Source organism: Hypanus sabinus, chromosome 17 (genome assembly GCF_030144855.1).
Source record: "Hypanus sabinus isolate sHypSab1 chromosome 17, sHypSab1.hap1, whole genome shotgun sequence".
NCBI classification, from domain to species: Eukaryota; Metazoa; Chordata; class Chondrichthyes; order Myliobatiformes; family Dasyatidae; genus Hypanus; species Hypanus sabinus.
Window position 1 is genome coordinate 33,019,879 of NC_082722.1, and position 56,442 is coordinate 33,076,320.

Genomic DNA, 56,442 nt, shown 5'->3' on the forward strand with positions numbered 1-56,442 from the left:
ACTTTGGGACCGCTTCTTTTTATATTATATGTCAATGACTTGGATGAAGGGATTGACGGCTTTGTGGCCAAGTTTGCAGATAATACGCAGATAGGTGGAGGGGCAGGGAGTCTTGAGGAAGTAGAAAGGCTACAGAAGGATTTAGACAGATGAAGAGAATGGGCAAAGAAGTGGCAGAATTAATACAGCTTCAGAAAATGTATGGTCATGCACTTCAAAAAATAAAAGGGTAGACTATTTTCTTAATGGAGAGAAAATTCAAAAATCTGAGGTGCAAATGGAATTGGGACTCACCGTGCAAGATTACTGAAAGCTTAATTTGCAGGTTGAGTGAGTGGTGAGAAAGGCAAATGGGATGTTAGCATTTATTTTGAGAGGACTAGAATATTAAAGCAAGCATGGAACATTGAGGCTTTATAAGGCAGTGGTGAGGACTCACCTGGAGTATTGTGAGCAGATAAACTTATAATTATCGCTTGGGTCTTCTAGTCAGTGGGAACTTGTGTCTCATTGGAAGGGTATACCCCAAAGTTCAAAGTATATTTATTATCATAGTATGTATATGTCACCATATACTCGCTTGAGTTTCATTTACTTGCAAGTATTTACAGTAGAAAAAAGAAATGCAATAGAACAATGAAAAGTGAAAAACTGACAAACAAACAATATTCTAAAAGAAGACAAATTATGCAAATCGTCAGGTACTCTCTCCACCCAGGACATGCTCTTTTCTCTCTGCTGCCATCAGGAAGGAGGTACAGGAGCCTCAGAGCTCACACCACTAGGTTCAGGAACAGTAATCACCCCTCAATCATCAGGTTCTTGAACCAAAGGGGATAACTTCACTCAACTTTGCTTGCTCCATCTCTGAACATTTCCCACTATCTACTGTGTGGACTCACTTTCAAAGTCTCTTCATCTCTTGTTCTTGGTATTGTTGGTTATTTATTTATATTATTATTTCTTTTTTTCTTTTGCATTTGGACACATTGGTTTTCCATCATTTGGGGCGTGGTCTTTCAACAATTCTATAGTTACTGGTTTACTAAGTATGCCTGCAAGAAAATGAAACTTGAGGTTGTATACGGTAACATATGTACTTTGATAGTCAATTTACTTTGAACTTTGAAATAAAAGTAACTAAGTAACTTAATAATTAATATTGAGGACATGAGTTGTAGAGTCTTTGAAAGTAAGTCCATAGATTGTGGGATCAGTTCAGAGTTGAAGTGAGTAAAGTTATCCATGCTGGTTCAGAAGCCTGATGAATGAAGGGTAATAATTCTTCCTGAACCTGGTGATGTGGGACAAAGGCTCCTGTACTTCCTTCCCGATGGCAACAGTAAGAAGAGAGCATTACGGAAGAGAAAGCATGGTTTTGGGAGATATAATAGGCATCTTGCTGATCATTTGAAGATGTTGCCCTACGTTTACAATTTTTGCACTGTAAATTCTATTGTCCATCTTTATAATGAGATGGCTGAATGGTCACTTGGATGTAATTACAATATTTTACCATCAGGTGGCAGAATATTTCTCTTGCTGCTATTCTCTTATCTGAGTTTTGATTTTTCACAATAATTCATTTTGCTCACCAACTTTAAATGGTAATTTAATTTCTGTTTAGATATTAAACAGTCATTCCAACAGAAAATTACTTTTAAATTACAAAGGTTTGGGGAGGGATGGGTAGGACAAAATAAATATTTCTGACAAGATGATTGACAGGATAATGAGGCTGGATATAGAGAGGAAATGCACACAAAAAGTAGAAAATATAAAATCTGTAGAACTAGCTACAAAAAAAACTGAGAATTTTCAAATAAATAGACAGAAATCAGGTTATTGAATTCATTATTGTGTCCAGAAAGCTGCAATTTTCCCAAGTAAGAAATTTCTGAAGTTAGTGTTGGGCCTTGTAATAATCATACATGAGCAACTGGCGCTTAGGTCAGAGTTTCAGTAGTAAGAGTATATACTTTTGTGTGTGACAGCATGCTTACTGCTATCTTTTATATGCTATATGTACCTTGTACTGAGTTTGACTGTAGGTACCCTGGCCCTGGAAGAACAATGTTTTGTTTGGCTGTATTCTTCGGTGTTCATGTATGGTTGGATGATAATTAAACATAAACTTGAATTTGAACTTCAAACTTGATTAACTTAACTGACAAGCAACTGGAAATTTAAGGCTGTCCATGATTACAGTTTGAATGCTGAATGCACCACATTATATTGGCAGTGAATTCCTGCTTCACCTGGAGGAATGTTTGGGTCCTTGGATGGTTGGAAGAGAAGAGGGAGAAGTAATTGTCTGCGATTCCTGTGGTTGAACGAGGAAGTAAGTGTACATTATATGTATTGTGGTGAATTCCGGTTGGAGGTGGCACTGGTGAACCTCAGCAACTTCTTGGTAATGGCTAGTGAAATAAGGAAAACAACTAAATACTTTGTTAAGCATATTTTTTTCTGGCAAACAGTCATCGCAAGTAATAATCTGTAACATCCCTTTGGACCTGAATGCAATTTGTCATGACAGAACCGAGGCAAGGCAAGGCAAGGCAGTGGGCCCATTGCCGAGAGTGAGGAGGACCCGAGGTTCAATTGATTTAAGCACTGTGCCGGATCAGAGGGGTCACCTTCAGGGTGAGCCAAGGCAGCAATGTAGGGGCTCCAGAGTGTACTGAAGCGACTGGACACAATGTTTGGATGTCAATTTAGGCACCGGGCCAGACTGAAAAGGTTAGGGTGTCGGTCACTGCTCCATGATTCAGTGCTGCTTTGAACAATGGGACTTTCTTTGCTGACTTCAGTTCAGAATGCTATTTGCTTGCAGTTACTGTTTTGCATGATTTGTTTTATTCTCTCTCTGCATATTGGTTGTTCAATGGTCATCTTTTTCTATGGGTTATTTTGGGTTTCTTTGTTTTGTGGCTGCCTGTTAGGAGATGAATCTCAAGGTTATGTAATGTACATATACTTTGATAATAAATGTACTTTGAACTATTGAACTTTGAATTCCTGAGCATTTCTAAAATTATTGGTGTATAGAAAATAGGAAAATGTTGAGGTTATTAAAATAATCAGCTGAAACACTGATGCAAATCAATTGGAACTTTAACACACAATAGTTAATAGAAGCAGGTATATTAAAATGTTCACTAAATTATATATTCTTTTGCGTTAATCAAGTAACACAAAATCATAACTTTCATTGTACAATGCCATGGGACATCAATAAATAATATTATTTTTAAAATTTCACTTCATACATATTTCCAGTCATATATCTTCATCATCATTCAAGTCATTTTCAAATGCCTGTGTCACACATCAAAAGACACTTGAAAGAATAGAGACATTCAGTTGGCACAGGAACCAGTCTTTCAAACATCTCAATTAATTTATCAATCTGCATTTAAGAAAGAGAAATATTTAAAACCTTTAAATTGTTTAGCAAATTCAACATTTAAATTCAAAGATGGGAATGCCAAGGTTGTGACTTTACGCTTTCAAACTTGATAAACTCTTGTCCAGTCTTCTGAAGAGGGTCACAGCTGCACCTGAGCAGCAGAACAGCACAAGTTACACCATTGAACACCACTCGTCTTGCCATCCCCACTACCCAGCAAGCTTGCTGGAGACATTTTTATCATTCTTTCATGTGTCCAGTCATTCCATCCACTGCTGCCCCATGGACTCTAGCAGTGAATTTGCTCTCACTTTCTCTCAACCTGAGAGTCAATTTCAACTCAGGATCAGAATTAGAATCAGGTTTTGTAAATTATAGTCTTAAGATAATTTGTTGTTTTTTCATCAGCAGTACAATGCAATATGTAATAGTGAAGACTGTGAATTACTGTCAGTATATATATATTTCTGAAGTTACACAATCAATTCTTTGGTCATATTGATTCTGAGTGCATGGTTGCTGTTGTGACACCACTCAGCTAGCTGATCCATCTCACTCCAGTATGCCTTCTTGTCACTGTCTGAAATTCTGTCAACAATAGCCATGGCGTCAGTAAATTTATAGATGCAACTTGAGCTGTGCCTAGCCTCACAGTCATGGGTGTAGAGAGAGCAGAGCAGTGGGCTAAGCACACGTGCTGGAGGTGTGCCGGTGTTGATTGTCAGCGAGGTGGAGATGTTATTTCCAATCTGCACAGACTGTGGTCTCCTGGTGAGGAAGTCGTGGATCCAGTAGTAAAGGGAGGTCCAAAGGCCCGGGTTTTGGAGCCTCTGAATCTGAACTATAGGAATGATTGTGTTAAACACTGTGCTGCTGTCAACAAGCCATATCCTGATATAGGTATTAGTATTCTCCAGGTGATCGAAGGCTGCGTGAAGAGTCAATGAGATTGCATCTGCTGTAGACCTATTGTGTGCAGCGGGTCCAGGTCCTTGCTGAGACAGGAGTTGATTCTAGTCATAACCAGCCTCTCTTAGCACTTCATCATGGTAGATATGAAAGCTTCTGGACACTAGTCATTAAGGCAGCTTAACTCTAAGTTTAGCTCTTCACCATAACCCTGAGTGCCTATTGCCAACCTTACTGTAAAGCCAAACTTCATTCCTGCCTCAGCTCATCTGCTGCTAAGATCTGTATCAGTCTTTAACAGTAGGCAAGCACCCTGGGCTGGCTTTCAAGTTCCACCCTCAATAAATCTGAATATTCTGCTAGCCATGTCCAGACACTGTCCCATTTAGCCAATACCATGTGTTTGTTGATTTATTCTGGGTCTAGCTTAAATCTCACCCTTGAATTAAATTCCTTCATATAAATCACTTCCCCAATCACTGTTATCCCTTTCACATTCATAATCATTGAGATGGTGTGGTCATGTTCATTACCTGAATCTGATCACTCAATCAGTGCCTTCAGCTGCCAAGCCCTGACTCTTAAATTCCCTTCTCCAAAGCTCCACAGATCTCCTGCTTAATGATGCCCCTTATGCTCTTGCTAAGTTCTTTAGCCAATGTGGCTTTGCTGAATAATGACTCTTGGGCTATTTAAAGAAGTGATATAAAGACAACTCATAATTGTCCTTTAAAAAAAATAGTCAGACTAAAGAGAACTGGAGAGGGAGCTGGATTTATTTCCACTTCAGGGCATATAAGATCTTTTAGTTGGAATAAGGATCATTATTGTTTCAACAAACACAATTTATGTTGTATTTTGAATGATTATATGTAAGCAATATTGAGAGGCCGAAGGGATTATAAATGACAAATCAAGGTTTAGCAATGAAAATAAAACTGGTTAACAAATAAAATCGAGGAAAAACTGCAGAGCAGTACAAAATGAAGTGGAATGTCACAAACACAATCTAAAAACCATTGTGGCTGTAGGCTTGGCTTGCACTGTGGAAAAATTTGGAAATAAACACTCTGTTTTCAAGCAATTTTCAATTTTGATGTGATGTCACGTGGAAATGAATTGGCTGGTATTTACAGGAAGCTTGGAGGGGAGGCTGTTCTAACAGAAAGAGAGGATGGAATTCCTTCCCTCCCCCACTCCCATTTACTGGTAAATCCAGCAGGACCTAATTACCATTGGTAAAATCTGTTTTCCAGATGCATCCAGTTAAACAGGCCAGTGAGCCGCCTGTAAGGTGGCTAGACCTTTGTCTACAGAACACAGTTGAGAACTGGAACGGAGTGGGGGTCAGGGGTTCTATCGATATAGTGCTGGTGTGGAGAATGCTGGAGAAATAGATTGTCAGATTGTGGATAAGGTACACATTGGGTGACTTGGAGAGATTTTGTTTGGAGGGACATGAGTGGTACTAGAGATGGATAATGCAGGATATAGAGAGGACATTGATCCTGGGACTTATTGATATTGAAGGTGGGTAAAAATTGAAGTGGGAAATTGCTAGGGAGAGCTGGAAATATTTGGAGTCATGTCATGTATCTATATGAAATGTACTCAGACTGTTTTTGTAGTATTGCATGCATTTCTGTTCCCACCTTTATAGGAAGGATGAGGAGACTGTGACAAGGGTGCACAAGTGGTCCACTAGTGTGCTGGCTGGATTAGAAGGTATGAGCTATAAGGGAAGTTTGGACAAACATGGGTTGATCTTCCTAGAATGACAGAAGCCAAGAGGAGACGTGAGAGAATTTTTTTAATATAATAGACTCAAAATATTTTCCCTGTGATGAATATTCACTTCCTGGGTGTCAGCTATTTGTTGTTTGCTAAGCTTGCTTACTAGGCACACCAGTTGCTACTTATAAGATTACAAACATACTGTAAGTACATTTCCAACTAATATCGCTTTGTTTCATTTCTGTTCATAATAGGAGTCAGTCTTCAGTTCTTAAAATTTAAATGCAAAGCAGTAATAAGCTTGAAGTTAAAACACAGCTTTGTAAGCAATCTCTGTTTAGATGTAGTATAAGACAGTTGGTTATTTAACTTGGCTTGTTTCAAAGCAGATAAGTTGACTCTAAACTTCAAGGAAGCTTGCAGAACAGATGGATTACATTACAGCATATCAAAAACTGATGTGTTTAGAGTTAGAAGGTTTATGGATATTAGCTTCAGAGCATTAATTGTGGTGCTATGCCTCCAAGATATTTTTAGACCGTTTGTGAAAAAATTGTATCTGTGCGTGTGAAGTCACCCAAGTGGCAGAGAAGTTATGAATGTTGAGAACAGTTCAAGCTTATTAGGAATGGGGAAAGGAGCATTGAGAAGAATGGACGAAACATGGGGTAAACGAGAATGCATTCCTCTGGTTTCAATTTCTGCGATGGACAATTTGTTCAGCTGCAAACAGGGCAGTAATCTTCATCAAGGAGAGGGCCACGCCAGTCATATCAAAGAGGTCTAAATCCAATCTGCCACATCATGGGAGATGATGGTCAATGTGGGCAGGAAGCTGCAATTCTCAGAGGTGGTGCCAACTACACTTCAACCAGACATCACACTGTGGTCCACCGAAGACAAGAACCTCATCCTGGTGGACCTCACAGTACCGTGGGTGGAAGGATGCAAGAAAGGTCCTGTACCAGTCCTTAGTCTAGGAATGCTGAGACAACGGATGGCAGACATGGCTACTCCCCGCAGAGATTGGCTGTAGAGAATTCCCAGCAAGGTTTTCATAGAGGTTGCTGTCTGCGCTGGGCCTTGGTGAAAAGATCAAGAGCCAAGCAGCTCACAGGATGGGGGAGGAAGCAGAAAGAGCCTCTAGCTGGATATGGAGCAGGGGAGAGGAGTTGAGCTGAAGTCAGGAGCGGATGGGCAGTGACTTGGCCATTACTACTGACCTGCCAGCTGGAGAGTGTTGTGGTTTGATGCACCATCAATAACTCTCTGAGATGTGAGGGGAGATATCGGCTTTTATTGGCTGGAAGAGAGAACAAGCAGCAATTGACCACCAAACTACATCCTGGAGACTGAGGCCAGGGCAGTGTCTCCAATCGCCTTTATATCGGGGTCAGTGGGAGGAGCCACAGGAGCAGTCAGCAGGGGTGGGGGGGGGGGCCTGTCCGGACAGGTATATGTAGTTCACCACATGGTTAAGGGTTGAAACACTCCATGAAGGTTGGGCAGCCCCTGACCACATCTGCTCCTGGCTAAAGGCTGCGGTTACCTCATCAGGTAACTGTAGGGTGCCCCCTGGTGTATGATGCGGTTATCTTTTTAGCTTATGGGAATTGTACCTGTGCTTTAGAAATCCTTTAGAAACATAGAAAACCTGCAGCAAAGTACAGACTCTTCGGCCCATGATGCTGTGCCAAACATGTACTTACTTTAAAAGAAATTTCCTAGGGTTACCCATAGCCCTCTATTTTTATAAGCTCCATGTACCTGTCCAAGAGTCTCTTAAAAGACCCTATCAGATCCACCTCCACCACCATTGCTAGCAGCCCATTCCATGCACTCACCACTCTCTACATAAAAAAACTTACCCCTGACATCTCCTCTGTACCTACTTCCAAGCACCTTAAAGCACCTTTGTGCTTTGTGTTTTAGAAATAGTTTGTGATTTGGAAATGTTTAAGATAAAAATCTTCTGCAAGTTTTAAATGAGTTTTAAAGATGCTGTTTGATTTAAACCTGTATCACTGAAAATAAATGAGCTGTGTTTTAATCATTGAACCATTGTCAAAGACCCTCACCACCCAGGCCGTGCTCTTTTCTCGTTGCTGCCATCGGGTAGAAGGTATGGGAGCCTCAGGACTCACACCACCAGGTTCAGGAACAGTTACTACCCCTCAACCATCAGGCTCTTCAACAAAAGAGGATAACTGCTCTCATTTAAGGACTCTTTTATGTTGTTATTTCATGATCATTATTTATTACAATTTATTTATATCTGCATTTGGACAGTTTGTTTACAGTTTACAGTTACTGTTCTTTCTAAATCTTTTTATTAATATTAGTAATATGGACAGAATACAGATGATATATTGATAAAAAAAATTACCAACATACACATTCCATTACATATGAAAAAAAACATACATAATAGTTACAATATAAATGAGTTTACCAAGACATAAGCCATAAGATATATGTATGGACCTAGTAAATCTAAATATTTCATAATGTATAATATAAAAAAAACAGAAAAAAGAAAGAAAAAAAAAACAAAAAAAAATTTATATAATGCAAAACTAACTAATCTAATCTAATAACTATAACTAATAAGTAATATAAAAGAAAGAAAAACAAACAAAACTGTTCTATAAAAGAATCTCAAGGTTTAATGTGGTAACATGTATGTACTCCGATAATAAATTTTACTTTGAACTTTGAACTATTTTATTTGCTGGAACTATGTTCTCCCTGGTAAGGAGAGGGGACCCGTTATTCGAATAGTGGGTATTGTGAGCTAAACTCATCATGGAGAAAAGAAAGGGAAGTAAACTAGCTTTTGAAGATAGGGTGATTAAAGTATAATCTCCCTTTCGTGAGAGTACTCCCAGCTATTTGTATCCAATAGGGCTAAAGGTCTTCATTTCTGTTTGTAGTCAGCAAACCAATACCATCAAATCCCTTGGATAGAAATATCAAACACCAGAGGACAGAATTTAGAAGGCGGAAGTTTAAAGCTTATGTGGGGAACAAGTATTTTTTGCATAGAATGGTAGGTTCCTGGAATGGGTTACCAGTGTTAGTTACAGAGCAAGGAGTTTGGTGTAGTTTAAGAGGCTTTTGGCTAGTCCGTGGACAGATTATGAAGCGAATGGATATAGATGATACATAGGAAGAGGGCATCAAATATAAATTGGCATCAAAGTTGGTACAACTTGCGGGCTGGATAGCCTGCCCAGTGTCGTGCTGTTGTGCTGTACTTTTTTATGTTCTTTGACGCCAAAGAGGTTCCTTGAACCAGTCAAGAGAGATAGTAGGTCAGTGGGGAAACATGGATATTTGTGGGTTGAGAGTGATTGGTGGTGGAGAAACATTAATGAGAGAAATCAGAAATATGGAAATGGCAAAGACAGGGCCTTAGCATAAGCAGAAGCACAGCAAGAGGAGTAAGTGAAGGGATGTTGTTACAAGGGAAACTTTGGGACATGGAGAGAGCATCAACTCATAACTTATTGAGTTTGCTACAGATATGGAAGCAGAAGGAGGCCAATCAGCCCCTGTTCGTGCTGTCACTTTGTAAGATCACAGCTGATTTTTACTTTCGCTGCGCTAATCCCATATACCTTGATTCCTTTAAATTTAAAAATCCATTTATCTCTGTCATAAATACTGCCAGTAACTAACTCTCCCCAGGCTTTTTGCAGAGAGACTTCCAAACATGCTCTGCCCCGAAGGAAGAACTTTCTTTTCACTTCTGTCCTGAATAGTCAAGCCATTATTTTGAAGCAGTTATTCTTGCTTTTAGAGAGGATAGCCAGAGGTAACATATTGCATTACCCATTCAAATACCATGAAGATTTTGTATACTTCAGCAAGATAGCTTCTTATTCATTGAAACTGAAGAAAGCATGGACTTACCATGTCTCTGGGATGTATAACAAAAGCAATTTCCACACACACGACGCTGGGGGTCAGCAATGAACCCGGGTTCCTGGAACTGTGAGACAGCTGCACCATGAGCTGCCCATAGCTTCTTCTTTCTCAGAGAGTAACGGACTCACATTAATGTCAGTGTTACGAACCCCGTAACTGGGTCACTTACCAGCAAAGATAGGGAGGTCCGTTGAAGTCTGATGGTACTATTTTTTAAAGTATTTATTGATAAAGGGGGACAAAAATAAGATTAATGCAAACATTCAGATAATATACGTCGTCAATACTAACTCTAAAAGCGCGGGTATAATAATAACCAATAAGAAATAGCTCTATCATTGTCTGGGGGATAACGTATTGTCCGATGGAAATATAAAAGTCACTGTTAGTTCGTTCAAGCTGCAGCGTTTTGGGTTTAAGAGAGAGACGGTTTAAACTTGCCCAGGTCTTTTATGATGTCAATCCTTTGAGTCGGGGGAGTTGGTTTCCCCGTTCTTAGCTAAAAGCCGTTTTCCGTGGTACCAGCCACCAGTCCCAGGCAACAGAACTGAACGCACGTGGCCTCCTTCAAATGGTTTCCCAATATTACGGGAGCGATAGCGTTTCTTCTGGTGCGTCTGAGGGGCTGTTCCCACAGACCCTCTTTTATCCTGACTCGCAGGGTCGTAGATGTCAATCAGGTTGGGGGTGATGCAATCCCTCCCTCACCCAGCCCACTTTGCCTGAGGGCGTTCACGTAGCATAGTATCTTCAATCCACAAATTCGTCTTCCAGAGACAATGGCCGTGTCCCGTAGCTTTATATTGCCGGGGGAACGAGACATTCTGCACGTCTCTCTCTCATTTCCTGGGTCCCCTGACCCAACCCAACAGTGATCTTGCGATTCTCGCAAAGGACGGGGCTGCAGGCATAACACCCCCTTTCTTCAGTGCGTTTTTACCAGCGGTTAAAACGAAGTAGTCCAGAGTCTTACAGGATTGTAGAACCTAACACAATACAAAAGCTTTTCCTTTTCACTACAGAGTAATACAGTTGTACATTCAATTCAGCATCTAGATAAACAGTCTGTGAGCACATTATCACTTCCTTTAATATGCTGTATCTTAATATCGAACTCTTGCAACATCAGACTCCAACTCAATAACCTCCTGTTTTTATTTTTCATATTGGCCAGGAATACTAATGGGTTGTGATCTGTATAGACAACTATGGGTTTTTGCGCTGGACAAATGTATACTTCAAAATATTGTATTGCCAAAACAAGGGCCAACAGTTCTTTTTCAACGGTAGAGTAATTCCTCTGGTGTACATTGAACTTCCGAGAGAAATATGCTACCGGGTGCTCCACTCCATCTCCTGCTTGCTGTAAGAGAACTGCTCCTGCAGCCTCATCACTCGCGTCCGTCGCCAGGGAGAAGGTTGCTAACAAATCAGGTGCTTTTAACACAGGGTGATGGCACAATATGGCTTTTAACTTTTCAAAAGCATTCTGACAAGAATGGCCCCACTCAAATTTTTCCTCCTTCCGTAGGAGTTTTGTAAGCGGGAGGGCAACATCCGCGAAATTTTTACAGAATTTCCGATAGTATCCCACCAGGCCCAAAAACCTCCTCAGAGCCCTTTTATTGTAGGGTACAGGAACCTCAGAAATAGCCTGTAGCTTCGCCTGCACAGGAGCCAACTGCCCCTCTCCCACCACATACCCCAAATAGGTGATTGTGGCATGACCAAATTCACTCTTTGCGAGGTTTACTGTAAGTTGGGCTGCCAACATCCTTTTAAACAGATTTTCTACAGCCTCCATGTGCTCCCCCCAGGTGTCATTCCAAACTACCACATCATCAAGATAAGCCTTGGTGTGGGTTAACCCCTTTATCACAGTGTCTATCATCCGCTGAAATGTCCCTGGTGCATTTTTCATCCCGAACGTTGTACTCGTACAACCCGGATGGGGTGACAAAGGCTGAAATTTCTCAAGCCCTGTCCGTTAAAGGAATGCACCAGTACCCCTTTAACAAGTCAATTTTAGTGATGTACCTTGCCTTCCCCAGTTTATCAATGCAATCATCCACCCTGGGGATAGGGTAAGCATCTGTCTGAGTGACAGCGTTTACCTTTTGGTAATCGGTACAGAATCTTATGGTACTGTCCGGTTTTGGGACAACGACGCAAGGAGAAGCCCTCGCAGAAGAGGATTCGCGGATTATCCCAGCAGCTAGCATATGTTCAATCTCCTTTCCTACTAGCTGGCTCTTTTCGGAATTCATCCGATAAGGGGCCTGTTTTATAGGCGGTGTCGAGGTAACTACCACATCATGTTTCGTCCCACTACACCTTCTTGGGACATCTGGACATAAGTCTGTATGCCGGTTAATGAGCTGTGTTACCTGCTCCCGCTGTTCAGGCTCTAAGTGGCTAACTTTATCCGCAAGACTTGCTAATATAACAGAGTTCTCCAATCTGGTGGGTACGATACGTATCTTTTCAAACTGCTCCGATTCCTCCTTACCACCCCCCTCTACCTCATCGGTTTTCAGGACCGCACCGACCACCGCGGGGGTGGTTTCATGGTACCCTTTCATCATGTTCACGTGAACTAACTGGGTCGGCTTTCGCCTATCGGGGGTTTCAATCACGTAATTCAGCGAGTCTATTTTCTTACACACTGTATATGGTCCTTGAAACCTCGCCTGAAGGGGATGGGTAACTACCGGAAATAGGACCAAAACTTTGTTGCCCACGTGAAACTCTTGCTCTCTCGTTCGGTTGTCATACCATTTTTTCATTTTTTCCTGGGAGTCTTTAAGGTTTTCTCTTGCCAAGGCGCATACCTTATACAGCCTTTCCCGGAATTTCAGAACATAGTTGATCACACTGACTTGAACGGTCGGGCTAGACCACTTTTCTTTAAGTAGGGTTAGAGGCCCCCTGGGCCTGTGACCGAAAACGAGTACAAACGGACTGAACCCCAGAGAGCCCTGAACTGTATCCCTTACTGCAAATAACAGAAGGGGTAAAGCATCATTCCAGTCTCAAACGTTTTCCTGACAATAGGTTTTAATCATGATCTTTAGTGTAGCGTGGAATCTTTCCAATGCTCCTTGGGATTCTGGATGGTATACCGAGGCTAAAATTTGTTTGACCCCCGGCTGGGTCATCATCTGCTGAAATGCTCTGGATGTAAATGTACTCCCCTGATCCGACTGTATCTCCTTAGGCAGCCCCACTGTGGTAAAGAATCTAATGAGGGCCTTTCCACCACAGAGGTCCTAATATTTCCCAGAGGCACAGCCTCTGGAAATCGTGTAGTGGCACACATCAGGGTCATGATGTACTGCCGCGCACTCGCAGTTTTAGGTAAAGGACCCACAAAATCCACAATGACTTGGGAGAAAGGCTCCTCACATGCGGGGATGGGTTGGAGGGGTGCCTTAGGGATAACTTGGTTCGGCTTACCCACCACCTGACATGTATGACACCTTTTACAATACTCAGTAATATCTTTTCTCAGGTTTGGCCAATAGAACTCTCTCATAACCCGATCCACTGACTTCTTTATTCCCAAATGCCCACCCAAGGGTCCCTTATGAGCTAAGTTAAAAATTTCATCCCTATACACTTTCGGAACTACTATCTGATGTACCACCGCCCAATCCTCATCGACCAGCACAGCAGGGGGCCTCCATTTTCTCATCAACACACCCTCTTTCAGGTAGTAACCCTTGGGCTCTGTCTCAATCTTGGTCTCAGAAAGAACTGACTACCAGCTCCTCGTCACCTTCTTGTTCCCGTACAAACTCTCTTCTTGCTAAGGGTAGGTCTACCTTCCCCCGTTTATTCTCTCTTCCCTCCCTACTCTCCGTTTTACCTCCCTCTAACCCTTGTTGGTACAGAGTCGGCAAAAACATCTCAGCCAAATCGATACTGGCCTGATTTAAACTGCTCTCTGTCTCGGCTGCTTTTCTCGACATGCTGTGAGTGACCGCGCATGTGGGATAGATCTTGGAATCTGGGGGCGAGGCCTCAACCCTCACAGGCTTGGTTGTCAGTTTCACAGCTTCACCCATTTTTCCACCCGCTAAGTCGTTACCCAGAAGGACGTCCATGCCTTCCCCCGGCAATTCCGGGAGTACCCCCAATTCCATTGGTCCAGATACCAGCTCACAATTCAGAATGACCCTATGCAAGGGCACCACTTCGATCCATCTTCCTATTCCTCTCAAGGCTACCTCTCCTGTCTGAGGACCAAAATCTAGCACCTTACTGCTAATAAATGACAGTTCAGCCCCCGTGTCTCTCCAGATCTGTACTGGAACTGGTGTGCCTCCCTCTTTCACAGACACGGTTCCTTCTGACCGAAACGTCTCACTCCCCTCCTGTACTCCATCTATCAGGGGCTCTCTTGTCGATTCTCTGATCGACGCAATACAGCCTATAGGTATAGCTGCTTTCCAATTTCCTGGCTCCTTCCTCGGAGCGGGGCACTTAGATGCAATATGACCCACCTTTTCATAACGAAAACAGGTCAAGCCAGGAAATCTCCTGGCTTCTGGCCTCTCCTCCTCAATTTTACCGCTAGCTCCCGGCTGAGTTTCTCCCTTAGCCGGCGGGCTTTCTCTACTGTTCCCACGGTCTCTCGGGTAACTTTTAGTCGAGGAAAACTTTGTCTTGTGGGTTAGGGCATATTCATCTGCGAACCTAGCAAAATCTGAGATGGACTTGTTCGGCTTCTCATTCAAATACATCCGGATATCCTCCGAAACACAACCTTTAAATTCCTCAATCAGAATTAACTCCCTGACACACCAATAATCTTCCCCCACTATCTCTGCTGTGCACCAACGGTCCAAGAGCACACCCTTCTCATAGGCAAACTCGGTATACGTCTGATTCCACCCTTTCTTTAAATTTCTGAACTTTTGTCGATAAGTCTCTGGTACTTGCTCATAACTCTGGAGAATGGCCGCCTTTACTTTGTCATAACTCTCCCCCCCTTCCATAGCCAACGCCGTATACGCCCGCTGTGCCTTCCCCTTTAACACATGTTGTAACAGCACCACCCACTGACCTCTGGGACACTTCTGATTCACTGCCACCTTTTCAAAAAGCAAGAAATAACTATCAACATCTGTCTCCTTGAACTGAGGTACTAACCTCAATGCCCGACTGACATCAAACCGCTCCTCTCGGTCTGACCCCGGAACTCGTGGCTCTTGCCGTAACTTCTCCATCTCCAAGTCATGTTTCCTCTGTTTCTCTTTCTCAGCTGCTTCCAGCTGTTTTAACCACATTTCATGCTCTCTTTGTTTCTCAACTCTTTCCTGCTCCCGTTTCACCTCTAACTCCTTTAGCTGGATCGCATACTCCCTCTCTATCTTGGCTCTTTCTCTCTCTTTCTCCCCCTCTCTCTCTTTCTCTCTCTCGGCTTGTTCATGCTCCTTCTCAGCTGCCTCCAGCTGCTTTAATTGCATGTTCCAACTTTAATTTCTCCAACTCTAACTGAGCCGCCCCACTATCTGGTACCTTTTCAGGGATATTTTCCAATACCTCAGCTGTAAACACATTCTTCCCAATATACTACTGAGTTATTGCCTTTTGCACCTCCCGCTTTTTCATTGACAACCTCAACTCTACGAGGTTTAACCCCTTCGCCAAACTTATCAAGTCTGATTTGGTGGCCGCCTCTAGCGCCTCCAGAGTTGGGTTTTCTATAAATTCACCCACATCCATCTTTGCTGGTTTTCTGTCTGGCTACCCGTGTAACCAGATCCAAGTTTGGACTTACAAGCCTGATTCACTGGCCTCCCAATTTGGTGTCAAATCCCGGATGAACCCCCACTTTGTTACGAAGACCTGTAACTGGGTCACTTACCAGCAAAGATAGAGAGGTCCGTGTTGAAGTCTGATGGTACTATTTTTAAAAGTATTTATTGATAAAGAGGCACAAAAATAAGATTAATGCAAACATACAGATAATATACGTCGTCAATATAACCCTAAGAGTGCGGGTATAATAATAACCAATAAGAAATAGCTCTATCATTGTCTAGGGGGATAATGTATTGTCCGATGGAAATATAAAAGTCACTGTTAGTTCGTTCAAGCTGCAGCATTTTGGGTTTAAGAGAGAGACGTTTTAACTTGCCCAGGTCTTTTATGATGCCAATCCTTTGAGTCGGGGGAGTTGGTTTCCCCGTTCTTAGGTAAAAGCCGTTTTCCGTGGTACCAGCCAGCAGTACCAGGCAACGGAACTGAACGCACGTGGCCTCTTTCAAATGGCTTCCCAATATTACGGGAGCGATAGCGTTTCTTCTGGTGCATCTGAGGGGCTGTTCCCACAGACCCTCTTTTATCCTGACTCGCAGGGTCGTAGATGTCAATCAGGTTGGGAGTGATGCAATCCCTCCCTCAACCAGCCCACTTTGCCTGAGGGCGTTCACATAGCATAGTATCTCAATCCACAAATTCGTCTCCAAGAGACAATGGCCGTGTCCTGTAGCTTTATATTGCCGGGGGAACGAGACATTCCGCACGTTTCTCTCTCATTTCCTGGGTCCCCTGATCCAACCCAACAGTGATCTTGCGATTCTCACAAAGGAGGGGGCTACGGGCATAACAGTCAGCTAATCTTTCTCTTTTGCTTATCTGTAGAAGCTCTTGCAATTTTTTTGTTATTTCTTACCTGACTGGTTCCAGATTCAGTGACTTAGCTCTCCCATGTTGAATTCTGCATTTTTCCAAATTCTCAAATTTACTCATTTGGAAATGTTGAAACCCTTCTTCCATTGATAGCTTTCTCCCATTGCTCTTGTTAACTTCTCTTGATAAACCACAACTGGATATTTTACCCGGTTTTTCATTTTACTTGATACTATTTGTTGATATTCAAATGCAAGTCATTACTTGCTCATTGTCATATGTTTTAATATATATTCATGATATGTTGTAGCAGGCTCACTTCTCATGATTCTATAGTTTGGTATGTTTGTATTTAAGATATTGGTTTTAGATAATCATTAACTTTTATGTAAAATTTGACTATATTATTATTTATTTTTCCAAAGGCCCCTTAATTATCAGATCATTAATCAGTCCTTCTTCAATACACAATAATAGATTTTAAATAACCTATTTTTAAAAAAAACGGTTGGCTTCATTTGGAATAACGTGTTCCTATTTGATTTCTCAATGCGTCAATTTAGGAAACCATCACTTCTATACCTTGTCCACATGATTTTATGCTAATTTAGTTAAATTAGACTAAATACAGATTTAAGTACCCAGGATATCTTTGTTACATGCTTCTCCAAATACCTGATTTACTTTATGTACTATTTGGAGCCTTTATACATGACATGACTTCTCACTGGACTATTGCACAAGGCAAGTTTATTCCTGTTATCATTGAAGAATGGGACAACATGGCTGTCCTGACAGGCTTGAGAATTTCGTCCACTACAAACAACTGCTCTACTTGTCCACTTGCACAGAAAAATGCAAGGCTAAGAAAATGAGACCAAAGCATACTGTCAAGACCAATCCAGGTAGCTGCTGTTGTTGCAATGGTAATCACATTCACATCAGTATCAGATGCCAACAAAAGATGCCACAGATCCAAGGCCAAGATAGAAACAAATGCAATTTCAATGGCTACATGCAACAACAGAAAAGAGGACCTCGTAGTTTGGAATAGGATTGGCTGCCCCCAATGATACAAATGATACATTTTACCCAAAATGCTGGAGGAACTCAGCAGGTTAGGCTGCATCTATGGAAATGAATAAATAGTCGACTTTCGAACTGAGACCCTTCTCTCTTTCACCATTCCTTATTCCTGTTTCTCTCGCTCTATCTCCTTAATAGCCCATCACCTCCTCCGCATTCTTCTCTTTCTTCCATGACCTTCTACCCTCTATCAGATTCACCCTCCTCCAGCCCTTTATCTCATTCACCAAGCAACTTCTCAGCTCTTTTCTTCACTCCATTCCCGTCTCCCAGTTTCATCTATTGCCTGCCACCTTGTGCTTCTTCTTCCCCTCCCCCCACATTCTTGCTCTAACTTCTCATCTTTTATTCCAGTCCTGAAGAAGAGACTTGGCCCAAACTGTCGACCATTTATTCATTTCCAGACATGCTGCCTGACCTGCTGAGCTCCTCCAGCATTTTGTGTGCTTTGCCTAGGATTTCCAGTATCTGCAGATTTTCTCATGCTTGTGATGCATTTCGATGTACATGTGATAAATAAATTAATCTAAAATCTGAAGATTATTTAGACATCAAGAAGCAGAGGTTGTACAGCATTATGCAACATTTTGTTTTAATTTTTTGCTACTAAAATTTTGGCACAAATTTTTCACTGGAGGCCACAAATAAACAATCACAAGAAATTCCTGGCTTTATTTTTACATTCTTATAGTTAGTTGTCTTTGAATTCTGGCAGAACTTTGTAAAGTCACTTAAGAAGAGAAAGGTTACTGTCAGTGTCTCATTGTGCCTGAGGTAATTTAATTTGTGCTTGCAAATTGCAATTTATATTAAGAATGTTCATTCTTAATATGAGGTTATCGCATCTTCACACTTATAACCTCTTTTCCTTTCTTTTTGAAATAGGTTTGCCAAACTATCTTATTAATGAGATGACTTCATTAAAATGTCTAGCTCCAGGCAAGGATTTATTTGATTAACAATATACTAATACCCATTGTGATATATGAGTTAAATAATTTCTGGATAAACTTAATGAGGTAACTTTGTCTGCCTACTGTCCTTTCACTGTTAATTAGTCAAAAGAACTGGATTCAAAACTCTTTAAGATAACTTTATTGAATATCAAATTTCTGCAAAAAAACTGAATTAATACATGAATACTTCCAAAATTCATAGTTCTTTACTGCAGATTCATTTAACACTGTAATAAAAGAAATTGAAACACCTGTGTTTCTTGTGAATTATTGTTTGCAATCAGACTTGAGTACTTAGGCTTGGCTAAGCATACTCTTCAGACTTATTTTATTCAAAACATGCAATTAAGCTGATGCTGCTGTGCATCATTAAGCAAACAATTTTGATATTTGGACTTTTTCATTTTTTTGTCATTTGTGTTCTAAAAATATTAACTGCGATCTGCTTTTGATAACTAATTGATTATTTTCACATTTCAGTTATTATCAATATTTCATAGTCACTGCATGGAATACAAAGCTGTAAAACTAATTAGATTTGTTCAAAATATTTCCTGTATTTTAAAACACAAAAAAACATATTAATATTGCATGTATTAAAGAAATTGTGCAGTGAAGTACAGAAAGCATTTTTGAATTTTTAAATAATAGTTTCTCATTATAAATCCATCATAAATCAAAACTTGAGGCAACCTGTGCCTTCACCACTTATACCATATCACAGAATGATGAAATTAACAAAGCAAAACTATTGTTCCAAAACCAAAGCCGGATATAATGCTGTTGTAGATGGTCTTGGCATGAAATTCCAAGTTGGTGTTTGCTACTGTATGACATTGACGTCCTTGCCATTTTAACAATAATGTACAGCAAAGACATTTGATTACTTGAAAGAAAAGATAAATGATTGAAAGCATGTTTAACCTAACAACCAAGCCAGTCATGCTTCACATTCCCTATTTTGACAACCTTCAAGCTTTGATCTTCTAATTTAAGATAGTACCAATCCTTGAAAAAGTAGCTGTGTCCTGTTCAAAATGAAGGAAAAAAATGCAAAATTATAAATGACAGGTTATGGCTTTTTCCTGCAGTTTAACACATATTTCACTTATATCCTATTTAATGTAGCCAGCTAATGTTTAGAAATATGAAATAAGTAACCTTGGTGATGTGCAGATATATGATCATTTCTGACACAAAAGTAGTGAACAATATAGTTCAGCCTCCTAAATTACAAAGGTGACACTGGTGACTTTGGACCTGAATTAGTTCAAGGGTAGAAAACTAAAGGTGAAATTATGCAGATCCTGGCCTGTGTACAACAGTCACCCTCTACACTAACATACTTTCTGGAATAATCACTTGCTAACGGTCAGCTCTGAAAATTCTGCCTTGGTCAGATGGCAAGAAGAAAGACCTTGCTCATGGTCTTCCAACATCTCGTGTTTTCAGAAGACCTGTTCGTTGTTTCCAAATACAATGGATTCCAGTAAATTGGACTATTGGTTAATTGGGTAGGTGCTTATTTGGAACAACTCTTAAAGAACAAAAATCTAACTGAAGAAACTGTCTGGATTCCCTTTGTTTATTTAGGACAATATGCTGCTTAAATGGGACAGGAGACCAGCTGAACATTCCAATTACTATCAGCTGTGTGCACTTGTGTGGTCATTAGACACTACACTGTGCTTAGAGCTAACAATTTTTAAATAGCATCAATTCCAAGTGTTTGTATTCAAAAAGCAGAGATTTTCAACACTGATGGCGAGAAATGAGCAGTAAGACAATTCAGAACATGTTTTGCTCAGTACAGTTTCAAGCATTCAGGTTTAGAGATGCCACAAACACCTGGGAGTGAGAATGAAACTATTTCACTATGTCAACAAGTTAGAACCTATAAAGGTGGTATCAACAATCATCTTCTTCTTCCTTGAGTTTTTACAGCAGTTGGCAATCACACTGTTGCATTACTGCCATCTTCAGGATTTACTGCCCCTCATTGTCCATTCACTTGACTGTCTAAAGTCGTCTTTCCAGTCCCGTCACCCTTAACAAACTGAACAACCATTTCCTCCCCTGATTATTCTCCCCACATTCCAATAAACCTTCAACACTGTTCTCTACCAGTCCTATTTTGCGTAATTGTTGTAGCATTTGTTGTCTTTCCTATGCATAATTCCTGTATGAAATAAGGATATGCTCTACCATTTCAGTCTCCTGACATAGATCGCAAAAACCTGTCAGATGTTTATTTATGATGGCCAGGGTACCATTAAGGTTGCTGTGCCCAATTCTCAGTCTACTTATAATTACTTGCTCCTTCCGCTTTACTCCCCTACTCCTTCCCATATCTACTCTGTTCTGAATTGAATGTAAATGTCTTCCTTTTATTGCTCTATCCCAATGCTGCTGCCACTGTTGATTTATCCTTCTCCACACTGTGCTTTTCCCCTCTGACTTTGATAGTTTAATATTGACCTCTACAGATCCTTTTTTGACTGCTGCGTTTGCCAGCTTATCTGCTGTCTCATTTCCCATAATACCTGAATGTGCTGGAACCCACATGGATGCGATATTTTTGCCTTGTTTAGCCAGTCTTGAATTTGCAAACAGGATTTCATAAAGCAGGTCCTGGTGTCCTCTAGCTGTACTCGCCTTAATGCTTGCAAGGGCCGATACAGAATCGTTACATATTACAATATGATTACAATCAACCTGCTCACTCCATTCTAGTGCTAACAATATGGCAAACATTTCAACTGCATAAACACTCAAGCAATCCAGCATTCCCTTGCTAATTTCCACTTGATAACCTGGCACAACAATTGCAGGCCCTGTCACACCCATTTCTGGATCCTTTGATCCATCCGTAAAAATCTGTATGTTTTTATATTTACATTCCCTATACCTATGATATTCACTGAGTATATCAGCTGTTTTATTACTGCATTTAATCTTAAGCAATTCCAAATCTACAAACTGATTTTCTAATACCCACAAATTTTTGACAGGCCACACTATACTTGGACAAAACTCTATCATATACACCCATATCTTTTGCTGTTTGCCTTCCTGTCCAGCCAAAACTTTCTTTTTGTGTCCTTTCCTTCTCCCAGCATGTCTGCAACACCCTTCTTGTAGGATGGCTATCACCATGCCCCCCTGCGTTAATCCAGTAATTGGCCTCCAGCTGTTTATGTCGCAGCCCCAATGGCATTTCATTTGCTTCAACTTGGAGTGCACACACTGGGGAAGTTCTAACCACTCCCAAGCACACCCTTAGAGCCCGAGCTTGCATGATATCCAGTTCTGCTAACACAGATTTTGCTGCTGACCCGTACACAATACTTCCATAATCGAATCTTGATCTTATTAATGCTACATATACTTCAGTGATGCAAAATCAGCACCCCATTCCAAACCAGCAATAGACCTCATGACATTTATTACATTTTTACATTTAGCAACTACATATCTAACATGTTCTCTCCATGTTAGTTGCAAGTGAAAGTGCACTCCCAAAAACTTTCAACTCTCTCCAGGTTACTTCCATACAGAGTCAGATTAAGTCCCCTGAGCCTTTTCCTTGTAAAGAACATGGTTTTTGTCTCCACTGAAAATTTAACACCCCACTTTGCCCCCACTCTTCAACTTGGTTAACAATCATCTTGAATCATACAAACAAGATGTAGATTTGGAGGAAGCAATCACTGAAAGGGGTGTATGAAGGTGGTCCATTATCTACAATTACGTGCCTGCACTGATTTTGTTAACTTACAGTCAATCAGAAGAACAGAGTTGCATATGCTTGTTGAATTCCTCTGTCGATAATCAACACACAGTTTCATAGTACTGTAGTTTTCTCATTTGTTCTGTATTTCATTTGAATACATAATTTGTTACTCAGTTAAATGGTAATTTGTCTTTTTATGCTTTTTTTTAAAACTATTTCCATGAAACTTTGGCTAACTGGGCAGCTGTTTAATTGGGCCACAATATAATGATCCCAATGTGTCCCAATTAACTGGAATCTACTGTATCTCCAATGATTAGCCTCATTTAGAAAATAATAACAAAAATATATATTTTTCTAAACTAACCTATTTAACAATACTAAGAACTGCAGTAAATAAATTAAAAACTAAAGACATTCCTTAAACTTCATTCACTTTAACCTTCATGACCCTTTCAAATGTATGGGGCTGTGTCAGGTGCTTTAGCAGTGATTGATTAACATACAGAATGTCCCCAGATCTAACGTTGATTCTGGGGGTTGCATAAAAGTTCGTCTGCTCTCTGACACAATCCCAATATTTGAGTGGCAAGTGAGCAGTCTGTAACCTGCAGGGGCCAGTACTGTAGCCAGCTACCCATCCTCTAGGGATCCACTGGCTAACCAACAGTATGTTTTCATCAATTTGTGTTTGGCACACGTGTGGACAGTTTGCAAATTAAAGAGTAGTTAGTGTTTACCCTAGGAGTAACAGAGTGTAAGTGGGAAGGGAAGACATGACCTGTAATCCTCTGGCTTTGACAGATAACAGCGGATAAACCAGACTTTATTGGAGGATATATTTCCAATCAAATCAATGGACACAGACAGATTGTGAAGGATGGTATGTCATAGTTTATTCTTGTCACAGTCAAACTGTTTGACTTTTGTGACTTTGCTAAGAACTGTTTCAATGGAGGAAACCTGACTGGGGAGATTTAAATAGATTGCTGTGAATGATGGGCACATATGATTAAGAGAAGGAAGGGAGTCAGGGGAAAGGCAAGAACAAAGGAAGGGTTGTATATTAACTTTTCAAAGAGAGGATGACAATGGGAGACTTGATGGAGCTGGACATTTATAGGTGATTGACCAAGATCTGACACTTGTCTCATCAGTCAGATGCTAATATAAATGGCTTGACTTCTGAAAGGAAACACAGCAAAAATGCTGATGTTTGTATTCCCCTAAGTACCAAAACAAGGAATGACGTGCATGCTAAAACTATAGGCTGAACCTGGAGTGCTGATGCTTCCTCTATGTGATCAGCTCTCCCTGCACTGTGCTACCTCGTTGTAGAATCTGATGATTTTATATAGGTCTGTTCATCTCATAACAGATGTGAACATCCAACTATATGTGATAACAACAAAATCCACTCCAACTCATTTCCATGGGCATCAGTCCTCAGTAACAATGCTTTCAGTCATCTCCATTGCACCAGTCTAGAGACAAAGCTAGCCACTAGATTGTGTGTTAAGTTCAAACAACCTGGGCATTGAAATATACCGTATTTAGCAAAACTTTACCTTCCTTTCCAAGTAGCCCACCACTTTAAAACTCTTGGACTTTTCCTTACTTATGGTCAGAATAAGTATTAATTAATAATCCCATCACCTCTAACACAGCAAGTAAGTCACATCATTATTGTTTTTTTGAAGTGGTATTCGTATTGGTTTATTATTTCACATGGACTGAGAAACAGTGAAAAACTTAATTTTGCAAGCCATTCATACTAATTCTTCTAAAACATAATTACACTGAGGTAGTACAAAGGAAAAACAACACTAGAGTGCAGAATATTATTGACTGATGTTGAAGTGAGCAGAGACAGTATGCCTTAAACCTCTAGCAATGATACTTAGCACAACTAAAAAGTTCTAATAGATAAGTTTGACCCATGTAATGCATTATCAACTCTTGCTTCAAGTCCACTACACTGTTCATATCAATATCAACAATGTGCCATAGTTATATATGCTAAGTTAATCGAGCAAGGAAACTGTGTGGAGAGAGAACCATTAAAAGTATGTGCCGGGAAATAAAGTTTATTCAACAGCTGTTTTTGGGGGTAGGATAGAGGGGCAGGCGCACTCACGGGCATGATGGGGCTCTAAAAGGAGATGTGTTCCAGATAGGTGAAAATCTCAGGAAAGATCTAAGTTTTCAAAGCAAAGGAAAATGCAAAATTCAGAGGATCTTAACTTTCCAAACCTGACTTTGACTTCCAAATGAGTCTATCACATGCTTATAGATATGATTAAGCAGAATGCCCAACTATTTCGGTTGGTTGGAGGAGGCGGTGAGAGAGGCAGGCTGGTGAGGCACTGAGAAAAGACACCTTGGCAGTTCCTAGTGCCAACAGTTAAAGTGGGTTAACTGTTGGTCTTTAACCCTCAATACATTAGTTTGCCTAAGCTGTTTCTTTCTAAAATTTTGAAACAAATGTTGACCCTGTGTATAATGTCATTACACACTTTTGTTATGGCAATGGTTTGTCTAAGTCATGTACAGGCCTTATTTGTCGCAAACTGATACATTTATAAATATGCATGTTGATGCTCAGGATGCACCACAGCAAGGAAAACTTTTGGCTTCCTGGTTTTTAACGAGTGACATCCCATTACTTTGGTCTACTTTGAAGACAGAGCTCACCATTTTCAAAGGACTTTAGGGCACAGTCCAAGTTATCCGGGATCCCATTCCAGGCATCTGCAATTAATTTAGGGAATCCGGCATCCATTTTCTTCTTAGTTTCATTGTATCTGCAAGGGTTTAAAATCCAACCCTTTAATTATTGTAAAATGACTTACTCATAATAAGAGCAATGGTTGAATCTTACTTCTTGAAAACTGTGACTAGATAATATGCAGCATTATTAAATCTAGTGTTTTATATTTTGCACTTTTAAGGGAATAAAGAAATGTTTTGCAAACTATGATGTGAAAATAAAAACATATCTAATTAATATTTAAAGCTTCAACTTACCTCCAAAATTTGTCACCTGCAAAGAGGTAGGTCTTCTTGTTTCTCCTCCAATTAAAAGCTGCATCAATTCGTGGCACGTTACTTGGTAGCCCAAGTGCAGTTATTTTCTTAGGGTATCCTTCCTCCAGATCATTGGCAGTATAAACCCAGAATTGATCTCCTAAGTAAAGGGAACCAATGTTTTGGTAGCATTGTAATATGACTGAACATTGCTGACAGGTCATTTCTTAGTGTTAGCAGCCATGTACTCTATAAAACTACTTCTTTCTTCTAAACTTTTTCTCACTTTGTAATATCTGAATGTATTTTCTGAAATAAATGGTAAAGTGTTTTTTGCCCCCCCAAAAGTACTGGAGAAAGTTGATCTACAATTAAATCAAAGGTTATCGCTCCATTAAAAATAATTATTTTTCCCTCTTCCACATTTGACATAATCTTTAATAATTGCTTCCAGATGTAACATTGTGCTGTTAATGGTTCAAAATGTGGAAAATGCTTATTTCTGAAAATGTCTAGCTGAATCAATGTGCTCATAGGATTTGCCTCAAAATTTGCATAGCATATACAGCTTTGCAAAAAGAATTGTTAAAATAGATTATTGCCTTTTGGATAATTCAGGATATTGGTAGCTGTACGCTGTTTCTAAGAAGATAACAAATTGACTAAGTTACGTATATTTGTATGTTTGCGGATGTTCCTTATGTTTGGCCACGTCTATCATCTGTATCTAGAAGTCTGTTTAATTAAATATTTATGTATTTACTTAACTAAAATAGATGAATATTGAAATTGATACCTGCAAAGAATATGGTTTTCTCTTTCAGAGGCTCCTCATAGGCGGCATCAATTTTTTCAGGCAATTCAGACCAATACATTGCAACTAAGTTTGGCCCTGACGGTTTGGTATTGGGACTTGTGGTCCTCCAAAAGAATCTAACAGAACAAATGATTTTAGGGAATATGCAACAGTCTAATTCATTAGCTTACCCAGCATATCAAAGTATCCAGCATTTATAGCTGCAGCTAAGTTATTACTTCCCTCTCCCTTTGACAATTATATTCTAAAAAAAATGTTAAAGATAACTGCAGATAAATTAAAATGATATGAAATATTTGTTTTACATTTCTGGCAAATGCAAGAATAACTTTGTCAACTGCAAACTGGGAATTATATCACATTAGTTTAAATACATAAAGAAATAATCATTATCTTTAGACTTTCATTCAGAGAAAGTTTAAATAAATACTTTATTGAATAATTAAGACAAGAGCATGTGATTACACATCATTGTATTCAACTAGCAAAATAGGAACATTAGCAAAAAACAATATCTTTATTGAGAATCTGGAGATGTGTTATTTATAAAAGAAATGAAAAAGCCACCATACCTTAAAATTTCTGTTGGTTTGCTGTCCTTAACTTCATCATGGATGGTCTCAAGACCAACTGCTAAAAGGAGGATGGGTGGGATTGGGACTAGTAACCCCATCCTGTACAAACCCAGAGCTACAGAAACACCAACAGAAGCTTCAGAGACCTCATCTCTGAGAGAGGAAGGTGGGCACTAGGGGACAACTTGAAAGGCTGGCTAGGACAGAGGACTCAAGCGAATTGCTGTCGGCATCCTATGCCCCAGTAGAAATGATAGGCTTTAAATAAGTATGAGGCTATCCTGAATGAAAATTTTAATTCGGGCAATCCGGGCACATTGAAGAGATATCATTTAACAGTATGATAGGGTAGAATAGAATAGACAAATTCAGAATCTATTTTATATCACTTCAAAACTTTGTATTTCTTTTAGATACATTTAATGGTAAATTTAAAAAAGTATATAAAATGGGGAAAGCATCCTTACCGATCTTTAAATAAGAACAGTTCTCTCCTTATTAGAGTAATTGCATCAAAGATCAAAGTCCCCTTACACAGATCCATTGGAGTGACAGGACCCTGTGTTGGTGGCAGAGGCTTATCGGTTGGCACGCCTAGGTGAATGCAATGGACACAATTGTTTGCAGTTGATGGGATGCAGTAAGAATGTTAATTACTGTTCAGCCCTTTCAGCAATAACATATTGATATGTTTATAATTCAGTTACAGTTCCATCCTGACAATGTCTCACAAATTTACAATTTTTTTCTCTCAACCTTGGACTGATATTCAGCTGGTCTCTTATGGACTGAACAATGTTTAAGTTGCAGCTGCTTAATATACAATGTTTAATTTTTTGAATAACTGGATAAAATTTAGAACAAAATTCCAAAGTTTCTTTCAAGATAGTGTAGTGACATTGCAATTTAAGTAGAGAAATAAAGCAGAGGGTGTACTCTGCTTTTAAGTTGCAATGTGCTTTACACTATTTGAATGCTTCTAATTCAAAGTTGAGTCCATATGCAGTGTACTAAACAACTTAAGGTTCCATTATGATTTTATCTACTGCTACTATACCGTAAAGTTTCTGAATGCCAGAAATATCATCTTGAGGGAGCCTGAAGTTTCTGGTGTAGGTGTAAATTGGGCTCATCAATGCTCCAGGGTCTTGGGAATGATCTAAACCAAGTGCATGGCCAAACTCATGAGCAGCAACCAGGAAAAGACTATAGCCTGTCAGAAATAAAAAGAAATATCAGTGCTATTTTTGCCAAAAAATAATAAGGATACAAACTATATTCTAATACTTCTATAGTTAACTATTATCCAAATATTAGAGATGTATTTGTATTTCGACTTCCCCTTCACCCACCCCATCACAGTGACCATGAGCACTTGCAGTCCTGGCATAACTACGTGGCCACTGGCTGTTTGGTCCTCAAACCACTGAGTGTGGTAGGGAGCCCAAGAATTAGTCTGGGAACCTGCTATGACAAGCCTTGGCCTCAACTGTGCTTACAAGGAAGTGCTATTGGGAGCACTGTGGAGTTGGATCCCACCTTGACCTGGGCTTGGCTGGCACATATGACCTATCCTTATCTGTATTCTGCTCAACCTTACCATAACTTTATCATAATGAGACACCAGAAGCAGCCAATTCCACCCAGCACAGGAACACTGTTCTACTGAGGAGGAAGAGGAAGAGACCTAGGACATTATGACTCATGTAAAAAAAAAAATTACATATATACTGGCAATATGGGGATAGCTAGGGGGTAAGTTTCAGATGGAAAGACACCCAAAACACTAGATGATTGGAATCACAGCAAAGAGAAGCTAATGACCCAGCTTCCTAAGGTGGGGGGGGGGGGGAAATAATCACACTATTTTCACCCCAGATGGCACAAGTGTAATGCTATGGAACACAGATGTGGATGCATGAACAAATGCTAACTGTATTATCATTAGAGTTAAATAGACATCAGGAAGCATTGGACGAGTCAACCTTTAACCTTTCACAGTAGCGTATGCATGCCAGAAGTGTGTGTCAGCTCCTGTGCTGGATGTGGTACATATGCTGTACCACCCAGTGGCCATACTTAATATAGTGGCTAACTGAGCCAAGATGACACAGGGGGAAGTCATTTAACATCACCGTGTCTCAGTGAAGTCTTGTGCCAAACCAGTCAAGAGCTCTGCTTGCTGTAACACAAGGACAGATCAAGATCAAATTTCTACCACGATGAGATATACTGCCATTCCGTTAAGGCGGGAAGCCAGCAGGGGGCACGCTCTGTTGTCATCGGGGAACATTCTGCTCCCCAGTCAAGGTGTTGGCAATGCTCTGAAGGCTGCTTTGGCAAGTATGCAACCTGCCCTACTAAAGATCTGCAGCTGTTATCTGGCTCGTCCCACTGGCACTGTAAATCTTCTTTCTCAAACGTTTTTCTTCTCTCCAAGATTCTCAAGGTATGCCTTCAACTGTGCCCTACAGGCAGGCTGAAGACACTATACGCCCAACGTGCAATCTGTATTAAGCTCTGGAAACATAGCTGGAAGATGCTCACATTGGATAATCAGTATAAATGTTGCAGTATTAAGTTTCTTTTGGTATTACTTCGTAGTCTCCTTTTTTGGAGCATTAATTATCCCCTATTTATTAAATGTCCTTCAGAACAGACAGATTGTGGAGTTCACACATTACTTTAACCTATGTCATTTGCCAAAACCCCTTTCCACTTCAATGATGTGTGAAAGTAATCTCTGTCAGGAAATGGCTACGTCAAGTCATTGAGAATATTATTACTGGCAGACTTCCTTATACCACCCAGTGGAAGCTCACACTGCCTGGCCTTCCCTTCGAATTAGCCTAGTTTCAGATTAAATTCAGGTGTGGATGGAATTAGCAGGGGATTTTAGAGAAGAAAGAATTGAGAAGATTAAATCTAAGAACCTGCAAGTTCAGTGAACATTCCTTACTCCTATGTTGTGCATTATTATTGAAACTCATAACCTAGATACAGCTCCAATTCATTTTACAATGTTTTACATCGTAATAATAGGCATCATTCCAGCTGATCTTCTTCTCAAGCCTTTATCATGTCATAATGTGGACGATGCAGAAGTCTAAATGTTGACCGAATTTTTGACATTGCTGGCTCTGGTAGTTGCTAGCAGCAATCAACGTGGTTACAGCATATTTTCCAAGGTTTTTGCTCTGCTCTAAGATCAGCCTTCTCCTTCTCTCTTCTGAAACATCCCAGGCAAATTCTTAATCATTCTCTAATCCATGAACCAGCAGATGATATCAAGGTCTGAAGCCATTTCAGGAGAGTACTGCAAGGTAGCCCTAAGATGATGCAGACTGCAATGGCATTTCTCACTAGGTTCTTGTCCATACCATGGCCTACACCACCAATAATTTGCACTTGCTGAAGTACAGACAAAAGTCAAAAATCAAGGAAAGAGGGTCGAGGTCTTATCCTTCAAGATACAGCCTTTGGAGTAATGTTCTGTTTGAAATAAGGCAGGCTGGAATTAACCATGGATTTTTGATTCAGAGAATAATCACCCAGGCAGGAATGAAAGATGACCCAGAGATGGAATTTATGTGAGGTTATTGATCTTGAACTATGAAAGGTCAACCATCCTTAAAAATCCAATTGCTATTTCAGACTGAGGACACAAAAGACTGCAGATGCCGGAACTTGGAGGAAAAAAACCAAACTGCTGGAAGAACTGAGCAGGTCAAGCAGCATCTGTGGAGAAGAAGCAATAGTTTAGTTGATACACTAACCACCTCTTTGGATACTGAGTTCCTCCAGTAGTTTGTTTTTGTTGCTGTTTCAGACTAACAGTTGGTGCTGAAGGAGGAGTACACAAAATCCCTTCTCCTTGAATTGAGAGCACCAGCAAATTCCGATGCTCAAGACGTACAAACAAGCTGGAAGAACTCAGCAGGTCGGGCAGCAGCCGTTGAAGCGAGCAGTCAACCTTTCGGGCCCTTTGTCCTTTGTTCGTGCAATCCAATTTCTAGGCATGTGCATCTATGGAAAAGAGTATAGTCGATGTTTCAGGCTTTTCCATAGATGCTGCCTGGCCTGTTGAGTTCCTCCAGCATTTTGTGTGTGTTGCTTGGATTTCCAGCATCTGCAGCTTTTCTCTTGTTTGTGCACCTGTGTAGTATCTTTCAAGATCTTAAGATTTTTCAAAATGTTTTTACAGCCTAAAGATCATTTTGTGAATTGTGCTCTCTGTCATTATGTCAGGATATATTAACAACCACTCTATGCACAGTCATGAAAGTATATGATGTTTTCATGGACTGGCAGGGCACATCAGATAAGCCTCAGGCTTTAAGCTGCTGTTACACAATTCTGTAAGAGTTGGCAAGTTTTGAGATGATAAATTTCTTTTCAAAAAGTCATATGCAAGTCTGATCACTACTTTGTTACACACATTGTTCCCTTCAAAACGTTTTTCAACTTTTGTCTACCATTTACCATTGTCAGGGCAGAATCCCCACTTGGCGTCTTCATCATAGTTTCCAGTGGTTGCACACCACATCGTGCCATCATTACGTCCACTGGTAGTGCAGGAGTTATATGTCGTACCAAGGAAAATAAAAGGAAATATGCAGGGGTCCCCATCTGAATTCCCACCGGTAGTTGACAGGGCTGAAATAAAGAAATCAGTCCAATGAGCGACATAACAAAAATTATAAATCAACAAATTACATACAAGTAGTATGTTGATCAAAAAAAATTTCAACAAACTATTTTTATTAGAAGCCATCACATTTATTATGACCTGAAGTATATTGTTCAAAAAAGATAACTAAAAATTGCAAACCATAGCCTAAATCAATTGTAACTTTGTTTTGGATCTGCCACAGGTACATGTAAATAAGATTTGTTTGTCCAAGATTTAAAAAAGGACATTAATACCTAATTTTAAATCACAACATAATTGGATCCTTTGAGCCAGCTGTGGGTTCAGGACCATTCTCTGTAGAAATACTTATTAAGTTTATGTCACATGGTATGAATTTTTATTTTATAACCTCCCCAGAGCTCAGTCCAAAACATTATAGGTCATCAATCTCTGATGAATGCTAACATTTTTTTTACAAGTAGTTGGAAATCCAAAACTTTAAGTTACTTTTGGAAGCGATACATTTTTGTAAGCCCAACAGCCATTTTGAAGTGATTATCCTGAGCAAACAATTTCATCCAAGAATTTACTTTAAAGAACATTTTGCCAAAATGTATTGTTCCTGAACGATCAGTCTTTGTTATGTTGCATGGCAAAAGTGCATTTGAAGCAGAAAAGAAATACCACATTGATGATCTGACAAGTGTCCACTGGTTTTATTTCCTAATAACTATTGCACTGGGAGAATAAAGAGTAAATTACTGGTTGTTGAGTGCAGCTGAGACACCATGAGAATTTATCAAATTGTTCTGGACCAGTTTTGGAAAAGTTGAGAATTTAATGGCCTTTATGATAATGATACCAAAATCCTTAGGCAATTATGCTAGAACCATTTACTACATGCGTGGTGTTTGTAATATTAGATGCCTTTCCTAGTAAGAATTACAGCATATGACCAACCGTTCCCTGTGTATATTAAACAGATGATCTGCTACTAATTATTAAATCACCCAACATAAAAACAGGCCACCTAACCCACAATGTCCATGTTGACCTTCAAGCGCCAACCTAAAGTAACACTGTTCAACAGCACTTAGTCTGTTGCCTTCTATGTCTCAGCAGTTCATACTTGAGCAGATATATCTTCAATGCTCTTGTGTAGATAAATCTTGAATGCATCCAACACCCACTCCAGTACCCTCCAGATTCCAACCATCCTCTGGGTGAAAATATGCTTCTTCAGACCTCTCTCTCAATATCTTACCCAAAATGTATGCTCTCAGTTTTAGATAATTCTTCAATGGGGAAAGGTCTCTTCAGATCTGGCTCTCTGGGTGTTGATTCATATGCTCTTCCCGCTCCCACAGTTCAATGTTCCTATTAAAATCACTCTAGTTCCATTTCCTATGCTCTTTCTACCCGTGCTTTCCACACTCCCTCTGAACTCAAATGGACATGGACAAAGCTTCATACTCCCTTTAAACTGTTTCCCATGCTCCCCTGAAACTTACTGGGTTCACTGGGAAGTCTACTGCATGACCTTACTGTGCAACATCTTGAAGACAAAGTGAAATAAATAATAATGTTTGAGTATTATTAAAGAATAACATCCAATAATCCAGAAAGTTTGCTAGACTGACACCAAAGGCTGAACGTTGGATTAATTGAGTTTTTACTGTATTGCTTCAAAGTTCAAAGTGAATTAATTATTAAAGTACATATACATCACTATGTACAAGCCTGAGATTCATTTTCTTGTGAGCAATCACAGTAAATACAACACAATTTAATCAATGAAAGATCACATCTAACAGGATGGACAAATAACCAGTGTGCAAAAAAAACCAATAAACTGTGTAAATACTAAAATAAAAAACACTAATAAATAAATTCAACTAAAGTAAGGTTTGCTCAGTTTAATAATCACCTTATAACAGTGGAGTTGATGGTGCAGCAAAGTAAGGAAATGGTTATTTAAAACCACACCTTAAGTTCCATTGACCAAGTAGGTAAGAAACACATTTTGTACTTACAAAGGCACAATGGAAATTATGTATGACTTTATTTTAAAATAGTACTGTATATTGCATTTAACACACTTTAAACAAAAGTTGGCACACTATCAGAAAGGAAACATGCAGTACAAAATGTGTTAACCTTTTGAAAGCGCAGCCTCATATTATTCCTGAGGCACTTTGTATTGTTGTCAGAAGGTCCATTAAATGCAGTCAGCAAAAAGATTCCACAATAATCTTTATATGTGCAGAAGCTTACCACACATTTTTTGTTCCAACACATGTTATTCTTCCATTTGCTGACAGGAAAAGGCAGCTCATAAAAGGAGATTATGAAGTTTGTTATTCTTAACTCCACAGCCCATGGATTTTTGGCATGAAGGCTAAAAGGGGAATCAGGGAGACGTGGTTCAGGAAATAAGGAAAAGAAAAACAAACTGCAGATGCTGGAAGACTGAAAGAAAAACTAAAAGATACTGGGAAAAAACTCCACAAATTAGGCAGCAGTTGTGGAAAAAGAAACTTAAATCTTTCAATTTAAAGTCCCATTGTTAGAACTCAGAAAGAGAAAAAAAACGAATCGATCTAGGTGGCAGAGAAGATGGGGGAGGGTAATGGCTGATAAAAGGGGATTTCTGTAATAGGTTGAACTAATGTGCCAATTGAATGGGTAGTTGAGTTCCTTGGTTCAGAGATTCTCACCATTACTGAAGCCTATTATAGATATTTGACTATCCTACTGGAACCAGGTTCTAATGTCATACTAACATCATGAAAACTTCCCCTTATTCACATTAAAATTGGAGATGTGATTAAAACAAGTACAAAAGTGCTGTTAGTAGCTTGACTGCAAGTATCCAGTGTGCTTCATGTTCCTCAGCTCCACATGCAAATCCGACAGGCCCCAGTCTTCAGAAGCCCTCAACGCATTGAGACTATGTCAAGCAAGGTACAAGATTACAAGAAGGTACAATATATATCACCATATGCAGCCCCGACATTCATTTTCTTGCAGGTATTCACAGTAAATACAAAAATGCCTATATATCATTCCCTTCATATCACATTGTCAATTTCCATATTTTTATGGACAGACTTATCTGAAAACTTATATAAAATATGTCATGCATTTTGCTCTTTATTGCTGTACTGCACGTAAGTTGAAAATACCTTGTTCTGGGCAAAACCCATATTTTCTGTCTACATCATAATTGTTCGTCGTGCTACACCACTTATAGCCATCGGTTCTTCCTTCAGTTGTACAACTATCATATTGCTTTCCTTCAAAGGTGAAAGGAAAAGAGCATGGCACTCCTTCACTATTTCCACCCATAGTAAATAGTACTGCAAGGAAGCAGAACTTGTTATAGGTTCACGCAGAGCAAACAATCTTGATGTAAAATTATCACATAATTGCATGGATATATATCCTGGCATACAAGTTAGTTTAAGGACTTAGCAAAAATCTAGATTTCATTGTTATTATTGAAGAAAAACGAACATCTGTTTAATGACTCAACTGCAGTTACTCGGGTGAACCATTGGGTATTATGCAGCTTAACGTCAATTGGGGCTTTAATAACTTTGAACATACTGCTGATTCATAAGCGCATGCAACACGAAAACCACAAACACAATTTTCAAGTGAAATCACATGTCTACATCGCTAAACAAAAGTGTAATAACTGCAACAGAATACTAGGGCCATAAATGGAAGTTTTCAGTTCTTAAGATATGCTGCTGTCAGCTAAATCTAAGCTGTAAAATTCTTGCATTACAGCCACAAAATTTACTTACACTACGGGAAAAGGGAACACCTTCTTGCCATGATTACAAATGTAGTTTTAATACTATGTAAGATAGTATAGTGTGGCAGAAGAATTGGTGCAAGGGACAGGGTTTCAGATTTAAGGGTTTTTGGGATCTCTTCTGGGGAAGGCATGACCTGTACAGAAGGGTGGGTTACATCTGAACTTAAGGGGGACCAATATCCACGCAGACAGATTTGTTAAAGCTGCTGGGAAGGGTCTAAATTAGTTTGGCAGAGGGATGGTAAACCAGAATGCTAGGGCAGAATTTGGGGCATTTGATGAAAAAGTAGATACATCATGTCGAGAGACAGTGGGGAAGGACAGAGGGTGGATAGGGCATTATTGTTATCAGTTGGATAGGTTGAAATGTGCTTATTTTAGTGCGAGAAATATCAGAAACAAGGGTGATGGGTCAATACATGGCAAGTATAATGGAAAGAATGGATGATCCGGGGTTTAGATGTTTCAAAAGGGGCAGGAAGGTCAGTTAAAAAGGCGAGGGAGTGGCATTGCTAATCAGAGATAACGTCACAGCTGCAGAAAGGGAGGACATTTTGGAAGGACCATCCACAGAATCAGTGTGGGTGTAAGTCAGAAACAGGAGGAGAGCAGTCAATCTATTGGGAGTATTCTGTAGACACACCAAGAGGAACAGAGGCACTGAGGAACAGATTAGGATTTGGGACAAGAAACTATAGATGGAAGATAGGTAGGGAAGCATATGGTCATTCACTTTGGCAGAAGGAATAAAGATGTGGACTATTCTCTAGATGGGGAGAACATTCAAAAATCAGAGGTGCAAAGGGACTTGCTAGTCCTCATGCAGGATTACCTAAAGGTTAACTTGCAAGTTGAGTCAGTGATAAGGAAGGCAAATGCAGTACTAGCATTCATTTTGGAAGTCCTGGAATATACTGTAAATGCAAGGATGTAATTCTAGGGTCAGACCACATTGAACTGCAAATGGTGCAAATGAGAAAGTCCAACAAGAAATCTTGGAAGATAAATTCTGATTAACTTCCATTTATCTTTGGCTTAATCCTCAACCTCTCATCACCCTTTGACATAGTGGACCTCACCATCTTCCACTAACCCTCTGCTCATCTGGAATGACTTTCCTCATTTAGATCTACTCTTTCTTATCCAACTGTAGCCATAGTATTTCTGGTGAGTATTTCTCCTGCTACCTCATATCTTCTGGTCACGTGCTTCCCACTAAATCAGTCAATCTTAATTATCTTTCTTACTTACACATTGACCCTTGTTGACATCATTCCAATTTACAGGGTAAGCTTCCACAGTACACAGACAAAATCTAACTGCACTCCCCATGGCTTCACCCCTCTATGACCTTTATCCTCCTTTGTCACTCATTTGGAATCCTATCATGGACGAACTGCAGTTTTCTTTAATTACACACTGGAAAGGCTAAATCCATTGATCCTATGCCTGAAACTCGAGCCACTATTACCCTTTCAATGTTTCTCCGTAGCTACTCTTAAATATTGAATCAGATTTTTCATATCTCACTGAGCCAGTTGATAAACCACAGAGCATTCAACCTCCACCACAAAGACCACTTATTTGTTCCAAAACATCACCAACCTCTGGCATAGCCCACCTGCTGCTGAAATTCTCATATGCAATTGTCCACTCCAGATTCAACAATTCCAACATTCTCTTGGCCAGGTTCATTTTCTCTACCCATGGCTAATGTTAGCTTATCTAACATTCTGCTGCTGCACCCTACCATCCACCAGCTTATCAGCATTACTGACCAGTTCTTTAACTATTCCAATGTAAAACTTGCATTCTTTTGTTCAGATGATAGGAGTGAGACAATGAAGAGTGTCTCCCTTCTGCCTTTGTAAGCTCCCTCAGCCCACCAATCCCTGCCACAGGCATTTTGTTTTGCTATTGTTGGGCTTTAGAGCATCTTATTTCAATATTCAACCATTTGTAGTAATAACTGCAGCTGCCAAATCCTTATGGCCTGAGATTCTTCCTAAACCATGTTCATTTCATTCTCTGTACATCAACCGATTTCATTCTCTGTACATGTTATAACAGCTCCTCTTTAATTTTTCATTTGATTACCTCTCTCTTATCTCCTTTAGCTCATCATCCACTTTTGCCTGATTATACCTCTATGGTGCGCTAGATTAAAATGGAAGACTTACATTCATGAGGACAGAATCCATATTTTGAATCTACATCAAAATTGTAGGTTGTGGAACACCAAGGGAATCCATCACTACGGCCATCGGTAGTGCAGCTTTTGTATTCCTTCCCATTGAACAAAAACGGAAATTTGCAAAATGCACCTTCTGCATTCCCAAACCTTGCTTTAATAACTGTAAAATACAAAGTACAGACTCATACAGCATTTACAGTCTATTTCCACTAATGTTCTAAAGTAGTTATTATATTGTAATTTATCATTCATATTAGCTGGTACTAAATAAGTCATTTTATGGATGGCAGTATCAGCTGTGAAATTTATAGATTTACAGACCATAAATGCATACAGATTTTCCCCAAGTTTAAAAATGGAGCACACCTGATAATCATGAAATAATGAAGTTTCAGAAGTGAGCAACTGTACTCTTAAACTTATGTAAACACAATCTGCAGATCCTCAAACACACACAGAATGCTGGAAGAACTCAGCAGGAGAGGCAGCAGCTATGGAAAGGTTAAACCGTTGATGTTTCAGGCCGTGATCCACCTGAAACATCATCACATTATTGCTTTCTAGACGCGCTTCTTGACCTGCTGAGTTCTTCCAGAGCTCTGTGTGTGTTACTCTTAAACAATTAAGTTACAGTCAAAATTATGAGTGTAAATTAAATAACTTGCAAAATATTTTGTCTTACCAAATTTCATATTCATTTACTAAATTAAGATCAAATTCTACATGAATAATCAATGAGTAAACTGAATAGACCCCAGATTAACCAATGAATACAAACCTCGTCCTTCGCCCAGTGTCCATAATTCATCATCGTCAAAGTGAGAATCTCCTCCAAGGCCCTTTGCTGGGGCAAATGCATGTGCCAGGAGCCCATCCTTCCCATCAAACGGGTATCCATCACCATGTTCTGGATAAGGTTAAAATTATACTGCAGGGTGAGAGCCCACATTGATCATCTTTGATTATAGATCAGTTTTTCATTTTTGGTCACCCCAGAAATGCTCAACTCAGTTGTTATTATCACACTCTAAAAGTCAAATTACAGCATCCCAAAAGAGTTACATGGCATTTCTCTTTCTTTTAGTTTCATGATTATTTTTACAATATTAAAAAAAGTGTTCTTTTTGATATTGAACTCTCCTCAATATTGAAGGTAAAGAGATTTAGCTGATAACACCGCAAGCGCAGAATGAATTTGAAACATGCTTTAATGCACTGCAAATAAATTTAAGTATGTTTTCAAATGTGAAGGCTTAACCAGGTGTTTACTGTACTTAGTGGGTCAAAAGCACTGATATCCCAGAGTGTCATTTTATATGTTTTTGTCAGACAAGTACCTCATTTGCCTATAATTCAGCATTGTTAAGATGGTAATGTGATTAAAAATCTTTGTTAAGAAACAGGGATTCCATCTTTGGAGATGTGCAAAATCTACAGAGGACATTTCAAAACTCTGGAAAAGTACCATGTTTGTTTTAAATCTGCAGATTTCCCCAGTTGCACTGGTGAGAACAGGCAAAGCAGTGTCAGTGTCCTTACCACTCCAACATCGAGGCACTGTAAAAGCTTTGGTGGGTGGGCCACATTGTCCATTAACCTAGCACCAGATTCCTGAAGCAAGTACTCCTCCTTTCATCACTGTCACCATGTAGTCACAGTCAGCACCTCCACAAAATGCTCTGGATGTGCTTGTCACTGAGGTATTCAAACATCAGCTCCCTAACCTCTACTTCCCAACCTTTTTTATGTTATGGACCCCTAATGACTGTAGACCCCAGGTTGGGAACACCTGATTTAATAAGGACAAGGCAGCTAATACATGGGAACATCAGCAAGAGCAAGCTCCCCTTCAAGCTACCCACCATCCTGATTTGTAAATGGTATCACCATTTCTTCATTGTATCTGTGACTACACCTTGGAACTCCCTGTCAAAAGCAGTGTGAGGCTAATGTCACCAGATGGGCAGGAGTTTGAGACTGAAGCTTGGGGAGGGCCAAAAAATGCTGATCTTGCCAGTGATACCCTCATTCACATCCTAAAATAAAAATAAGTAAGAGAAAACTTTTATTCTGAGGTCTATCACAGCCGGTGATGCAGTGCTAGCCGAAGCGTACCGGAGTGCGTCTGGCACATCTTCAAGAAAAGAGCCAAAATAAACAAGCTGATTCATTAGGTGCCGCCCTGGGTGATTTGAGTATCTCAGAAACTGCTGATCTCCTGGGATTTTTACACGCAACAGACTCTGGAGTTTACAAAGAATGGTGCCAAAAACAAAAAACATCCAGCGAGTGGATTTAACAAGATCCTTTCACTCACAGAACAGCCACTCGCTGGATGTTTTTTTTGTTTTGAGCGTAAAAACCCCAGGAAATCAGCAGCTTCGGAGATACTCCATTCACCCTGGGTGGCACCTAATTAATTAGCTTGTTTATTTTGGCTTTTTTCTTAAGGGTGTGCCGGATGCGATCTGGCGAGTACTGCACCCCTGATCACAGCCAAAGATTTCTACAAGGGACAAGAAAATGCTTCAAGTCTGCTGTTAAGATCTTCCAGAAAAAATTAACTTTGCTACTGACTGGTGGGAATTACTGTCCCACAGCCACTCAAAATGGAGGAGCATTCAAGCAGACGAGTATCTTCAGTTTCGATGAAAGGAACGTGGAAAGTGTAAGGAGTGCAAAACATCTCAAACGTTGCAATATTAGTGACAGGACTGTACGCAACTTTACCGTCCAAATGAAACTGGACAGACAGGAAGTGTCAGTGGGGGGAACACTTCGGCAACAAAGATCGTAATTGTGCAAGTTTCGAAGTCACTATGGAAAGGAATAAGTTTGGTCCTCACATTACCAAATTGAGGAAGGCTGATTTCAAAAACATAAGGGCCTAGCGAAAGTAAATAGGGAACAGATGCTTGCAGGTAAAATGACATCTGACAAGACTCCACCTTTCAAGAGAGTTAATGGAGTTCAGAGCCAGAATATTCTGCTATTGTGGAAAGGCTAAGATTTAAGAAATGTTGATGACAAACAGCACTGAAGGTTTGATCCAGAAAAAAACAGCATTTGAAAGGTACAGTTAAGTGGAATCAATCTGAGTCTTGTGAGGATATAGACAGTGTAGAAGACTTAAAGGATTTATGAGGGCAAAACAAGGGCATGAAATATCTTAAGCAGGTAGGACTGAGGAGAATACCAAGACATTCTGTAGCAGGAGCAAGAGAATAGCCAAGAAAAGAGTGGGCCTACAGAGGTAATCTGACAGACTATAATCTGTGCATGAAATCAACGAGTGTAAACACTGTTCTAACTGAATACTTGTTAACTATATTCACAAAGCAGTAGGAAATGGAAGATAATGAATTCAAAAAGGGAAATGTTGATAGTGGTTTCTTAAGGTTGTCACAGCCAGAGTAGGTACTGGGGATAAGTTCCCTTTACCTATTAAATGCTCCCAATAGTGTGCATCTCAAATAGCCTCTGGCAACTGAGTCTAGTTCCTGGCCTTCACATGTAGCCTAGCTACTAAGCCTGTTGGAACTAACAGGACGAGGGGCAAAGAGAGGTTACTGGTGCCTTAAAACCAATCACTTTGAGCAGATGGGGCATGTCAGCTGTAGTTGGCAGCTCATCTAGGAGAAGGAAAACTCTGATCTCAAACCTCTTCTGCCCTGCAACTATACCAATTCATGGGGAGGGCTTTGGGAGTAAACTCCAAGGAAAAGTCTGCAGCTAGAGCTCCTAAGGCAGTCCAACACTGAGGTCAACACTGACTGGTAACTCTTATGATGCTATTGTGGTCAAACTGTATTGATCTCTGCCTCTCCTTTACATTCATCAGCTGCATGGAGAGGGGGAGCATGCTGCATGGGCAACAGCTTGCCCTCCATAACAAAATGCCCTGCCTTGCATACTGGCTTGCCTATCATGTATACAGCTAAGACGCAATATATATGGTCCTATATATACATGGTCAATCCTGACCAACACAGGGTCTCATGTTGATAATCTGGAGCATGTCAGTATTAGGACAGTAGATGTGTTAGGTGTCCTGGAACAAGTAAGGGTGGATAAATTTCTTGAGCCAGATGAGATATATCCCAGGATGCTATGGGAATCAAGGGGGGAGATAGTTAAGGACCTGACAGAGATTTTTGCATCTTCATTAGCACAGGTGAGGTATCAGAAGATTGGAGGTAGCTAATACTGTTTCTTTATTTAGGCAGGACAGCAGACATAGGTCAGGTAACTACAGGTTGAGGAACTTTTTTGCCAGTGACAAGAAAGTTATTTGAGAAACTTTAAAGGGATAATATTAGTATACATTTAGAAAGGCAGAAGCTGAGCAGAGAGAGTCAACATGGCCTTGTGAGAGGGAAATCCCATCTCACTTATTTGATTGAGCTTTTTTGAGGAAGCAATTAAGAATGAAGAAGGCAAGAGTGTACACATTGTCTTCATGGATTTTAGTGAAATATTTGACAATATCCCACATGGTAGTTAGACTCAAAGATCAAAGCACATGGATCCAAGGTAATCTGGCTGAAGATCCAAAGTGAATTAAGTGAAAGGAGACATCGGGAGATGGCAGAATTACACTTTTTTGATTGGAAGCCAGCGACAGCAGAGGTTGATGCTGTAATCTTTGTTGCTTGTGATATATATTAGCCACATGGACGTGAATGTACTGGATATGACTGGTAAGTTTGCAGATGACATGAAACTTGATGGTGAGATGGATAGTAAGGCAAGTTTTCTCAAGCTATAGCAGGATCTAGATCTGATGCAGTGTTAGGTAGAAGATTGGCAGATGAATTTTAATCTTGACAGGTGCGAAGAAAAGCATTTTGAGAAATCAAATGGAAATAAGACATAGACAGTAAATGGTGGAGTGCTAAGGACTGTTGATGAAAACTGGAAAGCTTGGCAATTCAAGGCCAAAGTTCCCTGAATAAGCAGATAAGATGACAAAGAATGTTGATGTCATGTTTGCCTTCACAGATAGGGGCATATATTATAAAGTTAGAATGTTACATTCCACCTTTGTAAGTATTATATGCAGTTCCTGTCATATCAGAAGGATGTGATTGCTCAAAAGAGAGTCTGGCGAGATTCACCACGATATTGCTTAGACTGGAGAACTTTCGTTACTGGGAGAAATTGGAACAGAAAAAGCAGAGAGGGGACAGAGGCATACAAAAGTATAAAGGAAAGATACTCAAAATCCTTTTTTTTCTACTTGCGAAGTATGGCTTTAGTTGTCCTGAAGGGAAGTTTCTGTTGATAAGCACAGATTGATTAATATCTGGACCAAGCTGGCGGAGGCCAGTACAAACACTAAGAGGCAGTTAGACAGACACTTGAATAGGCAAAGTTAAAAATAATGCAGACAAGAGGCTTTGCTGTAAATGGCTAAGAGTTCACATGGATCTGGTGATCCAAAACTCCTGTTTCTGTGCTGTTCAACTCCCTGCCTCTAAAATCAAGCACCACCTGTGGATAGCACAATAGACCTTCCAGCCACATTGGACCTTTGATTTGAAATTGAAGTAAATCATCCTGAATTCTGAGGGACTGAGGAAGAAGGAGTTAAACATCCCACTTTGATTTTTATCACCCACTTGCCAGGCAAATTAACATCCCCTGCTGCACCTCTGCTTTATCTCAGGCTATTTTTGTTAACATTATCTTTCAGATAAGATTATTGATTCAAAAGGCTGAAGACATTCTAAAAGGAATGCTTTGCTAACTTTGGTAAGATCAAACAAACAGAGAAATTAACTTCTACTTACCTTTCATCTATTGTCAGCTAATAGCAAAATAGAATTACTTGGTTTAACACTTTTGGACTCTTACAGCTCTTCGGCCCACTGAATCTTTGCTGGTCATCAAACACCATTTACATTAATCCAATCTCTCACTATCTTATCAATGCCACCCCACTCTAATTCTCGTCCCTTGCCCCATAGATTCTACTTATCACCTAGACACTGAGGGACAAGACAATAAATAATTTTTTTGAAATGTGGGTGGAAACAGGCCAACCCAGAGAAACCCATGCAGTCACATGCAAACTCCACAGACAGTAATGGAGGTTAGGACTGAAGTAGGCTGCTGATGCTGTGAGGTTGTGCTGTCATTATTGTTGAAGTATTTTCCTGAAGAGAAAATTTTAAGTGATGATTTTAATAACACATCCAAAAAGAAATTTGTGTTACGCCAACCATTAATACTAATGAAAATTACCAAGTAGTTTAGGATTCACACAACCAAATTAATTGAGCTATTTCTTAAAAATGTAATTTAGAGTTCATTAATTGTCTTCATGATTGGATGGAAATAAAAGGGTATAATATATTTTTTGATTTCACTTGTGTGAACTAAAGACCACAAAACCTCAGGAGTTTTCCTTGTTCAACTCCCGAAGTAAGTTAAGACTCAATGCAGCCAATTGTGGGAATTCCACAATCGCCTCCTTAAAGATGAAACTTCTGTTTTTCTTACAAAGAGGTTAGGGACCTTCTACATAGGTAATTTCTCCACCTGAGAATAGACTGGGACCTAAAAAGTGATCAGTATACCTAGGCGATTCTCAGTAGCTTCCACCAATGTTTTCCAAGTAACTTTGCTCCGCCAAAGAAAACAAAATGTTTAATAAAATAGTTAATTATTTTTATCATGAGGATGAAGAAGAATTTAGTTGCAGCTGGCTTGGACTTTTGTTTCTCCTTCTAATGTAATCAATGGGGCAATCTGTTGGTAGTGATACAACTGGTATGTACCAGCTGCCAGTATGTACCATTATGTCCTCCTGTTCACAATGAGGTGAAATCCCAATGACAAGAGTTGGTATTGCGCAGAAGGCCTAAACCATGCCATTTCATCACGATTACATTGAGAAATGCTGATTCAAACATTTGCTAAATGAGAAGAGTTGTATAAATACTTCCATTACAACTCTTTCAATTTGAAGTAGCTTTAAGAGGAAGCATCATTTAAAACTCCCTTTTAGATATCTGGATGTGACCTTTTCAGTATCAATGTTGCGCATTAAAAACACAGTTTTGATTTATCACCCCTCTTTCAAGAGTTGTTTCGGTTACAATGAAAATAATGTTACCCCAGCGCCCAAAGTTGATCATGATGTCCGCGTCACCATCGTAAACCCTTGAAAATTTCAGTGGCGTGAAGTCACTCCACACCTGAAAAGCCCGAGCAAAAGCATCATCTACTGTTTCTTCATCCAGATCTTGAGTGTAGCCCAAAATCCTGAGAGAAGAACCAAGAGATGTTAAATTAGAATGAACTAATTGCTATGCAGAACAATGATAATCAAAACATTTCTACCAACCCTTATGATAATATATTTATCTCAACTAAATCTAAGCCTTTTTGGCATAATCAATGAGATCAAAGGATAATTTTGTTCAAGTTTACAAGATGGTGAATCAACCATTTTTTGGTTAGCATATTATCATGCATCTTTTTTGATTAGTATATTATCTATTAGATAATAAAATTTAGGAATATTCCAAAATTTAAAACTTACGTATGTTACTTTGCAGCCAGTTTGGAAAACATATAATTACAAGTTTGATTCCAAGCACATTTAAAAACATCTTACAAGTCATGTTCATTATTTAAACATGTGTGTAAATAGACACCTGCCTGTAAGTTAGTCTATTATTTTCCCATTTTGGCTTCTGAGGGAAAAAGTTGTAATTTGCTAAATCAGGAACTCCACACCGTGGCTTTTTCATCACATTTACTGTTTCCGAGTCCAGTTTTCCAGTTTGAGGCAGTCCAAAAAATTTCTGCATTTTCTTCAGTGTGTCTGACAACACCACAAGGTCACACCTTTCTTTCGGACAGCCATAGAATTTATTCAAGTATATCTGATGCAAAAACACAAGTGAATAAGTTTGAGAAGTTTGAGTGCATGTGTTTGTGTGGAAAATGAATGGTTATTGAGTAAAGTGGTACAGCATTACTTGGAAAAGCTAAGAATCTTTGACATCGTGCCATACATGAGGCTGCTAAACAAGATAAGAGCCTATGGTATTACAGGAAAGATACTAGCATGGATAGAAGGTTGGCTAACTGGCAAGACGCAAAGAGGGGGAGTAATGGGGGTCATTTCTGGTTGGCTACTGGTGATTAGAGGTATTCTAAAGGGGCTGTTACTTGGCCTACTTATTTTATATGTCAATGATCTGGATAACAGAATTGATGGCTTTGTGGCCAAGTTTGCAGATGATATGACGATAAGTGAAGATAGAAGCTTCAGTGTTGAGGAAGCAGAGCACCTGCAGGACTTGTTCAGATTAGGAGAATGGGCTAAATAGTGGCAGATGGAATACAGGGTAGGGAACTGTATGGACATAAACTTGGGTAGAAAGAATCAAGGCGTAAGCTGCTTTTTGAATGGGGAGCAAATTCAGAAATCAGAAGGTGCAATAGGACTTGCGAGACCTTGTGCAGGATTCCATAAATGTTAGCTTACATTTTAAGTCAGTAGAAAGGAAGGCAAATGCAATGTTAACATTTATTTTGAGAGTACAGAATATAAAAGGATGTAATGCAGACAATTTTAAGCCATTGGTCAGACTGCACTTGGAAAAAGGTGAGCAGCTTTTGGGCCCCTTATCTAAGAAAGATGTGTTGGCATTGAAGAGGGCCCAGAGAAAGTTCATGAGAATGATACTGAAAATGGAAGGGTTAACATATGAAGATCATTTGATAGCTCAGGGACTGTAATTGCTGGAGTTTAGAAGTATGAGAGGAAATCTCACTGAAACCTATTAAATATTTAGAAACATAGATAGGGCAGACTGGAGAGGATGCTTCCTATAGAAGGGGAGTCTAGGACCAGAGGACGCAGCCTCAGAATACAAGGATGTCCCTTGAGAACACAGATGAGGAGATAGTTCTTTAGCCAGAGGGTAATGAATCTATGGAATCCACTGCCAGAGACAGCTGGTCATTGGGTGTACTTAAAGCAGAAGTTAACAGGTTCTTGATTAGTAAGGTATCAACGGTTACATGAAGAAGGCAGGAGAATGGTGTTGAGAGGGATAATAACAGAGATATGATGGAATGGCAGAGCAGACTCAATGTGCCAAATAGCCTAATTCTGCTCCTGTGGTCTTATGGAGTCAACCTTGGACAATATTTACAAGCAATGAAACCGTTCAATGTCTTTCAAAGTATCGGATTAACTATTTTAGCTGGGATTACAATTTACAGTGTGGGTCACTAGATTGGGGATTGAGGGGAAAGGGGAGAGAGAGCCTTCATAATTCAGGCTGATTTGGAGTTAATAGTTTAACATTCTTCAAAAGTGATTCAATATTTATGGTTAATTAGGCAATTGAAAGTCAAGAAGTGTCCTTCCATCTCCACAAATAATATGCACACTGCACATCCAATGCTACATCTACTGGCGATTTGCCATCAGTCCTTACAATAAAAACTAAGATTCTTGAGCTTGAAAGATGCTAGTTTATTTGAGGTAAAACATATTGATACGGGGCTAATTCTGCTTTAATAATTTGAAATATATGTAATGGATAGACAAAAATAATTACAATAACATTTGCTCTGCAAAGAAAATTTTGAAATTACAATTTTGAAAGGAAATGTTTTTTTAAAAAATATGCTTTACATAAACAATAGAAGTTCCCATTATCTTTTTCCTTCTTGAGATGGCCGATTGTTGAAACGAACAGATGTTATCAAAGCCACATTATACTTTCACTTAAGAGACTTTGAACCAAATAATTCCTGAGCATACCAGATTTTTTTTACTTCGTTTTGGCAGCTCGTGGAAGCAAACGAAAACATCAGCCCAGCAAACTTTAAACGCCATTTGCGAGGCAACGGTGATAAAAAGTTAACTCCCCAACTTACAGTGGCTAGTTCCTGGTCTGTTTTCGTGCTGTTGTCACCTGGAAACTTCACTATGCCTGTCGGCGCCGCTACAGCCTGCCGGACCCCGATGGTGCAGAACAAAATTACTTGTAAAACTACACGGCAAAAATTGTTCGCTGCTTTGATGGTCATTTTCTTCCAATGAGAGGACAATTACTTAAACTCGAAAAGAAACGATCGTAGCTCTGAGATCCTTCACTGCAGAAAGGCAATGCTACTTTTAACTCAAGATTGCCATCATAAGATTCAGGGTACAGGACAACTATAACCGGTTACTTGCTCCTGTCGAGTCAAATACTTTGTACTTCCAGATGCGCAAACGCGATCAAGCCGCTGGGCAGAAAACTGGCGGAAGTAGAAAAAAAACTCACCGAAGGAAACGCAATTTCTGGCATTTGGAGCCTTGTTTTCCCTAGACCTTGTGGAAATCTGAAATGCACACATCTCCCAGATGAGAGCACTTCTGTCAGTACTTAAAATGTCTTCTACACAGCCGAATTTCTATTATATGTTCAGAATATATGGAAATAAAAGAGATGAAGCTATCAATGTGGTTTGGATTTTGTTTTTGCATTCCAATTAGGTGTTTTCTAGCTTTTCAGAGATAGCTGGTTTATATCTCGCAATGATATGCACTACTTTAACTTGTTGACAATGAAAAAAGGAGGACTTTTAAGCAAAATAAAACTACCGGATTCAATAATGAGTAGAAAATAAACAACAGATTTAAGTCATATGTCGACAACGTTGGATAGTTTTCAATGTCATTGGTAGAAACTTAAGCAAATCAGAGAATATTACAATACAGAAAAAATACTTTAAAATTATTTGAAGTTTAAAATAATTTCAAAAATAAATCTTAAATGCAATAAAGGTTTACAATTTTAAACTTAGAAGGTTGTGCACTATACTTGTTAGGTGAATGTAACAGACACAACGCTGGAGATGCCATAAGACCTTGAAACCAAGGAGTAGAATAAGGCCATTCGGCCCATCGAGACTGCTCTGCCATTCCGTTGTGGCTGATTTATTATCCCTCTCAACCCCATTCTCCTGCCTTGTCCCAGTAACCTCTGATGTCCCGGTTAATCAAGAACCTATAAACTTTGCCTTAACTACACCCAATGACTTGGCCTGCCCACTGTCTGTGACAAAGAATTAAACAGTTTCCCCACTATCTGACTGTAGAAACGTTGCCTCATCTCTGTTCTAAATTAACATTCCACAATTTTGAGGCTGTGCTCTTTGGCCCTGGACTCCCCCACTGCAGGAAACATCCACTCCACACCCACTCTATCTAGACCTAGCAATAGTGGAAGGATTTCAAGGAAATCACTCCCTCATTCTCCTAAACTCCAGTGAGTACAGGTCCAGAGCCACTAATACTACTCATACTTCAACCTTTTCATTCCTGGTATTATTCTTGTGAATCTCCTCAGGGCTCTCTCCAATGCCAGTACATCATTTTGTCACGGTCCCAGTCATTAATTCCCTATCTTGCTCCTAATTTTCTTTGATTTTGCCATGGATCCAATCATTAATTTGCCTAATTGCTTCCAATTCTCTTTAATGATGGCACACCTAGTTTCCATCAGAGACTCAGTATAAGAACCTCTACATCACAACCACTTGTTGTCAGTTCGTTGGTGTTTTTCCTGAGTGAACTATGTTCCCCGACCACTTAGAACTGTTTGTTCTAAGTCTAGCTCCTGTTTCAAGGTTTACCTATGAGACTCTGTTTCTCTGAGTCAAAGCTCCATGTCAAGGTTTCGTATCAGGGCTCCGTTTCAAGATTCCTCCTGTTTGCGGTTCGGCATTTACACCTGCATAAGCATTCAGACTCAATCTCCGTGCCTGTGTCCTGCACTTGGGTTCGCTTCCTACACTCTTGTAACACCTTTCTCAGATAAAGGGTCAAACATTGATTACAATACAACAAGGAGTCAAGTGTTGCCTAACCAATGCTCTATAAAGCCTCGGCATTAAACCTTTGCTTTTGTATTCTAGTCCTCTTGAAATGAATGCTAATATTGTATTTGCCTTCCTTACCATCAACTCAACCTGCAAGGTAACCTTTGAGGAATCCTGCAGGAGGACTCTGAAGTCTGCATCTCTGATATTTGAATGCCCTCACCATTTACAAAATAGTCCATGTCATTATTCCTTCTGCTAATGTGGATGATCATCCACTTCCATACATTATATTCCATTTGCCACTTCTTTGCCCATTCCCCCAATCTGTGTTAGTCCTTCTGCGGAAACCCTGCCCTTCCACCTGTCTTCGTATTGTTCACAAATCTGGCCACGATGCCATCACTTCCTTCATCCATCTCATTGACATGCAACGTGAAAGGAAGTGGTCCCAGCACTGAGCTCTGTGGAACACTACGGGTCACAGGCAGCCAACCAGAAAAGGCCCCCTTTATTCCCACTCTTTGTCTGCTGCCAACTCAGCCAATCTTTTATCGATTCTAGTACCTTTCCCATGATACTATGGGCTCGTATTTTGTTAAGCAACCTCATGAACAGCAGTTTATCAAAGGCTTTCTGAAAATCCATATAAACGACATCCACTGACTCTCCTTTACAGTGCCTATAAAAAAGTATTCACCCCTTGGAAGTTTTCATGTTTTATTGTTTTACAACATTGAATCACAGTGGGTTTAAATTTGTTTTTTTTATTTGATTTAGTTTTTTCAACAGAAAAATACTTTTTTCATGTCAAGATATAAACAGATCTCTACCAAGAGATCTAAATTAATTACAAATATAAAACAGAAAACATTTCACTCCCTTTAATATGGCACAACAAATCAACATGTAATTAATTAAATGAAGATCACTTGTATACAGTCAAGGTGTTTCAATTGATTGTAATAAAAATACACCTGTATTTGGAAGGTCCAACTGTTAATGTGTCAGTATCCTGGCAAAAACTACACCATAAAGACAAAAGTACACTCCAAGCAACTCCGTGAAAAGGTTATTTAAAGGCACAAGACAGGAGATGGATACAAGAAAATTTCCAAGTCACTGAATATCCCTTGGAGTACAGTAAATTCAATTATCAAGAAATGGAAAGAATATGGCACAGCTGTAAATCTGTCTAGAGCAGCCCGTCCCCACCGAGTGACCGTGCAAGAAGGAGACTAGTGAGAGAGGCCACCAAGAGACCTATGGCAATTCTGGAGGAGTTTCAATGACTGAGATGGGAGAGACTGCACAGACAACAACTGTTGCCTGGGTGCTTCACCGGTCACAGCTTTATGGGAAAGTGGCAAAGAGAAAGCTACTGTTGAAAAAAACTCATACGAAATCTCAGCTAGAGTTTACCAGAAGGCATTTGGGAGACTCTGAATTCAGCTGGAAGAAGGTTCTATAGTCAGATAAAACCAAAATTGAGTTTTTTGACTATCAGACTAACCACTATGTTTAGCATAAGCCAAACACTGCACACCATCAAAAAGGGAATTAGATAGGCACAGAAGTGTTAATTATTTGCACAGCAGAAAGGAAAGGGCATTGTTCTGCTTAAAATTTGGGCAAATGAACACCTCAGTAATGTAATGGTCTGCTAATTTAGTCATTGTTAAAGAATACTTCCACTAAATGTTACATGTGAGTAAGCTTGTTCAGATGCCAAAATATCACATCTCATGCATGGATTGCACAGCACATCCATTGCCTTGTATTGGCACCCTTCCCCCTACTCCTCCTATTTAAGCAATTTAATTAATCCCACGCGTCTACGTTGTTCTGTGGTAATGCCCACCCTCCGCCCTTTATTATTTAAAATGTCGCAGTTGAATCTGCTTCCCATGCAGTGCTCCCTAGTGTGCTTTATTTCTTCTATAACCTTTTATGATCTCTGTTTAATGATCCTACAGGTTAAGAAAATGTCCTTAATTTATCAAAACTGTGGTAATTTTGAACACTACTGTCGAATCCCTTCTTGATTTACTCCTCACATTGCACAAGAAAGTTTGACTATTTTGTTTTTTTAAATATAGTGAATTTATTCTATTTCCTGCCAACCCTGGGGTGCTTTCAAGTAGTCTGTGCTTAGTGGTGATAATATATTACCAAGCTGGAGAGAAACCTCTGGCACCTGCAGATGTGCAGTTACAATGAAAATTAAGGACATTTCAGAAAGAGATGCTCCTTCAATGCCATAATCCTTTGCCAACAGATTTAGCCCTTAAACAACTGCAACAGCTTGAAATTGATTTTCTACAGTATTTCTGTAAAGAGAGGTTGAATCTCTTAGGCCAAGGCATTCAGGAGTAAGTGATATATTTATTGATTTGTTAAGTGGCAATCAGCTGTCAAAACCCCCCAAAATACCCCCCGTAGGGTATTTCTTCTGCAGAAAATTAGCATTGCTCTTTGAGTAAAATAAATCTGCTTATTTTACCTCCTTCACTTAATTAAAATTCCACTTTGGTATATTTTGTTCCTGCAAATTATTTACATGTAATTGCTGTTTAATGTGGCAGACTCAAAACGTAGGAGAAACGCAGTAGGTTTCCCGCTGCTTCATGCTTCCAGATTTGAGAATTACTCACCAAGACAGGCAGAAGCCATGGCAGTGCCCTCTATCCTATTTGACTACTGACCAGATTATAGAGCTAGTAAGGACAGCATCCAGGTCAGACAGAGGAATGGTGGCAGTCTCCGTTGCCAATACTTGGCACCCACAAATGTACACAGACAGTTTATTAGGGGGTCATACATGAGATATGTTTGTGGACACAGGGTTATTAGTGTCAATAACTGAGTTATGACTGGAGAGGCAATTTAGGTTACCAGTGCCGGGGGTGAAACCATTGAGAGCTGAGAGAATTGAGCCTCAGGTGCTGGGGATTGGGGGAGTGCAAATTTCTCAATGGCAAGGAAGGGAGAGAAAGAGAAGTGATTGGACACAGCATCAGATTGCAGCCACCCCAGCCTAAATGGGAGTGAACATGAACAAGGTCCTTTCAGCGGTTGGGTCAAAGATCAAAAGGACAATTCGTGAGGGGGTGCCACTGGGGTGAGGTTCTTGTAGATAGAGACCACCCAGAACCCTCCTGTACATCGATCAAAGGGACTGAGAGACTTGGCAGATTACTCTGACAATCTTCCATTATGGTGTGGAGTATGAAATGTTGCCTGTGAACTGAAAACGAAGTCACCTCGCTGCCCCTGCACACACAGTAACTACTGATAGCCATCACTGAGTTTCAGCTCTCAGATATTGAAGGGACTAAAATAATGATGTGATTAAACTGCTATGGAACAGCAGGGAAGGAAGAAACAAGCACGCAAATGGCAAAGTTGCACTTTAAAGACTGATTGAAATTAAGAATACAAATGCGTCCAAGAGGATGTAATCAAATTTCTGGACTGTTTTATTGCCATCTCTGCTTGGTCTTCTTGGTAAGCCAATTTGGGATGATAAATAGGGTATCTTTGCTGCCCTGTTTAATTAGATCCTCCTTAAAGTTTGAGCTTCCTGGGACAGATTTCTGTCCAGAAGTCAAGAACAGGATATGTTATGGAGCATCCTGGAGTTATGTGAATATAATAGATATTAATTCAAACAAGAACCAGTCTTTAGTTCTTAACGTAAATTGTAAACTGCAAGCAACAATTTGAAGTTAAAAACACACCTTTTCCAATAAACAGTCCTGTCTGTGGAGCACAGGCTGGCCCTCAAACTAAGAGATATGATTTGCAAAATGGTGACAATGAGACATTTGTGTATGCATCAGCCAAACAGTAAGACAATGGGGTTGTGTTAATTGGCCTGCATCAATTGAGGCAACTGTGGCTAAGCAATCTGTACCATTGTAAACAAGTTCAAGATCACTTGAAGACCAGACTGATACTATTATGTCATTTAGTTTGTCCAAGCAAAGGCATTTGAACATTTAGAGGTGTTTCCCTGCTGTAGCTATGCAATTCAGAGGAAGCATTGTCAACCCAAAGTATTGAAGAAAATGTATCACTTAAAATTATACAGAATCACCTACTGTTCCCATTGATCGTAAAGGAATAAAAATGCGATATACTTTTGAATTTAGGAGTCTCTACTGAGAGGATCTCCAGAAGAATGGCTGCTTGTTGTGATGAATAAAGACTTTTATATCACCAGTGCCTCTCCAGTGACTTTGATCACAGTCACAACAAATACCAATAATGTGGATTCAGTGTTGCCAAACGTTTAATGATGTAAACATGATCTTGATCAGGTAATATCTGAACAAGTCCCTCATTTCACCAAATTAGTCACATTTATCACACTTGTGGCTCCTGGCAATGTATATACCTCATCACCCTGGTAAATATAATTTTGAACTAACGGTGAGGTCTGCCTAATATTCAGAAGCCACATCTTCACATAATAATATTTTCTTACATACATCTTGTTGCCATGGTTGAATAGTTGTGCATGTCCATCCTTAATTCAACCACAATAGTGGCATTAGCAAACGTGTTTCAAAATTCACCTGCACATCTTCTTCTCACCAGCAGCAGCAGAAGGGTAGGGAACTAGCATTGGCCCGAAAGACTATAAGGCATTGGAACAGAATTAGGCATTTGGCTTATCAAATCTGCTCCACCATTGCATCATGACTGATTTATTATTGCTAGCTCAGTAATCTAGAGAAGAGAACCTATTAGGGTGGCTACCAGAGAGTTTCATGACCAACAGTGATGGGGAAGTCAATGGAGAAAATGCTGTGCATTATAAAATCTGCTGTCCCATAATCTATTTGCCTCACATTCTACAGTCTCCAGGTTAACAAGATATAGAACCTGGAAGACTCACCCCTTACTTTACCCTTCCTCTACCCATAAGAATTTCTTTGAGAAGCCAAGTAGTTCCAACTAAGCAGATATGGCTGCTGGAAAAACAGTGTGTAGAAAAATGTCCCATATTCCCCAGCGATACTGTATCCAAGGGATCAGTGTTGGATACTACAATACAGTGGTCACTGCTCAATCCTCTGCTCTCAACTAGGGCAGTAGAAAAGGTGATATTGGTCCTCAGAAGTCAAAATTACACATAAGCTGTACTAGGATACTCAAATGGCTTTAATGAAGTGTTGGGCAAACAATCTGAAATTCATGGGACATGAAGAATCTTCCTCAAGGCTTGCATGGAACATCAAAGACCATGGGTGAGACACCTTCTGACCTCTATGAATATTTTAAGGAGGTTGGTGCTTAGTTTTTTCTAGCTTCGAAGTGCTAACCATCTCTACAGCAACAGTCAGAAACTGATATAGGATGTTTTCATTTCTCTTGCAGCAGAGGCAGAAGCCATCTGGTTGTATGCAGTGGAAGCTTAGACTCATTCTTTGCAGGCAAATGAAACAACTTGGCAAGCCCTGGCCTCAGCAGACACTGGTCTCACCACAGCTGAACGTCCTGCCTCTCAGAGGGACAGTGCAGTCTGAGGTTGGTCCATTCTTTCAAGCAGCCAGTGTATTGCACTGCTAGTTTGGCAATCAGTAAACGTACGGTGGTAGGGCACTTTTTAATGACTATCCCAAATTGTTGAAGGAATTGAGGAATGATATTTCTGACCAAGGATATGCCTGTAGAGCAGACAGGTAGGGATGATACTGTTTGTGGGACACCCAGGATGAGAGGGGTGGGAGGGAAGTAGGTGTTGGGTAAATGTACAAGGTGTGGTTTGAGCTTTGAAGGGACATAGGGGTGGAGCAGGTGGAATGAGGGTGAGGAACAAATTGGAGGATTCAATGATTCCATGGGGAAGGAGATAGAGTGGATTGCTTTACAACTAACACAGACCTGATGGGCCAAATGGCCTGCTATGGTGTTACAGGTCCAAGCATCCTGTCTCTTCTAGCAGTTTGGTTTGTTGGGTTACCTTTCTCTTTCTTTCACGGTGGTGACCTAGTAGGAGGACTATGAAAGCTTAAAAGATCAATTTAGCTTCATCCGTGCTATAAGTCAATGGCAGAGATGTGTCGACTCACCTCTGAGCAGTTCTGTCAAATTTGCTAATTTGCAACTCAGTCAGTAATAAATTTGTGCCACAGAAGTTTAATTTAAATAGAATACGAAATCTTCTATTTTCTAATGTTCTTGTTTTCAAATAGGCACGAGATAAAGACCGACTGTCAGGAAACAACACAAAATCTGTAGTGTCAAAACACAGGTGCCCTGAAATGCACTTTCACAGCAGAGCCTCCAGTAGGGACAGAGAAACTGGGCAAAAATATTAGAATAGAGTAGCTTGGTCAATTAATTGGCCACTTTAAATTGTAGGTGAGTGACAGAATCAAAGGAGAGGTGATGAGAAACTGGGAGGATTAAATGGGATCTTTGTAAATGTTTGCTTGATAGTCAATGGGCTGAAGTCCTGTTTGTGTGCTGAGTGACTCTATAACCACATGCAAAAACATATATCTTTCTAAATGGCCCTGGCTATTATTTACAACTAACATTTTTAACGCCTGAATAATTGTGACAATTTTTGAAGACCTTTTAAACCTTAGGCTGCGCTAATTGCAGTCGCTTTGCCACTTCAAATTCTTATACACAAGGTTTGAAATACCCATCAAAAAGTTAATGACCTGATACCTTATGATATTTTGTTAAAGAAAATGCTTTGCAGCCAATCTCCAGATGTCAATGAATATATAAACAGAAGATGGTTAGGGTTTGTGGCACACTCCTCTGCAATTATTGTTTTGCCAAACATGGTACATGACTTAAATGCCACAATAACCCTTTTTTTTGAACAGGTAGCATTAGATGTGATTGTGATTAGCTCCATAAGGGGGTAAAATATTTATGCTTGCTATTCTTCAGATTGTCAACCTTGCTATTCTTTGAATGGGTTCAGAAAGAGGAAACATCTCATTGCGTGTAAAGGATGAAAAATAATTTTTAAGATTTGAATTAATTCCAATCAGTCTTTTGAAACATCTGAACATTGTGTGCTGTGTAAAGAAACAGAAAAAAAACCAGAACTACCTTAACTCGTCAGTTGAAGGTGAGGTAGAAAGAGGGGTAGAAAAAAT

General features: G+C 39.7%; 1 protein-coding gene across 1 annotated transcript; it reads right to left on the reverse strand.

Moving 5' to 3' along the window:
* Positions 1–18,790: 18,790 nt before the first annotated feature.
* On the reverse strand, positions 18,791–47,712 carry mmp2 (matrix metallopeptidase 2). The gene is made up of 13 exons (XM_059992814.1): positions 47,381–47,712; positions 45,140–45,366; positions 44,592–44,740; positions 38,250–38,378; positions 37,458–37,631; positions 34,637–34,810; positions 31,301–31,474; positions 27,876–28,031; positions 27,286–27,412; positions 26,223–26,359; positions 25,427–25,586; positions 25,094–25,203; positions 18,791–19,694 (listed from the first exon to the last, which is right to left on the reverse strand). The coding sequence occupies exons 1-13, from the start codon at positions 47,531–47,533 to the stop codon at positions 19,591–19,593; spliced, it is 1,974 nt and encodes a 657-aa protein (XP_059848797.1). The 5' UTR covers positions 47,534–47,712; the 3' UTR covers positions 18,791–19,590.
* Between the last annotated feature and the right edge of the window lie 8,730 nt (positions 47,713–56,442).

What these genes read in the sequence shown, in the direction of transcription:
- mmp2 (XM_059992814.1), bottom strand. Translation starts at nt 47,533, where the DNA reads ATGACCATCAAAGCAGCGAACAATTTTTGCCGTGTAGTTTTACAAGTA. An exon ending in AATAATAGACTAACTTACAG is followed by an intron (nt 44,741 to 45,139) that starts GCAGGTGTCTAT and finishes TTCTTCTCTCAG; the next exon opens with GATTTTGGGCTACACTCAAG. An exon ending in GACACTGGGCGAAGGACGAG is followed by an intron (nt 37,632 to 38,249) that starts GTTTGTATTCAT and finishes TGTATTTTACAG; the next exon opens with TTATTAAAGCAAGGTTTGGG.